The 72,089-nt window shown below is 34.9% G+C and overlaps 1 protein-coding gene across 2 annotated transcripts; it reads right to left on the bottom strand.

Moving 5' to 3' along the window:
* Positions 1-12,647: 12,647 nt before the first annotated feature.
* On the bottom strand, positions 12,648-62,750 carry TFEC (transcription factor EC). 2 transcript variants are annotated; one of them, XM_056118595.1, is made up of 7 exons: positions 62,571-62,750; positions 46,712-46,798; positions 32,525-32,639; positions 27,759-27,815; positions 20,916-20,991; positions 13,902-14,049; positions 12,648-13,025 (listed from the first exon to the last, which is right to left on the bottom strand). In XM_056118595.1, exons 1-7 carry the CDS (start codon positions 62,748-62,750, stop codon positions 12,648-12,650), a joined length of 1,041 nt encoding a protein of 346 aa, XP_055974570.1. The 2 variants fall into 2 exon arrangements, with proteins under 2 accessions (XP_055974570.1, XP_055974572.1); XM_056118597.1 differs by lacking the exons at positions 46,712-46,798; positions 62,571-62,750 and adding an exon at positions 40,488-40,553.
* Positions 62,751-72,089: the final 9,339 nt, after the last annotated feature.

Below are 72,089 nucleotides of genomic sequence, written 5' to 3'. Positions count from 1 at the left end.
CGCCGCCGACCCGAGTTCAGTTCCCAACATCCCATGTGGTCCTCTGAGCACTGCCAGAAGTAATTCCTGAGTGCAGAGCCAGGAGTAACCCCTGAGCATCGCTGCGTGGGACCCAAAAAGCAAAAAAAAAAATTAATCATGTGGTGTAGTGGCCGACCATCTATCTTCACTCCCATTCCTTCCCATTCCAGTTGTTGCATGATGTTCTCGAGGGTGGCACTGAAGAGTTTCGGTGAAATGGTATCACCCTACCTACAAAGAGGTAATCATCGATGTCTCACTGCTTATCTTTCAAAAAAATGGGAGGAGATTTTGCACTACACCTTGAAGTAGTTGTGGGTTACTCCCTTCTATATCTTGTGGGATGATCCTGGCATTTCTGGGGAACAATGCATCGCCAGCCAGGGATTGAAACGGGATCAGTCACATACAAGACAATTTTCTTGACTCTAGTACTCTCTCTCTCTTTGGATCCTACTTTGCTTTATCAAATGTTTATATTTTTCCAATTGTTTACCTCTTCTTTAAAAGTTAATATAGTTGTCTTATTTACAAATATGATTGGTATTGATAAAACATTATGGATTAATTTAGGAAGAATTATAATATTTAGATTAAGTCTTCCCATTCAATGACATAGTAGACCTTTACACTTATGTAGTATTCTTTTCACAGTGAGTTTATAAAATACCATGAGAAATATTATTTAAAAGAGGAAAGTTGTAATTGTGTACATTTGTATATGCCTATTATGAGAGAGAACTTAAAAGGGAGAATTTCTAGGTGTAAGCATAAGGGTTACCTTTCTACTTCATTCTAAGAGAGGGACTGGAAAGAGTACAGTGTCATAGTACTTATTTTGCAGAAGACCTACCAGGCTTCAATCCCTTGACCCCGCATTAACCGCCAAGCACCTCCAGTTGTAATCCCTGAGCTCAGATCCAGGATTCAGATCAGAGCACTGTGAAATGTGGCCCTCCAAACAAAATAAATCAATACTAAAGATAGATAAACTTAGACTCCATATCAGAATACTTATTCCTATTACCACATATACACTCACACACACTTTCCCCTCCTCCCCCACACACACACTCATACTCATACTCACACACAGATATACATGCTTTTCTTAATCGAGGCCTGTGAGAAGCGATATAAAAATCTGAAAAATATATTCCCAGTTTGAAAAATAAATTTGCTTGAGTGGGCCCAGTAACGTCTCCATTGGAAACTTTGTTGTTACTGTGTCTGGTATATCGAATACGTCACGGGGAGCTTGCCAGGCTCTGCCGTGCGGGCGAGATACTCTCGGTAGCTTGCTGGGCTTTCCGAGAGGGGCGGAGGAATCGAACTCGTGTCGGCCATGTTGGCTGCATGCAAGGCAAACACCCTACCTCTGTGCTATCGCTCCAGCCCATTGCTAAGTACTCAAAATACTTGGAAAATGAAAGCATTTCTATGAAAAATTTCATAAATCAAGATGACATAAAGCAAAGGAACAATGACATAAAGCAAAGGAACAATGACTCATTGATTTATACAAAAGTAAGCATTTTTACTTCCCAAATAAAAAATTAACTATTAAATAACAAATAAATCTTGCAATAACACTAAATAATCACTAATTTCAAGCAGGAATGATCTGATACAAATTCAACCTACACAATAGTTGTTGGAGAAGGGGTTTAAAAGTCACCACTCTATTGCTCACCACCACTAAAATAACTGCAGCAAAACAAATGTGAAAATTGGGGAATACCTATATATCTAAATGTCATAAAGAGATTATTTCTATATGCAGGAAGTATTGATGAATCACTTGCAGTGATATGATGAGTTGTTTGTGCATTTAAAAAAAAGCCTCACCCTCCTGTTTCTTTTCTTCCCAGTTGCATTAGACCAGTCCCTACCTCCATTAGGATCTGGTTTCCAGATTCCCTGATATGTGCTTTCCTTGAACCCTTAATTCTGCCAGTACAGCACCTAATGCATTTCTTTTGCAGTGTCTTAGTTACTTCTTTTGGGTGGGGCCGGGGTGCAGTACGGTACAGGTAGGGGAAGGTATATCTACCAAGTAGTGCTCAGGAGGCTGGTGTTTCCTTCTGCAATTTTCAGTCAATCAGGATGGCAGTTCTGTGTGAGGATCTAAGGAAGAACTGCTGTTCAGTGCCTTCAGTGTTAGAGATACCTGGGCCAAACTGGTGTGCTTGGGCATCTCCAGGGCTATGCCTAGCAATGATCAGAGCACCATATGGTTCCAGGGATAAAACTAGTGTCAGCTGCATACAGGGCATGAGCCTCTAACCCTGTACTATCTCTGTTCCTACTTCTATCTATGATATTCTCATTAGCAATAACAATTATAATTGAGGGGTATTTATTAAAGGAACAGTTAATGGAAACTTTCTAAAGCAGAATATTTCCCTATTATCCCTAGAGTAGAAAACATTCTCTGATATAGATAGAATATTTGCATCCCACATTGCAAAGTTTCATACTACTTTCATTTCTAGAACTCATCATACTGATGTCAAAAAAGACAAAAATATTTATCTATCTAAAATGATAAGAAACATTTAAAGTATATAAGGTCAAAAGAAACTTTTCAATGGTCACTGCCACAAGTAAGTATTATTTTATTATCCCAAGAATTTGACAATTCCTCATTTTGCTCCATGGCTTGGTGGCCAAATACACATGCTAGGGGAAAAGGGAGCTCAGATAGAAAAGGAAGCACCAAATAAAGGGTGTTGGGAGGATTCTCCCAGGATGGGAGAAGCATGCAGAAAGTAGAATATAGACCAAACATGACTGCCACTCAATGCCTCTTTTGCAAACCACAACACCCAAAAGGAGAGAGAGAACAAAAGGGAATGCCCTACCACAGAGGTAGGGTGGGATGGGGGGGATGGGGAGTGGGAGGGATACTGAGACCCGTGGTGGTGGAAAATGGGCACTGGTGGAGGGATGAGTACTTCATCATTGTATAATCGAAACCCAAGCACAAAAATTTGTAAGTCTACAACTGAACCTCATGGTGTTTCAGTAATGAATATTAAAAAAAAAGAATTTGGCAATTCCTCATTTCCATTACCTATAATTAAACATGTCTTAGTTGCTTATTAAATAGCTTTATTCGAAAGGCATCATGTGAAGTAAGATATCATGTAAAGTAATGTGTAATAGAGTAAATTAAAACATGAATTCTGTTTCCAAATGACCAGCCATCTAGTGAAGAATGAAATCTATGCATGGCTGATATAAACAAATATGTAAGATTTTAAAATAGCAGCTAGGTGGGGTAGCAGGTAAGAGCTACATGCTGACTGGAATGATGGGAGAAAGCTTTAAAGAGCAGGAAATGTTGAAGTGATCTTGTTAGATTGAGGGTCAGAAAGCCAGACTCATGGAGGTTGCAAGGGTTATCATTATTAATTTGGGAAGTTGTGTAGAAAAAATAATTTATCTATGAATCAATTTCATTTTTATACTTACCAATACATAAATAGAAATTGAATGTCAAAATGATGAAGTCCCAGGTATGACACTATTCCTAAAAGGTAAAGGTAAAGGCCCTCCCGTTGATTGTCGATTTGCTCGAGCGGGCCCAGTAACGTCTCCATTGGAGACTTTGTTGTTACTGTGTCTGGCATATCGAATACTCTCGGTAGCTTGCCGGGCTCTCCGAGAGGGGCGGAGGAATCGAACTCAGGTCGGCCATGTTGGCCGCTTGTAAGGCGAACGCCCTACCCGCTGTGCTATCGCTCCACTATTCCTATCCTTAGGAATATCAGAGTGAGTTTCATACAACTATTGCTTCTACCACTGTTAAAGTGATTATGATGTCTTGAAGTACTTACAAATCTACTGGTTCCTTGAAATTATATGAAACAAGTATTTCTAAAGTTAGCCATATAATTCAAAGCATGGTTTTCCTCAGTGATACATATCACATCCCCTTTCTCTTATGTAAGCAAATAAATTATAATTTTGACTATAGATTTTTTGGCAGCAATTTAATTTTTTTCTGAACATAGCTCTTATTTTATTATATTGCATGAATGATTCTCGTGCAATGTTTCCAATCCATTTTTACTGGCTTGTGAAACTTTTTAAGGAAATATTAGCATTTGCAGACACCAGATGTTTTGACATAAGGAGAAGCAATATGTAAATTTTAATCCATGCTAGGAACAATAGCCTGCAGGCACCTTTTTCTTATTACATGAATCATATACTTAACCACAATGTTGTCGTTCCTATCAAAATCATCCCCATCTAGAATGTTGTACTCTTGTCTAATGGTTGCCAATTAATAAAACTGATAGATATTTAATATGATGGATGTCCAATACTTAACCAATAAGTCTTATTTTATCATGTAACCACCACTTAGCTAGAATTCTGCAGGTATTATAATAACTTTCCAAATGAAGTTTAACATACCTTTTGATCATCAACAAAATCAATGCTTTTATTATATAAAAATGATTTATTAATGAATATATCATTTATATTGACAATAATTAAAACCCAGTACACTTTTCTTCATGATTCCTATCATTTTTTTTACTCCATTTAGATTCAAATGTGTTTGTGTACACCTAAAATGCAAAAGATTTGGAATAGCCTTCAAATGTTGCCTAGATGTAGACTTCAATAAAGTATAAGCCCATATTTTATATGTAAATTATAATATTGAGATTAGAAAATTATTTTATAATCTCCCACATAAGCATGCATACATCTATAACCAAATACACCAAATAAGTGCATTCACACAATAAACAATAAATTATGAAATCTATTCAGACACATATTTCTTCAGCCTATAAAGTCTTAAAATATAATTCTGGTTTACTTTTTTAACTTGTTTTAGGTTTGCTATTCCTATTCACACAAGATTTCTATATTTATCAGTACTTATATCATTGATAATGCTTTAGGAAATTTATTTATATGGTATAACTATTGTTAAAACATAGATGAACACAGAAAATCATTCTTACAACCAACTCAGAGCTATCCTTTTTAATTATTTTTGAATCAGGTATGTAGAAAACTCATAAATATGGTATTAAATATTAGGAAGTCTTAACATTTAACAGAAATTCTTATTAATTTCATTATCAAGGGATAGATCTAGTCAATACCAATTAGCAGCTTTAAAATGTTTTACATATTAAAATACAGTATTCTATTTATCCTAGATTGTCTAGGGACCATCTAGTATATTAAAAGATTTTGCAGAGTTTCTCAGTGATTTCACTGCTACAATTATGCCTGTTAGCAATTTTGCAGCATTTTGATAAATATTTTTCATAAATCAGAACCATAGCAGCATGGAGTAGCAGATGGCATGAGACTATATTAAAGAATTTAACAATTATTTTCATTAATCAGGACATATTGGATCATTGCTTTTAGCATGGGCTACATAGGAAGCGGTTATCAGTTTTGAAGTCTCATGACTTGTTAAGTACGCTTTCATATAACTAACCTACATTTTCTATTTTCCAATGTAGTCTATATACAAAGGCAGAACAAAATGCTTTATATTAAACCATTTAAAATAATTCAATGTTTCGATTTAATGTATGCAAAGAAAACATGGTACATTTTTAAAGTATGTGTACAAAGATTCATGTATATATTAACGTACTCCAGTGTTCTTCATTTTCTTAGAAAATAAGACGCATTACCTTGTTATTAAAGATGAAAAATAGCAATAATTACAAATCCTACAGTCTTATTACACTAACAATGTTTTCTTGATCTAACTAGTGTTAGATTAAAATTATAGGAGTATTACTTCAGCTATTCATAGATATAAAATGCTATTAAAGTCAAAGATTTTAACTATGCTGTTATTATTAAGATTAAATAGCTGAATTAATTTTAGCTTTGTATGCAATAAGCAACTGCACTGCTGTTAGAAAAGATTTCAGAATTTAGCTCTTAAAGTAGTCATGAATTAAAAATAATAAAGCATGTTAGTTTCCTGAATATATAAATTTCTTTCACTAAAATAATAGTTTTTCTTTCTTTTGCATATTTTCTTCTTTGTTTGTTATATATTATCACCACCCTTAAGCTGAACAACTAAAAGTTACTTCTGTGGAAAAGCAAGGTTGAGAATATAGAACACTTTTAATAAAATGGGAGTGCAGGAATGGGAAAGGTAGCATTGCTCAAACAAAAGTCATTAACATTATTCTTAAGTCTGTTGGAAAAGACATTTCACCAAGGATTTTATCAGGAGATAACGCAACAGAAATTATTTGTGTATATTAAAATGCATACATAAACCCCTTTATAAAAAAAAGATTAAAAAGTTCCCTTTTCTGTGAAAAGCAGTAGAGTAGTAATTTATAATTAAATTGATTGAATCCTGTGGGAGAGCCTTTTAATCAAAATAACTTTTTTCTTATAATCTCCTATACATTAAAATTGTCTCTGAACCTTCAAGAAGGGAAAAATGCATTAAGAAATATTTTTTTAAAAAGTATTTATCAGCTTTGAATAGGTTCTTATTTACACATTTAAAACCATCTAAATGATAAACACTGGTGTATGTAATAGTGATTACAAGACCATATGACATCTATGTAAGCAATATTTTAAATGTGTTTGCCATCTGTTAAGTAAATGGGATATATACAACTCACATGAACTCAAATTGATATCTTATACATATTAGAATTCAAGTAAATGGAACAACAAATGTAATTCCATGAAGTACATACACACTGTTCCATTATCAATACCAAAGCAAAATAAATCCTGCTAGCATTTTCAAAAAAACCAAATAACTTATCTAATTGTTGGTAACATAGAAATTAGATTAATTAATTAGAGTTTTATCTATATCTTAGATATTAAATCAGTAAATATCAGTTTAGAGATATTTTGAAAATCTTCAAAGAGTTATGCTATTTATTTATTTATAAAAAACCCAAAATATAAAAAATACAAACCATACCTTTGTACATTGAGGTAAAAAAAATCACTTTTAACTTTATCTATATAAAGAGGAACATTATCTTTTAAAATTTTATAGTCTTTTTCCCATGGCACAAAGGTAAATGAGTATATCAGATCCAGAAAATTCTTTCTCTTTATTTTTTAAAATAATAGTTGCTAAATATTTTAAGTCATGTGGTATTTAAGTCATGTAATTACAAAAAACCATTTGCTATGTGAGTGCAGAAAGATGAGTTAGAAATGAAGAGAAAAAGCTCTGTCTGATTTTCTCATACTAACTATATGACATTTAGAATTTTGCTTATATCCACCATAAGAAAACTATAGTAAATGACATCACATCTGTAAACTGAGGAAAAGTGGTTTATATATAAATCTTCATTTACAGTGAAGTTTTTCACAAGAAATTTTCTTGAAAAACATAATTATAAAGATCTCTTTCTACTCATTGGAAACCCTTGTTATTTAAGGTTATCGGGAGTTGTAGCACTGCACTGTCCTCCCGTTGTTCTTCGATTTGCTTGAGCGGGCCCAGTAGCGTCTCCATTGTGAGACTTGTTGTTACTGTGTTTGGAATATTGAATACGTCACAGGTAGCTGGCCAGGCTTTGCTGTGCAGGTGAGATACTCTCGGTAGCTTGCCACGCTCTTCGAGAGGGGCAGAAGAATTGAACCTGGGTAGGCCGGGCCAGCCACAAGTAAGGCAAAGACCCCACAGCTGTGCTATCACTCCAGCCTGGAAAGGTTGTATAATGTGAATTCATGGAAAGATGCCAGTATTTTAAACATGAAAAGGAGGAGTAAATGAGGCATATCCTGGAAAGAGAGCTATAAATAAGAAAAATTAATTTTAAGCATTTTTATATATTAATTACAATAGTAAATTAATTATTTAAGTAAGTTTTGGTTAATTATGTTTTAGCTAACAAGTGGTAACTGATCTTTCTATAACCAAATTATTTGTTTAACAATATTCCTCTTGTTTCATAATGTCTTATTTCTCTAAAAATATTCTAGACATTAATCAATTTCTGTAATAATCTCTTAATTTTTAGTTAATAAAAATAGCTTTTAATTCTTTTCTTTGCAATTTATTTGTATTATTAAAAATGCTATTGACAGATATTTCCCAATATTAGACAATGATAACAAAAATGACCTATAAATATACGTTGTAAACATAAAAAAGAAAGCATACATGTAACACGGTATTTGGTAGTCGATTAATTTACAAGTGAACATTTTTCTGGTGAGTAATCTGCATAGTCTAGTCCAGATAACTACAACGCTATCTATTAAAGTAACAGACTGACAAAGGAGTTTTTCACCTGAGGTCCAAAGAGACATTAATGAGGTCCCTAAAATCATTGATGCATGAAATATTTTTTATCTATTTACATGTTATATTTTCCTAGAGAAACAGTCTAGTGCTTGCCCTAAATTTCAAGAAATTTATGCCTTTAAAAGTTAGGAATTGATGACTATTTTTGTTTTTTCACTATTTATGGTGACTGTGTCACACATCACAGTGCTTTACTTTGTCCTTAAAAAATGCATTACCTGTGCCTGGCATGAAATCGACCCTATTTGATCCCCAGCATCACATCATGTAGTTCCCCAAGTACTTCCGGGGGTGGGTGGGGGGGAATCCTGAGTATGAGCCAGGGATAGCCTCTGAGGACCACACAGTGTGGCCCAAACTACCCACCTCTATACCCCAAATATTTTACTTGGGGCCAGGGATAAAGTTGACTGATGGACTGAGCACATACTTTGTATGCAGAAGACTGAAGTTTGATTCTAGCACTATATGGTTCCCAGAGTACCAACTCAGGAATAATTCCTAAGCACATCCTTGTGGGGCATCCACCAAAGCTTATCTATCCATTTTACTGTCCTCTGATATCTATTACAATCTAAAAAAACAGCAGCAAATGTTTGTATGCTCTCCATATCTTATTTGTCAAGGCCCTACCATTCATACCAGTGTTGAGCCCTTTATCACTGTCACTGTCACTGTTCCCTTTCCTCCTATTGTTCATCGATTAGCTCGAGTGGGCACCAGTAAATCTCCATTGTGAGACTTGTTGCTGTTGTTTTTGGCATATCTAATACGTCACAGGTAGCTTGCTGGGCTTTGCTGTGCAGGTGGGATACTCTTGGTAGCTTGCCGGGCTCTCTGAGAGGGACGGAGGAATCGAACCCGGGTTGGCTGCGTGCAAGGCAAATGCCATACCCGCTGTGCTATCACTCCAGCCTGAGCCCTTCATAGGCTAAGATTGTGAAGACTAGATTTCAAATCTAAATGGCACTTTTTAGCTGATGGTAATGATGACAGATGACATTGAGGTAAATAAGAGTATCAGATCATCAGGACATCAGAGTAATTATTCTCAGAGAATAATTACCAAAATAATAGAAAATAACTTCTCTCTAAAATGTGTTTTCCATGAAAATATATTATTTGTGATGTTGAATTAATTCAGATAATAAAGTGGAATTTTGTCAAAATTTTCAAGTACATAATATTCTTGAAAATACCTGAAATGTACCTTATTGCTCTTTCACAAGCATTTTTCTAGAATTATTTAATTTTATATATTTTCTAAACATTAATTTTATTGTAAAATATGAAAATGAAGTTAAAGCTCAAAATTCTAAGTGAATGCAACAAACTGAGCTGAGATAATTAGCACTGTAGCACTGTCCTCCCGTTGTTCTTTGATTTGCTTGAGCAGGAACTAGTAATGTCTCCATTGTGAAACTTGTTGTTACTGTTTTTGGCATATTGAATACGCCACGGGGAGCTTGCCAGGCTCTGTCGTGTGGGTGGGATACGCTCAGTAGCTTGCCAGGCTCTCCAAAAGGGACGGAGGGATCGAACCTGGGTCAGCCACGTGTAAGGCAAACACCCTACCCGCTGTGCTATTGCTCTAGCATATTTATCTATTTATACTAAATTCTGAAAAATACACATTAATATTCAATGTCAGATGGCAGAGATATGCTTACTTGGGGGGAAAGATAGGGGGCGAGAACAAGGAGTGGGGCACAAGGACCCTCAGAGGTGATGGGGCAGGTGGGTAAGCCCACTACCTGAGTGATACAAACATCAACACTCACCACCCACCTTGCACTCTTATCATAAGTATTTAGTATTTTCACATTTTCATTATTATTTTAGTCTCAGATTTTAAAATGAGACTATCACCATGTATTATCCTTTAAAAAATTTATTCTAATGATAATATTTCTAACATCCCCATCACATTGGTAATAGAAGTCGTCCAATTTAAAGGTCTCTTCTTGAAACATCATCTAAGATAAAAAGGCTTTTTCTAATGAATCCCCATGTTGACATTTCTGGAATTTTGGTATTCCCTAACTTGTTCTCCCATTCACTCGGTTTATGTTTTTAAAAGAAGATAAACTTTTTTATTCCCATAAGTGTATATGACTTTCCAACCTTACAGATTCATACATCTGCTGCAGCAATGTAGATTTTAATTCTATGTCTTTTATCTTTAGTCTTCAAATTTCATGTAGTCATGCTATCTATAGAGTAAGTTCATTTCTTGTTCATTACTCTGCATTTTCACTGGATATACTGCAGTATTAGGTATTCCTTTCTAAATACTCACCATTAGATGATCACTCAAAAAAGTCCTATACAAAACAGAATGGTTATACATCAATTTTCAATCCTAAATCATGCTCAAAAGTTAAAAACTGAGGGACTTTTAATAGCTTATCAGTTGGAGCATATTTAATTCCCAGCACCTCAGACCTATCCTTCTAGCATGGGTATTTGTAGTAATGGTGACCCCCAGGACACTGGACCCAAGCAGCATCACAATACCTGAGCAATGAACTGTCTGCTCAGCTGGATGAGTATCCTGGAAGTGTCTCCTGGGCACACTGAGCACTGCTTTGGAGGCTTCCCCAGAAAATCAAAAAGAGGAACAATTGAGTAAGCAATTATAGGAATAAACATTCTTAACAAATGCTAACAAAGCTAGCAAAATTCACGAGACAGTTCAATTAATTATGGGAGTAGAATTTATCCTCTGGTCCACTGTATGTTTAGTTTCTGTTTTACCGACTATTTTGTCAGTTGGCAATCCAATTTTCATATTTTGTCTGCTATGATAAAATAACTATATCAATGAATTAACACATACATAATTTTGGAGACATGATAAATTTCAGACACCTAAAAAATTATCCATTTTGTATTTTATTTATTTATTTGAAATTAATTACCCTATATGTTGATGTGATAATGAAAATGGGATTTAAAATATGATTTCTTTTATTAATTAGAAAATCAGAAGAGTGGAAGAGTAAAAAGAACATATGCTATCTGTGTGGGTGTTTTTATAAAACCATAAAATTATAGTATAGATTTTTAAAGAAAGCATTCAATGTCTTCCCTTTTGTGAACAAAGCATGTCTCCACAAAAATGTAAAGATGCTTTTAAAATTATGCAATTAAACCGAGTAAAGGAATTAAGTCTAATTTTAGAAAGATCTTTTAAAACAAACTATGTATATTATCATGGAGAACTCTATTTATTGCAGATATATTTTTCAATTATTATAAGTGACAGATAATAATGTCTTTAATTATTTACCCTCTAAGCCTGACCTTTACAAACTTCCACAAGATATTGGAGAAAAGCAATAAACCACTAAATCTGTTGATCTTGATCCTTCAAAAATAAAGCTGTAAGAGTTGACTGGAGATGGAATAGAGAAATGACTAAAGATTTTGAATGGGCTGGAGCAATAGCACAGTGGGTAGGGCATTTGCCTTGCATGTGGTGAACCCGGGTTCAATTCCTCTGCCTCTCTAGGAGAGCCCAGCAAGCTACCGAGAGTATCTTGCCTGCATGGCAGAGACTGGCAAGCTCCTCCTGGCATAATTGATATGCTAAAAACAGTAACAAGTCTCACAATGGAGACTTTACTGGTGCCCGCTCCAGCAAATCGATGAACAACGGGAAGACAGAGCTATAGGACAGTGCTACAGTGCTATACTTTATAATCAGTGCTATACTTTAATAATCTGTTACTCTAGTAGTGGGTTGGAGCGATAGCACAGTGTTTGCCTTGCCTGCAGCCAGCCTGGCCGAGCCGGGTTCGATTCCTCCGCCCCTCTTGGAGAGCCCAGCAAGCTACCGAGAGTATCTTGCTCACACAGCAAAGCCCGGCAAGCTACCCGTGATGTATTTCGATATGCCAAACACAGTAACAACAAGTGTCAAAAATGTAAACATTACAGCCTGCTGGAGCAAATTGATGAACAACAGGACAGTTAGAGTTACAGTTACTTTAGTAGTATATCATCAAACTGTTACTTTTAAAACATAGAGAACTATTTCTCATGTTGCACCTTTTCCAGACAAACAAATTTTAAGTATTTTTTGGAGATGGTAGTGAAAGAGATTTAAATTTTTTATTAGTCCTTATTAATTCTTTAACACCATGTTTCTGCTTCTTGTGACTCTTTTGTCTCTAATCATATTTTTTTGTTACCTATATGTTCCTTTCAGAAGTCAAAGCTACATATAAAACGAGGAACACAACTGCACAGTACCAACATAGAACTATATCCTAATTGATGAAATGAGTCTATTTATTTTGTTTATTTTTGTTTTTTACAGCTCATCAGCATCATCTGAGCTAAAACTACTTCTCCTACTGCTCTCTTTGGAAACTGCAGGGGATGAGGCAGATAGCAGAGGGTCTGTTCCAAATGGAGATATTGTGTCATCCAGGAGCATGTCATCCAATCTTTGTTCCTCTTTCAAAGCGGCACTAAATGATAAATCTGTGAAGTGTGACAAAGGATCAGAGAAGGACATGGCTTGATCACAGAGCTCAGGGCTTGTCCCTTGAGACAAAGTCAATTGTTGGCAACAGTCTACTGAATTCTGTTCAAGATGGGTCTGTTTGGTGACGTGATCACCTAAATCAATTGTGCCAAGTGAAGCCAGGGTTGGCAGACCATGAGCACGAGCTTGTATTTCTAGTTCCTGCAATTGCAAACAAGAATAATTAAATAATGGCTTTAAAATTGGGCTTAATTGAACATAACAAACCACAAATAGATCAAAATCTTAGCAAGTTTTTTTTAAAAAAGGGTATTGAAAATCAGAAATACTACTTGCAGACAATGAAATTTGATATATGTCCAAAGCATTAAATATAAGTGAAAACACAAACTTGAAAAAGAAGTTCATCATTGTTGTTCTTTAAAGGAACACATGACAAATGACAGTCACATAGTGGCTCAAAGGACATTATAGCCATTTAGAAATAGTAGGAAATCATCTATTTATTCTTCATGATTAAATTTTCACTATAGGACAATTTCATGGAAACAGATGCTTTACCTGGGAATAAACATGCTAACATAAAAAATTGAGAGTTATGAAAACTCATATTTTGACATTGTGTGTCATATGAACAGACGAGGAGTGACTTAATATAAATTTGCACAATATGCCTTACAGCAATAAAATCCATAGCAATGTTACAAAATAGAAAAATTGGGAGGGAGGTAAGAAATTGGTGTCCAATAGTATCTAGAGATACAAAACCTTAGCTTATTATTTTACTGCTGGGAGGATATTGTGTATGTTTATGGAACTGGTTCCATTTACTCTAGTTTGCAATTAGTGGTCAATCATTATCAGCACATTTTTTAAAGTCATCTTGATCCTAGATTTGTAATCCAAACCTAATTGACACAACTGATTCATGAACTTCTACTACCCAATAAAATTATCATTCAGAAGGAAAAAGAACTGCTAATATGAAAAAAATAATAAATGAGGCCAATGAAGAAAGCTGATGACAGGCAAGCCCGACATAAGCTATGTGTTTCATAGCAACATTCTTATAAAAACCTGAATTCGAAGTAGAAGCCTCCTGTTAGCCTGCTCTAATTTCTTCTGTCTGTGTTCTAATTCCCGGGCTCTCTGTTGTTCTTTTTGTAGCCACTTGATGTACTCCACTGATGCTTTTAGAATGGTTCCTTTGTTCCAGCGCATATCACTGTAGAACGAAGAGATAACCTTTTCACAATTGTGCATGTCAGCAGAATTCATAAGAACTTACAAAATCTTTTACATTAATATGAAATAATGATTTACATGACTATTATTCACTCTTAGATATTATTGCTTCTGAATAGAAATTTTAATAGAATAGTTAAGAAGCCCTTATATAGTAAAATTAATCCCAGAATGAAAATAAGTGTCAAAAGAAAGTAATAAAGTGACTTTTTGTGGGAGAGCTAAATGCAATATCATGATTCTACTATTACAGTTTTTATATTTTTAGTGAAAATTGCTTTTATTATTAACTCTGAGATTAAAATCTATGTGCAGTATTTCTGCATTAATGAACTAGGAAATGTACATTGCTGAGGATTTAAGCCTAAATTTTTTAAGATCATTTCAAATATACCAATCTTTTAACCTACTTTCTAATAAGGTTGCTTTTATGCTTCTAAGAAAAAAAAATAAGGTTCCCTCTGAGTAGTGATCCTGAGTGATGGTGAAACAATCAGAGATTGGCAATGCTACATTTGCAATAAAGGAAAACTTTCTGAAACCATTATTTTTTTCAGTGCCCAAAGCATCAACACTTAAAAAATACTGTGGATATGTTTTTTACATGTTTTTTAAATAGTTTACCTTTAAGCTAAGTAACAGCAATTAATCATCAGATACTATTTCAGGTTATAGTACCAATGGATATTTATTATAATTTATTTTTAGATAGGATGGATGATAAGTGTGGAATTAGAAAGACACTATTGAGTTTTATATCTAAAAACATACATCAATAAATTTAATAGTATGTTAGAATTGTAATAAGTGTGGAGAATGAGGCCTAGCTAATCGGTAAGTTTATTCAGAGATGTTATAAAAACTTGATAAATTTCCATTTATAGTTACTGAATGTTTTTAATACAGCATGAAATAAGCATCTGGGGGTATTTTAAAAAGACATTACACTGCATATATTGTTAGTTTACATGATTTACAAGAAATATATTAAATATTATATGTATTCATTAACCAATAAAAATGATAATATATACTTAACAAAAAATATGATCTGCATAAACCCGACTGGGGTTCCAAGTTAGATAACAATTTAATTAACTACAACAAAATAAAAGTATGGACATTTCTCTGTCAGCAGCTGCAGATTCCTTTTGGGGCTTAGATAAGCTACACTCTTTGCTAATGCAACAACCACTGACAATGCAAGCTTAAGTTTGAAAATGCTTTACTGGTTCTCTGCAGCCATAATAATTGTTGGTCTTACTCCACCCACAACAATTTTTCTGATAGTGGGAAGAAAGAAGCTACTTTCATCACTAACTCTAAAAGTCATCTATAATTTTAAAATACATACTGAACTCCTGAATTAAAACTTTTTTCTAGTTTTTGGGCCAGAGCAGTATTTTTGAGAGCTTCTCTGAACTAGTGCTTAGGTAGCTTCAGGCAGTGCTGCTGGGGTGGGGGTGGGGGGTGGGGGTGATCGACCCTGGATTATCAAAAATCTAATCTGGCGTGCCCCATGCAAAGTCTGCGTTTTGAGTCTTCAGCTGTCTCCCTGGCTCTAAATCAAAACTCTTACATTGGTCTCATTTTGCTTCATTTCTTCTCATGGAACAAAACTTGAATGACAAAAAGAAAATGAAAAGGACAATCTTAGTAAACTTTGAAGTTCACCATATTGTTTTATATCTAAAATAAGCCTTTAAGGGCTTGTTCCATTCCAAAGAAGCCATCACCCCTTGAAGATGCTTTCTTCTTTTATTCTCCCAACACAACTAAGTAAATATATTTCAGTAAAAACAATTTTGTTTCACTAAACATAAAGAAACAACTTATTAACCACTTACAGGGGACGGAGAGATAGTATAGTGGGTAAGGCATGCCCTTGTACAGGTCTGGCCCTGGTTTGATCCTCAACACCCCATATGATCCCTCAAACCTCACCAAGAGTGATTAACTCCTGAGTGCAGAGCCAGAAGTAAGTCCTGAGCAGCATCAAGTAAAACCCAAAAAAAAACAAAAAATTAAAAGTTGGAAAATAAATAAAATAAACCTTTACATGATAGCAGAGTTTATATAATGAATTGTTGTTCAAAAGCTACTAATGTCATTTGCACTAAACTCAAAGTTTAGTCTATTTTAAACTTGTTTTACAACTTTTAGTGATTGTGCATACCAGGGATTAAAACCAGGGTCTTACATATCGTCTACCACTGAGCCACATTCCCTAGTCTTTTAAAATTATCTTAACCTATTTCTTTGAAGAATTTTAAATTTTCCAAACTTATTAAGGTGTCTGTCTCTTGGGGGAGACAGATAGTACATTGAGTAGACCAGTTACTTTGAACGGGGCCCACCCAAGTGGACTCGGCATCCCATAAGGTTTCCAAGATCTACTAGGAGTGAAACTAAGTACAGATATAAACACAAATACACACAAAAATGAGAAACCTAAAGTTATACTGGACTTTCATGTTCTACAACATAATTTTACTTACAGAACTAAAACTTTGGAGGAGCTAAAAACCCGAATGAATTTAGGGCCAAAACAGATAATGAAATATGTAACATGGAGTAAATTTAACAGGGCAAATAGCAGAAAATGCATAAATAGTGTCATTTTAGGGGTCCACTTAAAAGCACTAACAAATTAAAAAGAAACATCATGTTAAGTCTGAGTTTTTGTGCTTTAATCAGCAATCTATTACTTCTGATTTAGAAAGTTTTATTAGATCTCAGTTACTGCCTTTAACTGCCATTCTTACACTAAGAAGAAGTTCTGATACTAGAAAGGGGGATAAGATTAATTCAGTTTAAAACTTTTAAATTGATTTATAAATTAAAATGTAGAATAAGAGTAATCTGCTAAAAAAACAATAAAATAATATGTGTTTTCATGATATTTTTTAATTTCCAATAATATGATTTCTTAAAATATTACTCATAAGTAGCACATGCGTGTGAAGTATATCATTGGTACTACATAAGTAGAATTTCTACACATTTTTATGTTTGCTAGTTTTGCATGGTTTTATTTCTTTTTGGTTACTGAATTTTTTTCATTAACTTTTTTATGTGGAATGGGTGTGTAGGCCATACTTGGTCATGCTCAGGAGCTATTCCAGGCCCTGTGCTCAGAAGTGAATATGGTGGTACTCAGGAGACCGTGTACAGTGTCTGAAATAGAACTGGGATTGGTCATATGCTTGCAGAACCTTAGAACTGATAGATCTTTCCAGCCTTTGTTTTATCTTTACCAGTGGTCATGAGATTACCATTGCCTTGATGATTTGTTCATGCATTCAATGATATCAACCCATAAAATTATAAATGTATTCAATTTTTTTCTTCTTAGACAATCCCCAATTTATTCTAATCATGAGTGAAAACTTCCTCAGAGGAGAGCCGTTTAACAACCCCTGCTCTATGACAAAGAGCAAGTGACATTTAGAAGTACCTCTTTGATTCAGTTCTTTGTGCATGTTTGGGACTTTTCTGCTTTCGGAAATGTATCTGTAATAAAAAATATATCTTTTCTTGTGACCCACTGCACTTGTAGTGCAAAAACCTCAGCAAAACCTTTGTGAAGTATGACTCCTCCTGTGTGTAATACACCAGTGTTTTCCCTACTATTCTTCCTTTTATGTTTCAAAATTATGGATCTGTCTCATTTGACGGACTTTAAATGTGATGTCACACAACCTGAAAAATCTCATGAGATTATACCTTATTTTTTAATTTCCAATAATATGATTTCTTAAAATATTATTCATAAGTAGTTCAATTAAATGGTGTATCTAATTTTGACACTTGTGCTCACATATTCCACAAATTTGCCTGAAACTTGATAAACTCAAATTGAAATGTGTTCGATCTTTTACTTTTTAAGATCCACTTTTTGTGTCATGCATGGCAATGACATTTCATTATTTATTTTCCTGTCTTCCAAGTGAATCATGAATTGTCTCTTCTTTGTGTTCACACCAATTAATTTGATTTGCTATAACTTTTAGTTTATCCACATTTGCATCTGAAAAGTCGACAAATGAATCTAATATAATTTACATAGAAGATGGCTACTCAATAGGTCCTGGATTCAAACTTCTCAAGTAGAGCCATTGGAAGAGGCTCTATTTTGGTTTCATCCAAAGGGATGCAGGTTAACAGTAAGGCCAGACCAAACTAAGGGAAACGGTAATTAAACCAGAATTGATATTACGATTGCAGCTTGCAGCAAGCAGTCATTTCTTCTTGTGTTATGTGATGAGATCCACATATAAGCATATTCAATATCTGATTAATTCGTGTTTCCAGTAAGACTTAAACCAAATGTTATATGTCTACTTATGACATAATAAAATTATAATGAATAATAATCCACCACTTTTGTAAGACCCATAAGGAAGAAAAAATACTAAAGAATTCTTACAGGAGCCAAAGAGATAGTACAGCAGGTAAGGCATGCACCCGGCCCAGGTTCAATTCTCTGGACACGATATGACCACCAGAGACCACCAAGAGTGATCTCTGAGCATAGCCAGGTGTGGCCCCCAAACAATCAAACAAATGAAAACAAAACAAAAAAAACAAAAACAAAAGAGAATTCTTACAGTGAAGTTTTTCCAAATACAGCTACTTTAAAACAACAAATTCTACTGTAAACTGATTCTTCATATTATAAACTAGTAGAAAAACTGCACTCACAGACTATGTAAATAAAATTTTGTTAAATTTAGTACTGCTTATTCATAAACATAGTGTGCTTCTATACTATAATAAAAACTAAATTATTGCAATAAAAATTACATGGTCCAAAAGTTTGAAATACTTTCTACCTAACATTTTTTTAACTACCCAACATTTTATAAAGGAAATTTATCATTCTTTGTTCTAGACAATGAACTAAGAATTAGAAAGTTGACTTCTTATAATCAAAACTTTCTGTAAATTTATGAGTAATAATCTCTCAAACAAGCTTTATAATGTGTAAACCCCTTTCATATACACCAGTTGACTATACTTTTTAAATACCTAGTCAACAATTGGTATGTTAAGGTATGGTGATATCTGGAAATAATCAGTGAGGCTTGAGAGTACAAAATTAATTCTCATCTGCTTTCTGCATATATGTATACTCTGGGCACTGTGAGTTAGCTCTTAACTGACCTCAAACCCAATCATTTTTCAGTAGTGATTAATGCACTCCATTCCTTTTGTGACTTCCATGAACTACTGTCAGAAAAAAAGTATGTATCAGAGGCTACCTTCAAATATACCCATGTACTTCTGTTATCTTTGTGGTGGCATATGCTTACTTAAAGTCTGCTAAATTAAGCTCATTGTTTTTATTATTATGAAAATAATTAAATTATATTCAAACTAACCAATGAAATTTGAATTTTAAAGAGAAAGAACATTAATAAAATAATTATTACTGTTTTAAATAAAATTATGTTAAATCCTTGGGAAAAATCAATTAAATGCCAGTAAAGATGGATTCCATTAAAACACTATCATGAATTAAAGTAAGAAACATTTAAAATACATCTGTTAGGTAGTTTAAGTTTTGTCTTATTGCAAAGAAAGTGAAATATAGCAAAAGATTTTGTGTAGTTGATATATAAAAGAAAAAATATAAACATCCAAACAAAAAGGTCCTGGCCTTTAAGCAAATGTATGGTGTTGTCATGTCCACTTATACATTAAATGTAAAAATATTATCTGAGAAATGTTTAGTTCCTTCAACTAAAGCAAAGAGTTTCATGCTTAGAGATTGAAAAGACTGAAGATTTGTAGATAGGGCCTATACTAAAACTGAGCAAGATCTCATACTATGCAACCAAAGTTCTTTCTGTGATTCCTCTCTATATGCCTTCCTATCAAAAACTGCCCATGAAGAGAAATGTTAAATTTTCTCCTATTAAAAATTATTGAACCAAGATCACTAATTTTATAAATATCACTTTATCAATATTGTTGCAGAATAATGGATAATTACCAGTACTTGAAAATTCCAGATATCAGTTCGAATCAAGTTTTTTAGTCAACAAGATATTTTTATATGTTTTTGGAGAATTAAATAACCAAAACTGGGGGGCTAGAGTGATACTTCAGTGGGTCTTACACTTGACTTATACATGGCCAACCTGGGTTCAGTCCCTGGCACCACAGATGGTCTCCTAAACACCACCAGGAGTAATTCCTAAGTGCAGAGCCGGGAGTAACCCCTGAGCATTACCAGGTGTGTGCCCTCCTCCCCAACACAATCAATTAATATTTTTATTGACATATTTTCCTGAGATTTTCAATCTTAGATATCTTGTTTAAATGACTTAGTGTGCATGTGACTCAAAAACTTGGTTGAATTTAATTATAGCAACCCATGCTGGTTGGCATAAATCAGAAGGTTTCTATAATTACATTTTTTACATGTCCTCAAAATTTTAGAAGCTCTGAAAATTCAAAATTAAATTTCTATAAATGTATAAATCTTAAAAACACTGTTATAACCATAAATTGGATGGAAAAGTTTAAATCACAGATTTAAACATGAGATACTACTACTTAATTTACTACTGCTGGTGTCATAGAGAAACACCTATATAACTGAGAAAAACTAATTTACCTATTTTATGTAACTAAAAAGAAATAGTATTCATAAACACCTTGATACATGCTAAACATTTCACTTGAGTAAATACATAAAAGAATCCAAAAGTAGCCTTATCCTTGTCATAAACTGCTTAGTATCCCTACTCATTGATTCTCCCCTTTTTCTCTTCCCTCCCACTCATTTTGGGGGTGTTGAAACCATAACATTATTAAAGAAATGATTGTTGAACTCACGGATCATTAGACTTTGGAATAAGAGTGCCAAGTTCCTTGATTCGGTAATTAATATTATACCTTCTTCTTCTTTCAACTATTAAAAAAGAAATATAATTGATTATTCTCATTAAAGCACAATTCACTTTTAGGTAACTGTAAACCTTCTTGATAATCTTTAAGAAGCATTAAGTAAAAAATTTCCAGTAGGTCAAAAGCATACTTTTCAACAATAAAATGAAAACTCAAGTATTTACTGAAAGTAAAAATAATAATATTAAAACTATAATTCTATAATCCACAATACTTTTTAAAGATGGTCTCAAACACCTTTCATTTGTTTTCAATAAATATACTCATACTGATATATAAATACATAAAATATGATATATATTATCACATATCTTATATTATAAAATATTGATTACTATTTCATTAATATGCCCTTTATAAGAGCATCGGGATTGTTTTAAAGTTTGCAGCAATCTTTATTCTTCTCATAAACTTTCCACATGGTCTAAAACAAAATTTGGGCATGTGTTTTTGCCCAGTTAGACTTCCTTAAGGTCAGTGAATATTTCTATTATTTTTGTGCCTCTGGAGGAACAGACATAGAGAGGTGATGAAGAAGTTTATTTTAATTATATTGTAAATCTGTCTTTCAAATTAAAAATTCTTCAATAATATATAGAGAAGTTTTCAAACTGTGTGTATCAGGTATGTGTTGGGCTGAAGAAGGAGTATATGTGTTAAGGAGCTTGCCTTATCCATATCTAACCTCAGTTCCATCACTGACACTGCATGTGTCCCCTTCTGTCCCCGACCACCCCCTCCTCACCCCTGCAAGCACTGCCAGGAGATTTCCCTGAACAGAGAATCAGGAGCAAGCTTTAAACACATCCATTTATGGTCCTTAAACTAAAAAGGCAAAATAAAAACAAACAGATAAATGTGGAAAGACTATTAAAAGTAATACATAATCCTCACATGTAAGTGCTCCTGAACTTAGTAGTCAGAAACTTGCATTTTTAGCAAGTTCTCAGGTATTCTCTTACTGCTTGCTCACAGCCCAGGCTCTGATAACTAATAATATAATTTCTTATTCAGAGATAAGCTTTCTCTGTTTGCGTTTCAATGCATTCATTGTCATTGCAAATCTTATTTAAATTTTTTCTTTAAAAGTCTGATGTACAAATATATAGAAATTTCTTTGTCAATCTTTATGTAAAGACAGTGTTATAAACTATTAGAGCAACATTAATTCTGTATTTCCAGCATCAAGAATTAAAACATGTCTTTTTTTAAATGGTAAGGTAAGGTAAAGGTAAAGGCCCTCCCGTTGATCGTCGATTTGCTCGAGCGGGCCCAGTAACGTCTCCATTGGAGACTTTGTTGTTACTGTGTCTGGCATATCGAATACTCTCGGTAGCTTGCCGGGCTCTCCGAGAGAGGTGGAGGAATCGAACTCGGGTTGGCCATGTTGGCCACTTGTAAGGCGAACGCCCTACCCGCTGTGCTATTGCTCCAGCCCTACCCAGGATCTCCTGTTTACCATACAGGTAACAAATTTTTTAAATGGTAACAAATTTTATTTTGTAGCCTATTTTTGAATGTCACTTTTTTATCGAATCACTGTGAGATACAATTACAAAGCTTTCATTATTAAGTTTCAGTCATAAAATGATCCAACACCCATCCCTCCACCAATGTATATTTTCTATCACCAATGTCCCCAGTATCCCTTTCACCACTACCCCAACCCCCTGTCTCTATGGCAGATAATTTCCTTTTTGCTATCTCTTTACTTTTGGACATTATGGCTTGCAAGACAGATATTGAAAGGCCATCAAAAACATATTTGTTTTAATTAAATAAATTTATCCAGGAAATAAAAAAAAGAAAATCATAAAAAAGTAGAATCCATATATCAAAAATATTAGAAATATTTAAAAAATAATACTTGAAAATTAAGATGTGCTGCTAGAAAGAAGAGTCATAAAATAATATAAATTGTCTTTCTGAATCTAATCCACAAAGTGATATGCTATAAGTGGGTTGACCTTCAGGATTAAAATATTTGAATTCCTCTAACACTAGGATTTCATAAGAGTTTATTTTACTTCTTTAATCCTGTTTTACATGTGCACTTGATTAAAAAAGATAACACCACATCAAAGAAAAACTAAAAAACTAAACAGTGATAAAATAGATAGACATACACATATGTTTTATAATGAGAAGAAATGCATGTTTACACAAACTCCAATATTACTGAAGCCTTTAAATATAAGATGAAGAAAATCTATGAAAGATATTTCTTTTTATTTTCTCAAAATGAGGACTGACTTAGTACTGAGTCACCAGAATCAGTTATTTAAATATGTCTTCTATGAAATATCAGAATTTCCTACTCTGCTGATTTAGACCATGTTCAATAAGGTAGTTTTGTTTTGTTTTGTTTTAGGACCACATCCAGAGGTACCAGGAGCGACTCCCAGCTCAGTACTCAGGGAATCATGCAATGCTGGGAATTGAACCCTGAGCTCCTGTGTGCAAAGCGAGCACTTCAGGTTTTTGAACTATATTTCTGTTCCAATTATTGATTACTTATGTTATGTTTCTGGGGATCAAACTTAGGTCCAACCCATGCAAGATAAGTGCCCTCTGCTGACCTACGTCTCAGCCCCACCTAAGGCTTTTAAGTGGCTTATTACAAAAACTTTGGTTCCTCAATGATTTCATATATAATAATAATTATTCATGAAGGAGCCAAGTTTAAGAAATTACTGGAATAATTTAGTAATAAATTACTTCACTATTCACGAGGGTTTTGATATGTTTGGGTTTTTTTTTTTTTAAATCGCAGCAAAAGACCTCTAACACAGTCTCCATACTTAAGAGGAACCCCTTTTGCCCTCACTTACCACACCTTACCCCTGAGCAAGCCACCCACAAGGCCAGAAGCATCCCTGGATATCTTTCCCAATGCTATACCCCACTTCAAGAGCTTGTTTAGACCATTTCCCAGCCTATCCTGCTGAGGAAAGACCATGTTAAAAATGTGCTTACTCCTGGGTCCAAGATGTGAACAAGAGGAAGGTATAAACACAACTGGAAGGTAAAGCATAAAGGATCTGCACTCATACCTGACTACTGATACACACAATGAAACAGAGGATAGGATGGACAGTGAGACATGCTGTTCATTGACTAAGGAGATCAAACTTGGACCTACATGGACTCATTGTGATGTTTACCACTCAGAAGTCAGATTTCAGGTTTAAGGAGGATGGGACATATTTAATTTATCATTTTATTGCTTGAGTTAAACTTGTTTTCTTTTTGGGTCACATCCTAGCAATGCACAGGGGTTGCTTCTGGCTCATGCATTCAGCAATTACTCCTGGCAGTGCTGAGGGGACCATATGGGATACTGAGAATCGAACCCAAGTCTGCTGTGTGCAAGGACAATGACCTACCTGCTTTGCTATCTCTCCAGCCCCTGAGTTAAACTTTTAAATACTTAAATATTTGGTGACTGGGAAGCTGTGTCCTTGCTGAAGAACTTCACAAATTTGTTCATGGTCCAATGTTCCGCATCTTTATAATTTGTGATTTTGTTTTGGCAGAGTCTCCTGCCCCCACACCTGGCTGTCCTTGCTGGGGCCCCTTGGAGGGGAGCGGGTTGAGTTTTCCTCCCAGCCCCGACTAGGGCTCCGGCAGCCGAAGACCTCCAGAACCAGCCACCACCATACTGAGACCACTCTCCGCACACATGAAGGTACCGGCAGGGGAACGAAGGCACGCGGGTCCTGGGGCTGAGATCTCCAAGCCTACTTGGATCGGAGCTGAGCATCCTCCACCCAGATCCTACAAATTCCAGTAGGCGGTGGTCACATCCACCAACTGGCCCCCTGGCGCCATGTAATCCCATCAATGGCCAAGACTCAGAGACTATAAAATCCAGCTCCTGGAAGCGCACAGCCACATTTGCGGCCGTGCAACATCTTATCATCTCATTCCTACTTTGGACAAACTGGCAGGCTACCGATTGTAACCTGCCCACACGGCAGAGTCTGGCAAACTCCCTGTGGCGTACCCAATATACCAAATACCAGTAACAATGAAGGGTCTCGTTCTCTTAACTCTGAAAGAGCCTTGAATATGGCACTTTTTAAAAAATCTCAGGGCTAGGATGAAGGAGACGTTACTGGGGCCTGCTCGAGGCAATTGACAAATAACAGAATGGTCGTGATCGCGATTTTGTTTTGTTTTGTTTGACTGGTTATGTTATGTCTGGGGGCTACACCTGGCAATGCTCAGAACTTATTCATGTCTCTGCACTCAGGAATTACTCCTGGTGGTGTTCAGGGGACCATATGGGATGCAGGGATCAAACTCAAACCTGGGTTGTCAACATGCAAGGAAAGCACCATACCCACTGTATTGTCTTTCCTGCCCTGTAACAGTATTTTAACATGGTTATCTCCATAAAGCAAGATCATTTAAGAGGAAAATCAAAATTGGAAAACATTCTATTAGTAGACATACCAGCTACCAACTATATTGTACTTTAAATGACTTATTGCCTACAATACAGAGAAAGGATAAAGCAGTAAGGAATTGTTAACAGGTTTAAAATGGAGAGACAGTCACAGTTTCTTTATATGTAAGTTCCTTCTAACAACTACAAAAAAATAGTCCCCATACTTGTTTTGTATTTGTTTCTTAATCTGGACCAATACTTATCAAACATGATGAAAATTACATTAGTCTTTTTATAACAGCCCTAAAAACTCCTGTGGCAACATGATAGCTCTTCCCTTAAGGTTAGCACTGCACTGTAGCACTGTCCACCCATTCTTCATCAATTTGCTCAGCAGGCCCAGTAACGTCTCCATTGTGAGACTTGTTGTTACTGTGTTTGGCATATCCAATACGTCACGGCTAGCTTGCCAAGCTTTGCCATGCAGGCGAGATAATCTCAGTAGCTTGCCTGGCTTTCTGAGAGGGGTGGTGGAGGAATTCAACCCGGGTTGCCCAGGTCGGCTGCATGGGCCGCGTGCAAGGAAAACACCCTACCCGCTGTGCTATCGCTCCAGTCCCTGAACCAGAAATAACCCCTGAGAACTACTAGGTAAGCCCCCCCAAACCAAAAATACAAAATAAACAAGAAAAAAAAATGAAAAAACAGAAACCTACCTCCCAACTATTGTTTTTTGTTTGTTTGTTTTAAAAGCAAACACATATCAAAATTTGAAGCCTTGTATTTTGCTTCTGCAACAAATATGCATTTCTAAAGCTAATTAAAATATCTTATGGACTCATTAAATCTTTGTATTTTCATGGATTTGAGAATGTCTAAGTGGCCTGGACTGACTGTATAGTAGGGCAGCTTGCCTTCTATAAGGTCTATCAAAGTTGAATCCTATGGTCCTCTCCCACCAAGTCCTGCCAGCATTAATTCTTAAGCAATGTGCCAGGAGTAAGCCCTGAGCACTGCTGGGTGTGACCCAAATACCAAAGAGAAAGACAGAGATAGATAGTATAAGAGATTTAAAGAATTTCCTCGAAGAGTATCTCTTGCAACATTTTCCTCCTACTTTTCAACTTAATGTTTTACTCTTCAGTGAGGAAAATCATTTTAAAACATGCCTCTTATAACTTATTTTTGGTAATTTTCCTAAAGTTTAGTATTTTAAGGGTTCAAGCTAAGATATTTTGGCAACTTTCTAGAAAGTATTAGAAACTAATATTAGATATTAGCAATAAAAATCTCAAACTTAACAGAAGGTGCCACTGGTATAAGGCATGTCTTTTACATCAACACACAAAAATCAATAAACCCAAGGGAAAACCATCTCTGAAGACCCAGCAGCTTATTCTGGTTACCAAACTGTATTAAACTATAGAGAAAAGCTGATGTTTCAATGACATCTGAAACTGGAAAGACTTCAAAAACACTGTCAAAATACTTGAGCAAAGGAAGCATTATCTATACAAGTTTCCCTGGTGACCATTTTGAAGTTGCTGAAGCCTAGATCGATTATTATATTGATAAATTGAACATAACAAATAAATGTATCAATGAACAAATGCAAGTTTCACAGGAGATCATAGTCATTTTCAGTTAAATTACACAAGGACGTTACTTGTTTCTTTTTTGTTTGAAAGTTTTGATTTTTTTAATTCTCTTACTCATATCTCATATTTTTATTTAGCTGCAGGGGTGTAAATCTCACACTCAATTGTTCAAACTCATTTGACAGTTAAGCATTTAAGACATAACTAATTCAGCCTTACTGCTAAACATTTCCCCTTATCTATTATTTCTTTCTCTCATGTGATCAGTTGCCTGAGTCAAACTGGGGCCCCCAGAAAATATCAGTCTTTTTTTTTTCCTCTGCAAAAGGGGATGACAATAACCAATATCTTTCAGATAACTTGTAATTATGAAAGGTGTGGGGGGAAGCTGACACAGAACATTGAGTATCTGGAGTTTTCTTTTTTTTTTTTTTTCTGTTTCTGGCTATTCAAATGGTATACATTTCCAATGCTGCTTTTATCTTTTTAAACCCTTGAGTTATTGAATAACTGAAGAGTTCAAATATAACCAGATGTCTGCATTGCAGTCACACGTAGGCTTTTTGAGAGCGTAATGAAGGGGAGATTTTTGAGATTTTTCTGTTTTGAGGATCCAGAGTCTTAAAATTTTCTGAGACAGCTTAAATAGTAAGTCTATACAATTTTAATTTTGTTTGCTAATCTCAAAATGCAAATGAATTACAGCTATACTATACATTTTAACCTTCACACATTTAATTTTGCATTACTTAATAGCTAAAAATGGAAAAATGTACTTACTGAGATTGTGATTGTCCTTTTTTTGTCTCTCTTTTGCTAGAGCTCGACTATCAGCTTCTGTTCAAATGGAAGATAATTGAAACAGCTCTTAGTTTTACCTTCAACCAGTCACATCATTTAGGTGAAAATATAATATTTTCATATTAAAATAAAATATATATACCGAAGTGAAAAATATAATAATACTTAGCCAATGTGATATGTCTTAATGCAAATATTTAGGATTTTGTAACATATATTCATTGTTAAGAAGAAGAATAAGCAAGTCCCAGAAGACACCACAGAGCCAGAGATCTATACGGACCCCGTACTGAACCAATTTCACTGGGGCACCCGAGATGGAGCAGGTGCAGTCTCCCCACCTACTCCAGATGGAATCCCAGTGACCAAAAGCTTCCACAAGCAAGACCCGGGTATTGCAGGTTCCAGGACTAAATCTCCAGGCTGCATAGTGGCAGAGGCCCTGGGCTGTCCCTCTCAGGCTCCTCGCCTGCTCATAGGCCTGGCTGTGACACCCACAATGTGCCTCCAGGAGCCATCTTAGTGCACCAATAGCCATGGCCCAGAGATGCCCAACTGAATCCCAAAATGGATTAGTGTCCTACAGAAATGTCTCTGGAACCAAACCATTTACAATCTAGGATTCCAGAAGCACATGGCCATGGCACAAATGATATTCAAAATAAGCACTGTCACTGTCCTCCCGTTGTTCATTTATTTGCTTGAGCAGGTCCAGTAGCGTCTCCATTGTGACAATTTTTACTGTGTTTGGCATATCGAATACGTCACGGTAGCTTGCCAGGCTTTGCCGTGCAGGCGAGATACTCTCCATAGCTTGCAGAGCTCTTTGAGAGGGGCAAAGGAATCGAATCTGGCTTGACCAGGCTGGCCATGCACAAGACAAACGCTCCACCACTGTTCTATTGCTCCAGCCCCAAAATAAGCAATGAACAATAAATGATATAAACCATCTATCCCTGGAAGGCAGACTTGAACGGTGATGGGAAAATACAAACAAAACATAATGTCCAGAAATATAGAGAGAATATTGGAAAAATTGCCTGCCGTGGAGGCAGGGTGAGGACTGGGATAAGAGATGGGGATATACTGGGGACACTGGCGGTGGAAAGTGTGCACTGGTGGAGGGATGGGTGTTCAATCATTGTATGACTGAATCTTGAACATGAAAGCTTTATAACTGTATCTCACGGTGATTCAATAAAAATTAAATTAAATTAAATTTTAAAAAAGTAATGTGGAGTTCATACTCAATTCAATCAGCTTAACCAATGGCTGAATAAATAGCAGAACTCCTACATAAAAAGAAGAAGAAGAGGAAGAAGAAGAAGAAGAAGAAGAAGAAGAAGAAGAAGAAGAAGAAGAAGAAGAAGAAGAAGAATATGAAGAAGAAGAAGAAGAAGAAGAAGAAGAAGAAGAAGAAGAAGAAGAAGAAGAAGAAGAAGAAGAAGAAGAAGAAGAAACCTTTAGAAAAATTTAGATGTGTATTCTGATTGTGTATTTAGTAGCCTTGTGATCTATTTACTAAAATTTCTCCCAGACAGTCATCTGTAAAATTGATATGATGTAATAATTAACCTGATGATTTAAAGAGGTACAATACATAATTAAAATATTAAATAGTTCATTTTTATGTTTTAGAATTTTGTGATTAATCACATTTATTCCAACCTAATTTTTTATATTATCTGTCACTGTCACTGTCACTGTCCTCCTGTTGTTCATCGATTTGCTCGAGTGGACCCAGTAACGTCTCCATTGGAGACTTTGTTGTTACTGTGTTTGGCATATCGAATACATCACGGGTAGCTTGCCAGGCTCTGCCGTGTGGACGGGCGAGATACTCTCGGTAGCTTGCTAGGCTCTCCGAGAGGGGCGGAGGAATCGAACTCGGGTCGGCCATGTTGGTTGCGTGCAAGGCAAACGCCCTACCGCTGTGCTATCGCTCCAGCCCTTTATATTATCAAAAATAACAATTGCATGCACATCCCAGTAGTTGAAACTACCTTTGTCACATACCCCCTATCAATAACTATACTTTGAATAATTGACATGCTGTAGTTGTAAAGATTTGCCACAGTTACCTTCTAGAATGGCCCATATCATTTTCATTCATGATACTCAGACCATAGAAAATTCCTTCACACAGGAAATGGCTGAGCCTGAAACCAACAGAATACTGTGGAAATAACTAGACAGTCAAGAGTAAGTAATAAAATACATTTACCACTTTGGTATCTCTCAGATCACCAGTTGTCATGTCATGAAGACAACTGAGCAGTCTTATGGAAAGGTTCATGTGGTAAATTAGGTCACTTGCCAACAAGAAGCTTAATGTAGTAGATAAGTAAGTAAACCACCTTGGTAACACATCCTTTAGTTTTTAAAGTCACAGATGATAATCTCTCTAACACCTTGGTTCTAACTTCCTGAAAGACTTTGAGAAAAAAAAATCAGTTTTCTAAACTGCAATGATTTTCTGAATAACAGGATTATTGAATATAATATTAATTATTTCAATCTCTTCATTTTAGGAATAATTAACTTTCTAGCCATAGATAATTAGTACAGTGTCACTTTGATTATTCTAGTTTTTATTTTATTTTTTGGTTTTGGGGGCCACAGATAGTGGTGCTCAGAATTTTCTCCTGGATTTTCACTCAGGTACGATATTTGCAGTGCTCAGAGACGATATGTGTAGAAGGGATGAAACCCAGCTCAACCATACACAAGGCAGGCACCCTGACCACTGTACCATCTCTTTGGCCCCTGTAGTTGTTAAAATAGATAATAAAAGAATAAATTTAAGTGTGCTTAGTTAAAACTGTATTCATTAATTTTATCTAAGTCATTTGAATTTATAAACTTCTAAAGTTATTTCTTAGTTTCCAAGATGAACATATTACATTTACTAAAACTGTTAATGTCACCTGTGCAAAATAATGTCACTCAAGATCTCCAAATCAAAAATTCATTTTTATCTTTTCAGTTTTGTTATAAAAATTTTAACTAAATTTAATTTTATTCTTATATAAAAACACTGAAATTGTAAGAAAAGAAATCCTAAGTCTGATTCATTTCTATCTCTAATCTGCCATATCACGTAGGAAAAACACATCCACCAATGCTGAATTTACTCATCTAGAAACTGAAGGAACTTGACAGTGCTTCTGTAATTCTTTTGAATTGCAACACTTTTTAAAAATAGTATTGAAGCTGAAGGAACTTTTATTTAATTGAGAAATTTAATGAGAATCTATAATGAAACCAATTTTAAAAAAACTAAAAATGACAGTCTCATTTTTTCTATCACATTTTACATAAAAACTTAGTTCGCTAATCCACTAAGCTATCATTTTGAAAAAGGAATTAAGATGCTTGCATCACATGAAGCCAAACCCCAGTTCAACCCCTGACCATATATGGTCCCCTGTGCTCCACAAGGAGCGATCCCTGAGCTAGAGACAGGAATAAGCCCTGGCTATTCATAGCCAGATGTGGCACCAAATCAAAAAATAATTTATTTTTGTAGTACATATTGAAGAGAAGGTCTCATTGACCACCCTCCAGAACTCACAGCTGTTCCTCCCAGAAAGGACTATAAAATGAGGCCCCCATAACCATGCCACCAAATCCGCGCCTGACTGTTTTTACTCGGGGCACCCCCGAGGGGGATGGGTGAGAGCCCTCCCCGCCTCAAGTAACCCAGCCCCTACAGCTGACCTCCACTACCCACACTTCCTACCCATTTTCCATAATTACTGCACCATGTTTGATGGATTTATGGCAGTAGGCAACAAATCATAGAGAGAAATATATATATATATATTATGTGCATATACATATATATGGGCTGGAGCGATAGCACAGCTGTAGGGCATTTGCCTTACAAGCGGCCAACATGGCCGACCCGAGTTCGATTCCTCCGCCCCTCTCGGAGAGCCCGGCAAGCTACCGAGAGTATTCGATATGCCAGACACAGTAACAACAAAGTCTCCAATGGGGACGTTACTGGGCCCGCTCGAGCAAATCGATGATCAACGGGAGGGCCTTTACTTTACTTTACTTATACATATATATGGGCTGGAGCAATAGCACAGTGGGTAGGGTGTTTGCCTTGCACACAGGCAACATGGCCAACCCGAGTTCGATTTCTCCATCCCTCTCAGAGAGCCTGGCAAGCTACCAAGAGTATCTCACCTGCACAGCAAAGCCTGGCAAGCTACCCATGATGTATTCGATATGCCAAATACAGTAACAACAAAGTCTCACAATGGAGAAGTTACTGGGCCTCACAATGTTACAAAGTCTCACAATGGAGAAAAGCAATGAACAACTGGAGGACAGTGACAGTGACAGATACCAGATACATATAAATATGTATTTATAAATATAAATACATATATATATATATATATATCTCGAAGAACCTGTCAAGCTATCAAGAGTATGCCACCCACATGGCAGAGCATGGCAAGCTCTCTGTGGCATATTTGATAAGCTAAAACCAGAACTATAACAGGTCTCATTCCCCTGACCCTGAAAGAGCCTCCAATTGTTGGGAAAGAAGAGTAAGGAGAGGCTGCTAAAATCTCAGGGCTGGGACAAATAGAGATGTTACTGGTGTTACTGGGATCCACTCGAGTAAATCAATGAATGGGATGACAGTGATACAGTGATACAGTATATATTAACTTGTATTTATATAATTTACTTAAGTATGAATAACAGTATAAAATCAACATTACCTGAAGTTTCTCTTTTCAATGGTAGACTACCTGGACAGGAAGCACTCGTAAGTCCCATATTTACTGGTGAAATCCCTTGCTCTCCACTATACACATCTAGAATACTTCCAGATAACTTTAAAGGAAAAAAAATTAAAAGTCAATCACACATACATAGAATGGTACAGTTAGATATATATTTTTTCTGCATTTAAAATGTTTCACTTGTTAATCATAATACAAAATATTTTAAAGAACTTATGAGTATGCATTGGCTTTTTAAAATCATATGGAAATTCTTGTGGATAAGATATATTGAAAAAAATATTTGTATGTAAGCAAAAAGAAATCAGTTCCCTCAAGAATAAAATTTATTATTGATATTTGTAGAGTTATAGATGTTTGATTTCTCCCATGACAGTTATAAATGAATATAATTAAAAATATCATTTTGGACAAAAATTCAACATATCTTAATAATCCTGGAAAGTTCATTACTTATCATATATTAGGCATTATGGGTTAATATTTTGGAATTCAGCACTATCATCAACAAAAATTCAAGAGGTATTTTGCACAATTAATTTAGAGACTTTCCTTCCTGGAAGGCATACCTTTTATCATTGAGCACTTAATGTTCTAGATTACTATAAATATTTCATCTGGTAATCAAAAGTAGCATAAAACTACTTTTTCTTCTAATGGATATGTTGTACGTCTAATTATAGCATCACTAAAATTCTCAAAGTGCTTTCAGTAACAATTTTTCAGAAAGCTAAAATATTTTATTCACAATTCAAAATAGTAGCAATTTATTATTTAAATGTGTGTATTGGGGGTCAGAGAGATAGTTCAGTGGGTAAGACACTTGCCTTGCACACCGCCAACCCAGGTTCAATCCCTGACATTTCTTGGTGTTCCCCTGAGCATAGCAAAGAGTGATTCCTGAGTGCAGAGCCAGGAGTAACCCCTGAACACTGCAGGATGTGACCCAAAAACAAACATATAGATAAAAATAAGCAAACATGAGTATTGATTGGTTCTCAATAATTAAGTTTAAGTAGTACTCATAACTCAAGTTAATATTTCTATTCGAAAACAAGCTACATTTAAATGATAGAATAAGGGGCCAGAGTAATAGTACAGCAAGTAGGGTTCTTGGTTGCATGCTGCTGACCCGGGTTCAGTCCTTGGTATCCAGGGTCCCCTAAGCATGCCAGGAGTGATTCCTGAGAACAGAACTAGGAGTAATCCCTGAGTACCTTCAGGTGTTTCCCTCATACCCATGGGGGGAAAATGTAGGATAAGATCATTTAAAATATTTATATTCTAAGTTTCTTAATTTCATTTTCAACTTGGAAACACAAAAGGATTAAGTAGTCATTATTTATCCTCCCTTAAGAACTAAAAACAATATAAGTAATCAAACAATGCTATAACCTGAGACACTAACTCTTTATTGATACTTTTTTTTGAAAAACACCAATTCAACTTAAGTGAACTTTTATTAACAGGCAGGGGTGGTGGTGTTACTTACAAAATCAACCTAGAAATAAATGTGAGGGGAAAAAAAGAATATAAAGAACAAAAATAGTTTAGACCAGAATAGTCCATTACACTATGTTAAATAAAATACTAATTCTAAGGGGAAAAACTTTGAAAATAGAGTGAAAATCTGGCAAAAATATAGGTGTCAGTCATGTCAATAAAGAATCATAAGCTAGTATTATAAACATGAATTTTTATAAGTTTGTTCTTTTATTAGTTATTCTATTAGGACTCCATTATATTTATTTTATATAAAAATCATTGTTTGAAAATGTAGTTTTAATTCATGGTCTGTATATAACTTCTTATTTTCCACATCTGAAAAAAATTGGGACAAATGCAATCTAATTGGAAAGTGTTTTTAGTATTAGAATAATCCATTGAAAAAAGGTAGATGTTTCTCTAACAAATGACTTGTTTAGTTTGATTTGTAAAAGTTATGTTTCCAAGTTTTTCTTTTAAATCTATGTTGATTAGAAGCAGAAACATCACATATCTCACCTGAGCATTTATTTCCACTGTGCCGTAGATAAACATAATTGACACAGGGGACAAAAGGGTTTGAGGTGAGGAGGAAGGAACAAGGGCACTTTTTTGTTTTTTCTCTGAAGAGTTTGAATTCAGATGAATTCCAGTGCAGCAGTAGAAAATTACATAAATGTTTAAGAGGAAAAGAAACCATACTATACATACACTGCAACAATAAAATGATAGTTTCCTAACTATAGCATTTTGTTGGGTCCATATTACCTGGCCAGACTGTATTAATGAGTTTTTCCTTAGAAATGGAGTTGGAATTCTGATAATGAATTTAATCTTGGCTAACTATAGGTACATTACATCTTCTCCTTACTTTGGTTATTGTCTAAGTTATGCCCTAAAGCGTAATGATTAATATCCTATTTAATTTTATGCTGTAGGTACTACTCTATTTCACATAAATGGCTAATCACTTCTTGAATATCATTAGACACTTGGTTTCAATTTCAAAGTATGCGATACACTTCATGTAATCTAAACTGACTTTACCCCATTAAAATATATGCCTACAATATTAGTGCCTAAGATTGCATATGCATCTGAAAGGATTTACAAAGCAAAAGTCTATATCCTTTTTGCCAAAGGTATGTTACTTAAGTAATAATAAAGTATAAAGCTTAACTTTATTTTGCAGATCAGTGCAATTCTGAATAGAAAATCTATGAATAAATATATATTCTGGTTTACAAAAACAGATTTTTTTTTGGTAAAGCAAAATCTTCACATGACATATTATTTAGAAAAACTTGGACATTTTAAAGACATAATAAAGAATTTATCAAAATTTTTTTCAATAAGGGGAAACGTAGTCCTCAACAACTCTTCCTCCTGGTAGAAAACGTGAACTCCTGATCTCTGAAGTTGCTTTGAAGTAAAGAGTGATTGACATGGTTCCTGGTGTCAGAGGTTCTTTACCCAAGATTTCATTCACATCTGCACCACTAAGATCATAAAGACTAAAATGATCTATGGTGTGACCTCTCACAAATATACTCCTTTTATAGTACCCAATATTCTCAGAAGAAAATAAAATCACATGTCAAAACATCAAAAGTTTTGAGGAAAATGACTTTCAAAAATAAAATACAAAAACAGAAACACCATCAAAGCATTTTTTTAAACTTTAAGAATAAAAGATCACATGAAACTAAATTTCTTGAATTAACCATATATAATTTTAAAAAGAAAAGTAATAATTTATTATTTTAAAAAGTCTAGTTAACATAAAAATGATCAAAAACATCAAGCAGAAACAAGAGGTATGAAATTATACTACCTGAGAAAAAGAAACTATAGAATGGAAAAGTAACTTGAAGGATCTGCAGTAAAAGAGACAGAAAATAGTGGTGAGTTATAAAATCAAGTTACAGTAATTTCTCTAATTAGTCTAGGGGAATACAGGTAAAACTTAAGAAATAGACCATTTGAAAGAAAATCATATCTATGTGTAGAACATAGAAACTAGAAATATTAAGGAGAAAGAGAAAATTAGAAGATCGTATTTTGAGAAATAATGGAGATACATTTCTGAGCATTAATATCAAATATAAAATAAAGCACTCATTTAAATGACTTCATTATTTTATTTTGATTATAGAGTCAAAGGGTCTGTATAAAATATCAAAGAAGAAAATAAAACCTATACATAAAAACATTATGTGAGGGCTGGCGATATAGCTCAGTGACAGAGCAGATGGTTTACATGTGTGTGGTCTTGGATTATTCAGTCCCCAGCACTGTTCCACTGTCTTTCCGTTGTTCATTGATTTGCTCAAGAGGGCACCAGGAACGTCTCCATTGTGAGACTTGTTGTTACTGTTTTGGGCATATCAAATTCGCCACAGGGAGCTTGCCAGGCTCTGCCATGCAGGCGGGATACTTGCTGGGCCGAGAGGGATGGAGGAATCGAACCCAGGTTGGCCGTGTGCTGGGCAAACACCCTACCTGCTGTGCTATGGCTCCAGCCCTTAAATAATTTTTAATTAAAATTTAAAATTAATTTAAAGAAATTTAAAATTAAAATTATCATATGTTTTCTCATATTTAAGAACATACAATGACAAAAAGGAAAATAATCTTTAAAAACCCATTACATTCAAACAAAGAAAATGAGGATATGTATTATCTAATTGTTAGATATTTAATAACAAAATTGTAATAAAAGTAAAGTAAAGTAAAGGCCCTCCCGTTGATCATCGATTTGCTCGAGCGGGCCCAGTAACGTCTCCATTGGAGACTTTGTTGTTACTGTGTTTGGCATATCGAATACGTCACGGGGAGCTTGCCAGGCTCTGCCGTGCGGGCGAGATACTCTCAGTAGCTTGCCGGGCTCTCCGAGAGGGGCGGAGGAATCGAACTCGGGTCGGCCATGTTGGCTGCGTGCAAGGCAAACACCCTACCGCTGTGCTATCGCTCTAGCCCATTGTAAGAAAAAGAGATTCAAAATTTAAAAGCAGCTTTATATCCAATCTAAATGTCATTTAAATGTGAGAACCATAATAAAAATATTCTGAAACATAAAATATTTCAAAGGCTTTCCCACAAATACTAATATTGAAAACCATTTTGAATGTAGTATGCAAATAGGAGATATTTAAGAGATATTCTTTAAAATAAGCAGAACTGAGAATTAAGTGGCAAACACTGAAACTTTGTAAGGTGCCTATCAAGTTGACAGGCAGAGATGGAGTAAGGCTCCAGAAGGGGTGGGGATCTGAGGACACTGGTGGAGGAACTGGTGTTGAATTATTTTATATCAAAAATGCAATTATCAGTAACTTTGCAAATCATGGCTCTTTAATAAAAATTATATATATATATGCAGTATGATTGACTTTTGCTAAAGTTATTGTGGTGTTAAAATAAGAGAAGAACTAAGATCACAGTAAATTATATATTGATATAACATCATTACAGCATAAATAATATCAATATGGTTGGCTTGGAGTTATAGGACATAAAAGTGATAACAAAATGTACTAAGAAATATTAAGATAAAGAATACCAATAATGAATTTAGGTCATAGAAACAAGTGAAAAATGAAAATTAAGTAGGTAAACTCTTATTCAAAAGATCAATTAAGACAGTATTTAGATTTATGACACACACCTGAATTATAAGAATTCACAAAAAGATTAAAAGTTAATGGATAGAGAAGATATATTGAGCAAATAATAAGAACCAATGTATATATTTTAATGTTGGAAATATACAGTTTAAGCCTTTTCACTATAGAATAACAAAAGAGTTCAATTCACTAAGTGATATTTTAAATGGAAGGAAAACAAAATTGCAGAGAAAATTGAGATTTAGAAGATAATGTTTTATCCCTCACCATTAAGAACAAACAAGACAAAGAATCTTAATTTCTCCAACTCTGTTTAACATGCTGTTGAAAGTTCTAGCTGGAGCAATTGACAAGAAACAGAAAAGTCATCTGAATTAGAAAATAACTCAAGCAGTTTTTGCTTGCAGATTGACTATTAAAGTTAATACATAAATTTAGTAAAATTGAAGTACAAAATCAAAATCAACATGCAAAGATCAATTGCATCCTTATATACTAAAATAAGAAATAAAAAAGAGAAATTAGGAGAGCAATCACACTCATGCTAACATAAAAACAGGAATAAATATTGAAGAATATATTGTCTCAAGGAGGAAAAAGACCTGTATATAACAAACTATCTATAAATAAGTTAGAAAAAGAATAAGACTTATTATGGTTACAATAACAATACTATTCCAATGTTCTATAAACTCAATTCAATCTACATTCCATATGTTTCTTCCAACTACTTTTGACCACTTGTTTCTATGTCTTTTATGTGATCTAGCAGTTATGAGACTTTTCTTTTATGTAATTATCTGTAAATTTTCTCTTTCTAGTCTCAGAGCCAGGAATATGCCCTTAGTTAGGTGTGGGCAGGCCCTTTTCCCTCCCTCTCTCTTCCCTCTCTCCTCTCGTCCACTCCCCAAAAGATATTGGGGGCTTAAAGTACATCTCTTCCTCAAATACCCTTCCATTCCTTTCAATGAACTGCCCTTTCAGACCAACTCATGCTTGTTTTTTTTTTTTTCTTTTCGGATCTTCTCGGGACATAGTGATGAAGACTATGGTCACAATAGATATATAAACCCAAACCCCAAGAATTTTTAGAGGAAAATAATAACACTTAAGTTTATCATATATATATATATATACTGTGTCATAGTTGATTATGTATTATGTGCCAGGTGTTAAGCTAAGTCTGACAAAATACCAAACAACAATATTTCAAGACATCTTTCTAACAAATCCATGAACCATCATACTGTCTCTCATCTTGAATGTGAAACAATGACCACTCTAAAAAATGAAATTTTTTCAAGATTATATCATTGTAAAAATGGAGGGCTTTGGGGGTCAAACCTGATCTGTGTGACACAAGTTCTGAAAAGAACCTTTTCCAGGAAAATGTAACTGCCTGTCTCATTGTGGAATAGCTCTAGCCTTAAAGCTCTAGCCTTAAAGCTTGTCATGGTAAGAAATGATTTGCTACACAAAAAAGTTGAAAGCCTTTGGATGATGCTTTTCTCATTTTATTCTTCCCCAGTGTTATTTCCTTCTCCTCCTATTTCCTCACTCCATTCTATCAACATTCTGTTCTCCAATTACTAGCTTAAAATTCAAATCATCTCCATATTCTTCTGTTTCCTTTTTGTCTTTACCAAACACTATAGGACTAATAAATTAATATACTGAATAATATATATTGTTTATTTCACCGTTATCCATTTATATTTACTCTTCAAAACAGAGCATTACACCAGGGATATATAATAGATACGCACACATGTATATAATAGTACTATACACGAAGTACATATATTTACATTATGCATTATATATATTATATATCTGTATTTTTATGTCACAAATAAATACAAAAAGGGAAATCTAAATACATATATTAAATTTCCAAACAATTTTCAGTATCAGCACTAAAAGTAAAGTACAATAGCTAACTATCTATCATCTATCTATATATCTCTGTCACATTCTTAGTATAAGTGTTTTTGGGAAATTTAGATTTTTTTAATCTGCATTTCCTTACTGTGAAAGCATTCATTAGAACCAGAAATGGTAAAAATCAACATGAGATTATTAAAAATAAAACACTGTGAACATAAAAGAAAGATAAATTTCAGGTATTCAAAAAGAACTGTAGGAGAGTACATAGTACACTATCAAACAAATGTGAAAAGCTGACATTCAAAAGGTTATTTTCTTTCCTTTAAGATATTTACTCATTTAAACATAATTAACTAGCTTTTTTCAGTCTTATTAGGACACACATGTTGATCTTCCTCTATTTTCATTTGCTAAAGCGGAGCTTTGAGGTTTGAACAACAGTGAATAGGGAATTCCCACAGTGTTATTATTATTATTTTGTTCTATTATGATTGAATAAAAATAATGCATTGGTGGGAGTGGAAGATCTTTTGTCCTTAGCCAGCTTGATTTTAATTTAAGTGCCAAAGATAAAATACGAAACAGAATGTCATATACTTTTGCATCATATACATTATATGAATATAATCTAGTACTGAATTAATTTTTAGAACTACAATTTAATTCAAATAGTGAAAAATTTACTAGTGTAAACTCTAATGTTTATTATTTTAACAAGTTTTTATTAGACTATAAAAATATCATAGTACTCAGTAGCCAGCACATTGAAAACTATCTTGTAAATTGAAAAGCTTGTCAATATAGCAGATTGTGCATTATCATTTCCCAGCTCAATTTTTACATACCTTATTTTATTGACTATCAGTTTATAAAGCTTAAATTCAGTATTTAATGTGGTTTCATCTCCAAACATTGAAAGAAGTCCAAAATGACTTGCTCACCAGTTTTAACTCTGAAGTGTCTATAACCTTCACAATAGCAATGGTTTTCTCTTTTTCCTTCATCATTTTCTTTCCTTAAACTTGTACACAATAACTGAGAGAAATGTGCAGAAACTCCCTCACCAAGGTGAACTTTGCTTCTTCCTTGGACTTTAAGACTAATCTGGCCTAGATTGTGATTGACAAAAGCTCACTTGTTGATGTTATGTAGTCCTTTCAAGTTCCAACAAAGCACAGGAGGTTGTTAATATTTACTCAGTCCTTCTCTCTGTAATGGGCTTGAGCCATGAGATTGCCAAATGCCACAGACATTTATAGATCTGACTGGAAAATGTCTACATATCATAAAATAGGTATGTCTGAAGGCAGGCATGCTAACTGATAGAAATTATAGACAGACCCAATTTAAACCCAATGTAAACCCAATCTAAACCCATTCATTCTGCTAGAATGTGGCAGATCACATCAGTCTAATGTCCTTTGAGTTTCTATAGTTCTATGAAGCCATTTCTTTCTGGGGTCATTGTCACGGCAAAGTGTAGGTTAATGCATTTGGTATCACACAGACCAGAATTCAATCCTGTACCCTGCTTTCAAGTACTGTATAAAGTTGAATGAGTTGGTTATCATTTTCCTCATTAAAAAATTATAATAGGTGATCATATTCTCCATCACATAAATTTGCTGTGATTAAATGTCATTTTCATTAAAACTGGTCTGCACAATATTTCATCATTATATTCACTGATGGCAGTATTATTGTTGTTATTATCCTTGTTACCTCTGCTCTTTACCATTAATATTGCCAAATATTAATCAATCCTAGCAGCATTTTTTTCAATATAGTTTGTGAATTTTACCCAATTTTAAAATAGGTATTTGCTACGCTCACAAGGGCGGGTGCCATGCTTTGTATGTGGGAGGCCTGATTCAAACTTTGGATTGAACTGGAGTAACCTACAATCATCACTGGATGTCGAAAAAATGTAGTAAAGTAATTTATGCCATTAATCATAAATATCAGAGGGAATTAAAATCCAGGAAATAATGGGTCAGGGTCATTTATGACAAAATGATACTCTGACAAAATGATACTCACCAAACAACTGAAATATTAACAGACAATCATGAAGAAATCTGGGACAAAGTACTTCGAAGAAAAATGAAAAAGGAAGTTGAGTAATCCTGAGATGATAATATACATGTCAAGTTCAAGGAGGAAGAAAATGGCTACTGAGACCAGCCCACAAAATTAAGGGAATTTCTAAGTATGGTAAAGTGCTAGTTTATATTTTAACGATTTTAGGAAGCCCAATGTTAATCAAGAAGAAAGAGCATCTAAGTTTTCCTTTGTGAAGATCAGCCTGGCGGCTGTGTGAAGAACACTGTGATTTTGCCAGCCCAGGCAGGTTAGAGTCTGCACGCAAAGTTCAAATGAAGGATGATCGTAGCCTAAAAGTGTTTTAGTACAGATGCCTGCAAAGTATTGAGATTCAGCACATCTAAAATACTGATTAAACGGACTAATCATTATGTTCGGTCTCCTGAGACTCAATTATAAGTTGGGAATGTGGATGACTTTCTCACACCAACAAGCAATTCTCAGATGCCAGCAGAATCTGATAATTCAACTAAATTCTCATCAGTTCTGACACTATCTGGAGATGGCATCAGATGCCACTAGTAAAGGGTTCAGTGTCCTAAAATTGCCCTCAACACCAGATGCAAATCAAGTCTGTTAGTTGTGCTGAAAGAACAGTTTCAGACTGGAGGACCCACAATCTCTCCTTAAGTTGTTACCTCTGCTACTGATAGGTTGACAGGCTTTATAGGTCAGAGGTTTCTACATCCTCTTCTCTGATTTGATTAGTTCTCTAGAGCAATTCACAGAACTCGGAAAACCCAATTACATACCATTACATATTGTCTGGGCTGGGGTGATAGCACAGCGGATAGGGCATTTGCCTTGCATGTCAATCCGGGTTCGATTCCTCTGTCCCTCTTGGAGACCTCGCAAGCTACCGAGAGTATCTTGCCCACACGGCAAAGCCTGGCAAGCTTCCCATGACGCATTCCATATGCCAAACACAGTAACAACAAGTCTCACAATGGAGACGTTACTGGGTCCGCTTGATGAACAACGGGAGGACAGTGCTACAGTGCTAGATGTTGACTATTGAAAAGAATATTATTCAGGAACAACCAGACAGAATGGTACATACGGCCAGATAAGAAAAATGCATGGAGTGTTCATCCCTTCTCCAACTGTACCCTTCTCCCCAAATCTTCATTTTACTACCATAAAATTCATAGGAATTCTTGGGGCTGGATACATTGTACAGTGGGTAGAACACTTGCCTTGCACATGCCTGATCCTGGTTTGATTCCTCACACCCCATCTGGTTCCCCCAAACCCTACTAGGATTGATCCCTGAGCACTACCAGGGTCTGATAAAACAATAACAACAACAAGAACAACAACAAACAAAGAGTTCTCCAGGGCATATGATCTTCCCTTTGTTTCTTTACTCCTGGAAAAATAAAATCTACATAGCAACATACCTCATATTTGTCCTACAATATCATAAAAAAACAAACAAGCTCTTTTTTTCTGTTGCTTTATTAGACTGAAAGAACAAACAAAAACTTGTAGAAGGCTTCAGGAACGTGCTCCTCATGCTAGAATTGCAGACCAGGTACAAAACAACCTCTGATAAGAGAAACAGAGCCACTGGAGTTGGCTGAAATTAATCAGAAGCCTCCTCCCCCTTGTTAAGTAGTAAATAAATGTCAACAAAACCTGGATTAGGAAAGAATAACTCGGCGTCTCCCTAGGAAGAGTCTATGATAGCATTTGTTCAATGGCTTAGCATTAAACCTGACACAGAGGAAAACAAAGATAAAGAAGAGATGTCCACAAACATTTCCTAGGAATTTTTGAATGACATGGAATAACAAATTCCTTTCATTCCTAAGCCCACATGAGACGGGTTCTATCATTGGCAGAGTTCATAAGCTAATCTATTTAAGTTGCTATTCTGAAACTAGTAGATCACTTTTTTCTTATCTACAAAAACCACAAAAATGTTTTAGATTCCTTTTTTCTATTCTACTGATTTTAAAATATGTTTTCTTTTTTCTCCGTTTTTGCCATTTTTACCTTCATATCTACATTTTATCTATCCTTTATAATTCTATTTCAAACATCATATTTTCCTAAAGCGATTCTGTAAATTCACAATTTAGCAAGTTCTCTCCACTCGAAATCTACAATTCGGACTACCATTCAAACTAAATATGTCATCTACTAATATTTAATCCAAAATCAGCCTTGGAGAGAAACATTTTTAATCATTCTTTTTATGTACAAGAAAGTAAACAGCAATTAAGTGTCTTCCAAGTTAAATGATTAGCACAATGCCTAAACTCGAATAGAGCCTCTCTCTCTTTCTCTCTCTCTCTCTCTCTCTCTCTCTCTCTCTCTCTCTCTTCCTCTCCCTCCCTCTCTGTATCCTCCCCTTTCCCCACCCCCACCCCTAACCAATTTATTTTGAGGCCAAACCCAAAGATGCTAAGAGCTTACTCCTGACTCTGCTCTTAGGAATCACTCCTGCTGGTGCTCAGGGGGACTAGATGTTGTGCCAGGGATCAAGGTGGGCTGTGTGCAAGGCAAGTGCCTTACCTGCTGAACTACGTCTCCAATCCTAGTCTCTGGCCATACAGGTTAGGTTTCATTCAATTTTTTGTTTCCTGTAATGGGAGTATTATGCTTTTAACATTAAAATAATTGGATAATAACCACGGAATAACACATTGTATCTGGGTAGTTCAGAGAGCTAGGTATATCAATACCAACTGATTCTTCAGCAGTCAATGATACCTTATATGTGATAAACCAGTAGTCTGTCTATTATGAAGTAGAATTTCAGTGTCAAAAACAAGTTCTCAGTAGTCTCTGTCACAAATATGTAATCAGTAAGCCTTTCCAAGCAACCACTACAAAACTAGTGGAATTTGATATAAAGAACATTTCAATATGTGTTTTTTTTCATTTTTCTCTTTTTTCCCTTTGTTGTTTCTTTTTCTTCTCTTGTCTAAAATAATACAAATTTATTCTCTCACAGTTGAAAAATCTAGAGTTCTAAAATCAAATTGTACAAAGACCTTCAGTTACTTTAGAGGCTCAAGAGTAGAATCAGTTCTTGTCTTTTTCAGTTATGTAACTGCCCTGATGTTCCTGGATTGCATCCCTCTGCGCTCTCTCTCTCTCTCTCTCTCTCTCTCTCTCTCTCTCTCTCTCTCTCTCTCTCTCTTCATCTGGCTGTCTCCTCTGTGTCTCTTCAGCACAAATTTCATGGAAGTAAGTACCAAAAACAAGAAAAAGAGGATTGCAAGAAACTAATATTTCCTCAAAACCAGAAGCTGAATACTAGTTAAGAAAATATAGCATATTCATGCTGCAAATTATGCAAGGAGAAATTGACAATTATTTTATCCCAGTGTTGGGGAGATAGTATGGGAATTAAGGTGATTGCCTTGAATGTTTTCAATGCCAGTTTAATACCAGCACTGAATATGATGCCCGTAGTACAGTTAGGAGTGATTACTGAGCACTGTGCAAGAAATAAGACTTGAGCGCTACCATCTGTGGCTGCAAAAGAGTGTTTATTGAGAAAATTAGTTTTCATAAAACTAGAATGTTTTAAGTTTAAATAAAGATAAAAAGGAATTGTCACTTGATCAAACAAAGGAAAAAATAAAACCTACAAAAGAGCAAATGTTTTAAATCTCATTTGATGATGACTAATTAAAATACTTGTGACTGTTTAAGAGTTGAGGTCCTGTCCACCAGAAAGGAGGAGGAGAGAGGTCTTTCTCACTTTTTAAAATAAATTTATTTATTTATTTGAATTTGGTTTGAGGCCACATCAAGCAATGCTCAGGGGTGACTCCTGGCTCTGCACTGAAGAAATATTCCTAGTGGTGCTTGAAGGATCATAAGGGATGCCGAGAAACAAACCCATTTCAACCACATGCAAGGCTATCTCTCTGGCCCTGACTTTTTCTGTTTTTTGAGGATGGAGGGGAAGTCACAGTGGTGCTAAGAACTTCCTCTTCGCTCTGAACTTAGGGACCTCTCCTGATAGTGCTTGAGTGACCATATGGTATCCAGGATATAACAGGATCAGCTGTGTGCAAAGCAAGAGATTCTACCTCTCTTCTATCTTACTATCTCTTTACTCCAAAATCCCTCTCTTTAGATAATCTACTTGGAAATTAGTGAAGATAAAAAGAATGCTTTTTCAGATTTTTTTCCTTTGGACTTTAAATTTAAAATATGTAGCCCATTAATTTATTGATGAGCCATGTCCATATTGTGTAATATAGTCAGAATTCATATTGTTTAAATAAAATATTTGAAGTTACATTTCAATCTTAATCTTCTATGTTATTTTCTCATGAATTCTCAAAGGCCTGAAACCATGAATAGACAAGCAACAGCCCTTCAAACTGTGGGGGGAAAAGCTTATACTTTTTTTTATACCTATGTCCTTTATAGATAACATTTTTAGTGATTAATAAATGAAAACTTCAAAGACAATAACAATAAAATGGGAGATAAGATTAATATCCCTTCATTGTGTATTATTTTAGGAATTTGTGCTGATTTCAACACTGAAGTCTCTCTAACATGCCTTAAAGCTGTGTGAGGCCCAATCTACCTTTCTTCAGTTCATCTTTAAAATTTGACTACTGAATCAGAAATAATTTTGTTTTTTGTGACAATAATATTTTTCTTTCTTTTACAAGATACAGAGCCTCTGAAGTAGCAGCTATTAGTCATGTTAAAACAGAGAAATATGAGTTTGTAAATTGTCTGATTAAGTACTATATTTCAAATATAAAATCTGAAACTTAAATCATACAGAAAATGTAAGATTAGATTTATAATTTTAAAAGATTATAGGAAAATATATTATAATACATACAGAGATGATAGATAAATTAATAGAGAGCATAGTACAAGCCCTGTCATCACCCTCATTACATCACATAAGCTTTCTTCTGTAGCAAAAAATATAATCTAATACTCATCTATTATCCTGTTTCTATTTTATAAGTACAGATACAGTGTACTGATCAAATGAATTTATTTTTTGTCATCAGAACCCATTATTCATTTCAATCTCATTGACATCCTTGTCATAGCTAGAAACACTTACTGTTCTTTGCTTTAGTAGAAGAGAGTCTGTTCCTTTCTGTTTAAAACTTGATTCCATACTGATTATATCCTCAACAATGTCCTCCATCTAGTAAAATATGATAAATTTAGTACATAAATTTAGTATATTGTGCAAAATAAAAACAGTGCTTAAATTCAAAGATGAAAATCTTAACAACATTCAAAATTATCAAAATATTTCAGTTAGAGTTAGATGTACGTAAAACTCCAAAATATTTTACTACTAAAAAGGAAGTAACCCTGATCTGTGTTGCTTTATATTGCATTTGCTTCCACTAGCCAGCAACTAAGGACTGGATATATCTCTTCAAGGTAGTCTCCTAAAAATCAAAGGTTGCGTACAGAGGGTGAGTACCAGGAAGTACCTCAAGCCAGAGCCCATAGACTTAACAAGTAGACAACAGATTTTATACGTAATCTTTTTTGAAATGTTTATTTTCATTTTATAGTTGAATATTCAAAATCAGTAATTAAACTTTAGGCAAGTACTTCAGGTGAATATTACCCACGCAGAAACATATTATCTAACTTCCCTTAATGACATCATCATCATCACCACCATCCTGATAGCAACAAAAACAGCAGTAATCATAGCTACCTTACAAAGTAACAATAATAAACACTGTAGTCGGTGCAGGCATTGTACCAGGAACAGTTATTATAACAGGCTGTCTAAACAATTCATTTAATCTTCACAACTGTAGGATATGAGCATTGTTATTATTTCCATCGAACAAATGGATAAAACTTACGTGGAAAAAAGAAGTTCATTAATGTTCCCGATTATATATCTACTTTGTGATGGAGGCAAGATACACTATTTGTTCTAGCTTAGTTTTCTTCCTTCTTCATCAATACTTTTTCCAAAACACTTTCTCCCCTGTGCTTTTAACTGGAGATTTATAAGCTTACATTTCATTTTTTTTAATATTTTTATGTTTGGGGGCCATACCCAGTAGTGCTTAGGGCTTTTATTTATTGCTCTGTGCTCAGGAATCAATCCAGGCTGGTGACCATATGAGTTAACAAAGATCAAAACCAGATGACCATATGACGTAGCAGAGATCAAAACCTGATTGGCAGCGTGCAAGGCAAGTACCTTATCCACTGTACTATCTCTCGAGCCCACCCCACCCACAAAACTTGCATTTTTAAAATACCATGTTTACCTGCTCCTCTTATCCCTCCAGTTCTAGATTTCTTTGATTCGATCATCCCATTATATTTTCTTTATTCAAAAAGTATTATTCGTTTGGTTAATTAGGTTTTGAGCCACGGCCAGTGTTCTAAGGTTACCTCTGGCAGTATGGTTAGAGATCACCCTTGGCTATTTTCAAGGGATCATGAGATGACAAAAATTGAACCAGCATCATTCACATGCAAGGTAACTACCTTAAACCCTTTGCTATCTCTCTGCCCTAAAAAAAAAAAAAAAGTATAATATATGATGTAGATGCAGAGATAAAATTCTAAACTTTATGTTTGGGGGCCATACCCAGTGGTGCTGGGCGGAGAGTTCCACAAGCTACTGAGAGTATCCCGTCACATGGCAGAGCCTGGCAAGCTCCCCGTGGCATATTTGATATGCCAAAAACAGTAATAAGTCTCACAATGGAGATGTTAACTGGTGCTGCTCAAGCAAATCTATGAACAACAGGAGGACAGTGATACAGTGTTACCCAGAGGTGCAATAATCTGGTTTCCCCATGATGTGTAAAAAAGTATACAAGAGTAAACTCTTCAAGTTATAAATAAATAAATATATATATATATATATTATGACTGTTAGTTTTATGTTCAAAGAAACACTTCTTAAAATAGACTTTTACTAGGACATTTCCAAAATGGACAGGTAAAAGAAAAGAATTTTTTTTCAATTTGAGGACTATTTATTGAACAATAGGACCTTTTGTAAGTACTGGAATTGTAAAAGAAAACAACGCCAAATCTCTGGTTCAGAAAGCTTAAACTGTTGGGGGAAAAAGTCCCCCAAATTGTTTAATAACTAAATTTTAATGACCTAAAAATATATTAAAGCACATACGGAACAGAGTTTCATGAGAATGAAGGTTAGCTTTGAAAATTGCCAGAAAAAAATTTGTTAATTTTTAAACAGGAATATAAATAAGATGTGTAAAGAAATTATTTGAAAATGAAATAAAACATACAAAAAACCCTAAAGCAGAAATAAAGAGAATATCTGAGAAAGAGAGAACTAGGAATAGAATAATGTGAGGATGGAAAAGGAGTTTTGAAATGAAGTTAAAAGACTGGAAAATTAGTGGCTCACTTTCTTTTCATGTTTCCAAGCGGGGGTTGATGCCCAGTACTGCATATGGTACCCCACAAAAAGTGATACCTGATCATAGAGGCAGAAGTAAGCCCTGAGTACTCAAAAAAAAATAAACAAAAATAGACAAAGTAGCCATATAACTCACATTCTAGAATACTTGTACTTAGTGGTGTCCATTAAAACTTTCTACAGCACAAAGAGATAGTACAAAGATTAAGATTCAAGCCTTAGCCATAGCTGACCTTGGTTCAATCTCCAGAATGATAAAGGGCCCCCTGAACTCTGCCAGGAGTGATCCCTGAGCACAGATTCAGAAGTAGGCCATAAGTACTATAGAGGGTTACCTAAATACCAAACCAAACCAAACAAACAAACAAACAAAAAAGCTTTTCTAAGGGCTGGAGTTTGTAGAGCACTTGCTTTGCCTGTAGGCTGACCAAGTTCAGTCTCTAGCATCCCATATGGTCTCACAAGTCCACCAGGAAGTGATCCCAGAGGACAGATCTACTGTAAATCCAAATCACTGCTGTGTGTGACCTCCAAGCAAGTAAACAAAAAAAGTTTTCCTTCATGACGGGAATTTCCAATCTGTACACACCAAAAAGATAGCAACTAATCATGTAAACATTTGACAAGTGCCTAGTGTAACTGCAAAACTAACTTTTTTATTTTAATAATTATATTGAATTTGAATCTATTTATTTTTGAAAAATTTAGTAGCTGACTTTTCTTTGCCGATTCTCACACTCTAATTTATGTTCAAAGGTCAGGGTAGGGATAGCCAGTTTGGTGGCTAAGCTACATTCCTTTCATTTTCTCTTAGCTTTGACATCCCCTGAATGACACCTTACACTGTTAAACTGATATTACAAATCAGTTTAGATCTGTATTAACTTAAAATTCCATTTAAATGGCCCACTGTAGTCAGTGGGTGCCACATTTGAGATTGCAACTCTAGGTCTTAGCTTGGATTTTCAACGTGAATCCATTTTCTCTGGGAAATCTTTAAAGGATCTAGAGAAATAAATATGTCTTTCATTTCATTTATGTAGTTAAGTCTATGAAAAGTATAAAGTGTATTTATTCATTGTAAATAAACTTAAAATTTAAGTTAATTGTATTACTCTCATTTACTTCTACCATTGAATGTGCACAGAGTAGAGGTGAAGAAGACTTGTGGGGAAAAGGATACAAAACACAATATTAAGCACAGACCTTTATTTGGGGTTAATATTTTAATTAGTTTGAGTAAAAATCAAGTAGTGCATCCCTTTTTTTCCCTGGTTTGCATCATAAATAACTGGAACCCTTTTATCTTTAAATTTCCTTGATAACTATGGACAAACTAATGTTTCTCATATTCCATGATTTCTTTTCTACACATTAAATTTCATCCTATTTAGAAATTGCTCTTTTGCTTTTAACACCGCTATTCTTCACTTTCATCTATCTACATGACTGTCATTCCTTTAATTTATAGAATACATTGGTTTTTTTCAATTATTCTAAACTCATTTTAATATCTGAAAATCTATCAAAATTCTTGCTTGGTAGCTCTCAGGAATTTTCACAATTAATCAGGTGTTATATTAAAAAAGAAAGACAACAACAACGAAAAAGACATTTTTAACAACTAGAACAGAATCAACAAGTTAGAAGAATTACAAACAAGCAGAATCAATACCCTCAAAATAATAAATATAATAAACAACAAAGAAAAATTAAATGATTTTGCAAAATAAAAATTGGGGATATCAGGTATGGTAAGTATGTGGTTCAAAAATAAAGGAAAACATGTATAAGAATTAAAAATTAAAATGAAAGCATTAAAGATAAAAAACTCATGAAATACCCTTTATGTGGTCAAACAAAATGTTTACTCAGACATGTAAATTAAAAAGATTTTGGCTTAAAGACCAATGAAATATCTCAGGCAATGCTTCATGCAGCCATAATTATAGAGTTTTTTTTAAATGTAATATGTATATGCATGCATTATGCATATATATGTATATAAATTGCATAGATATAAATACAGAAAGTTTGGTGAAAAAAGAGATAAGACCACACTTAAGAGATATTTAGTTATGGGCATGACCAGACATTGTTTAATAATATGCATATACAACATAATTATGCTTCTTAAAATGTTAGATATGACACTAGAGAACACTAAACTGTCCAAGAAATGATAGAAAAAAAAGATTAGAAGTAGAAAACCAGAAAGTATAGCAGTTTTTTAAAAAAAAAAAAACATGAAAAAATAATTTTTAAATTCTAATAGCAAGTTGTTACAAAATGTGAATGAGTTCACATAATAATCAAGAAACCACCTCACAAAGGTGGTTTGGTGAAATAACAGAATGATGCTAACAAGCAAAGCTCCCAAATAATGTACAACTAGAAAACCAACTGCACATCAAAAAAAAAAAAAATACCAAAACAACCACCTCACATGCTCACAGTTTGGTTTGCTGAGTGACTCTGCATCTGTCTATCTGAAGGTAGCAAAATTTAGACCAGGAGACTGCCCTCCTCCCTCCATCAGGGAATAACAATACATCCAGTCATGGCCCACTGGTGCAGACTTTGAAGTAGACTATAGCTATAGCTATAGCAGGAATGAGGGATAAAAGTGCCCACAAAGAACAAGGCACACAGTGGAAATCTCTCTTCCGGGATCTTGCCCTACCTTCTTGCTCTACAATGCTATGATTGGTTGATTAAGGTTTTTGATCTCCTCCTCATTATCACTCGCTTCCTCTCTGTCAAAGCCAATAAAAAAAGATGGCGGGGGGAGTAAACAGTGAAGATAGAGCAATACCTTCAAGAAAAACAAAAGGCTAAGCAGATGTGTAAGGAGAAATATTCTGCAGGCATCTGCAGGCATCTGCTGCAAAACTAAGATAAAATTTCTTAATGAGTTAAATTGACAAGCCTCCAGAAGACAGAGTAAAGGACACAGAATTTGTGGATGTAACAGAGTGAAGAAAAGAGAGAGAAAGAAAGCAAGAAAGCAAGAAGGGAGGAAGGTAAGAGTGAGGGAAAGGAAGGAAGGAAGGAAGGAAGGAAGGAAGGAAGGAAGGAAGGAAGGAAGGAAGGAAGGAAGGAAGGAAGGAAGGAAGGAAGGGAAAATAAAGAAAAATAGAGAGAAAGAAAGAAAAAGTAAGAGGGGTTGGAGCCATAGTACAGCGTGCAGGGTGTTTTCCTTGCATGTGGCCAGCCCGGGTTTGATCCCCGCACCCTATATGGTCCCCATAGCACTGCCAAGAATAATTTCTGAGTGGAGAGCCAGAAGCAACCCCTGAGCACCATGGGTTAACCCAAAAAAGCTAAATAACAAAAACAAAGAAAAAACGAAAGCTAAAGAGCTTAGAAACTAAACACAGAAGCAAGTTCATTATCACCATGATCAAGAAAATTCGACAAGAATGCATGAAGAATTCATCACCATCAAATGACTAAAGATATTTTTAAAATTATGAAAAATTTTGAGCAAAGAAGCTAGATATGAAAAGTACACTGAAGCAATTTCATCCTAACATGGAAAACATACTAAGTAGATTGAAAATAATAGAGAAAAAAACAATTTCAGAAACTAAAATTCACAGTGGTGATTCAAATGAAAAAAAAAAAAGTCAAAAAAATATTTATAAGAAACACCAGAGGCTAGAGATATAATACAGAAGGTAAAGTGCTTTTCTTGCAAACAACTGGCACCATTTCCACATCTAGTACCACTATGGTACATTGAGTATGTATGATATATATATATATGTGTGTGTGTGTGTGTGTATGTATGTGTATGTGTGTGTGCGTGTGTGTGTGTGTGTGTGTGTGTAGAGAGAGAGAGAGAAGAAGCTTCCATAGACCAGTTATGAGACTTCCAGAAGGTGAAGAGAAAGACAGTGTATGGTAGCAGAGATCATATTCAGATAAATAATAAGAACTTTTCAAACCTAAAGAAAGGATTAAACATACAAAATACATATGTAAAAAACTGAGAAAACATACGACTTTTAAAATACAAATTTACCTACATCAAACATAAGCTTGTTAAACTGTCAAAATCAATGAACAAGAAAAAAATATTGGATATTGCTAGCGAAAAGAAACAGTAACATACAAATATAATCCTCTGAAGGTCATTCCATGAACCCAGAATACTTTCCCCTGCAAAATTCTCATTCAAATATGAAGGGGAATTTTTTTTTATAAAAACAAAAACAAGCTTACCAACAGGTTGCTCTACAAGAACTATTGCAAGTAACATGATTACATAAAAACAAAAGGAAAAATATAACAAAATATTGATCAAGTGATAAAAAAACTGTATAGTTAGAAAAACAAAACAACAATGATAGATGATAAAAACAAAAGATAAATGAGGTGGATAAAAAAGACAGAACTAATGTGGTCAAATGATGGCAAGTTCATACAAGCACCAAAACTATTTTTTCTGATGAAATCTCGTACAATTCCCATGGTTACTACAAAAAATAAACCTGGAGCAGACCTTTATGAAGGAAAATAGAATCGCCATAGTAAATCATCCACAGCACTTATATTCACAGCAGCATTACTCACAATATACAAAATATGGAATAAAACTCAATGTCTATTAAAAAAGATGACTAGATAAGGTATCTAGAATATATTCATTTGAAAACTACTCTGTCACCCAAATAAAAAAGATGAAACAGTGCTTCTTGGGACAAAATATAAAGAGAATGAGTTGATTCTGCTTAGTGAAATAAGAAAGTAAGAATAATTATTACACACATACACATATGTAGAATATCAATTTCTCAAGTAAATGAACTTTAAAATGAACATTTTCATATCTATAGTCTATATTTAAATTTTCTTTAGTCTCTCAGTTATATATCCTTTATTCTGAACACACGTGTAATCATCCACTAGTCTTTTCCTTCTACTTTACTTCCTTTTATAGTTCCCTGGAACTACTTCCTTTTTGATGTGGATAGAAAAGGTCTCATTTTTATATGTGAATACTATTATTTTTTATAGATGTATCAAATCATCTTTCTCTAAGTCATCTATCAATGGTCACTTTGACTGCTTTCATATTTTAACTATAATCCTGAAAAATACAAAACATTAACACAAAAAAGTTTTATTCATTTCAATATTTGTTGAAACAACATAATATAGCTCAACTTGTATTTTTAAAAGTTACTGGAATATTTTGACTAGGTAAAGGTAAAGGTAAAGGCCCTCCCGTTGATCGTCGATTTGCTCGAGCGGGCCCAGTAAGGTCTCCATTGGAGACTTTGTTGTTACTGTGTCTGGCATATCGAATACTCTCGGTAGCTTGCCGGGCTCTCCGAGAGGGGCGGAGGAATCGAACTCGGGCCGGCCATGTTGGCTGCGTGTAAGGCGAACGCCTGATACAGGTTAAAATTGGAAACAAAGCAAAAAGATGTATAACAAAATTCACAGGAAAGCCATAGTAGTGGTTTTAATATCAGGTCATTATAAAAATCCAAGATAATAAAAATTTTTCAAGAAAGAATTCAAAGAAAAAATAATATTGAGTGACCATGAATGAAGATATATCTGAAAACATATGCATTAAAAATTTTTGGATTCCTTTAAAAAATTAATATCAGCGAACAGTTGAATATTTTAGCTTACCAACTCAACATAAATTTGAGTTTAGCAAATTCTTCACCTCTAGAACATGTCCTAGGTCTTATTCTCTTCTAAACTTCAGAAATCTTAAATTTCAATCTAATGACATGACATTAAGATATTAAAATTTTTAAATCTTATTTTTTATATATTAAATGCATTTTTCCTTTCAGTTCCAATACAGACCTTATTGGAAGTCAACTGAAGAAAGTTCATTCTATAATGTTATGCCTCCACCCTTACCTATCTACTCAACCATTCTGGATACTTCAGGAGGTCGATCTTGCCTTAGTCTGTTAATTTTGGGTTCACAGTAGAATAAACCTTTCTGCCCACCATCCCATAAAATTTCCTCTAGTTGCTGTTTTCTTTTACTACTTTATTGTCCAACTTAGTAGATATTTATCAGTGTTTATTTTATTAGGCTCATCATCAACATTTGAGTTGTCTATCTTTTCTTTTTTCTTTAAACTTTCTTTGACCTCAATGATATCACACTCTTTCTGTTATCTTTCTACTTTATCTTTGTGGTTACTCTCATTCTCATTTTTAGTTCATCACTAATTTGCTTAGGTAATGTTATGTATCCAGAATTTTTTCCTCAAGTTCACATTGTCTGTGACCAGCAGCATCCTCTAGTTAATCATAAGCAGAAGTCCATTGCCTGTATACAAGTAAGTTTTCCTTTTCTCATATAGGCTTTATCTGTTTCTCCCACAGTTGCAAGAAAAGCTACTTATAGAGAAAAGTACAGAGGAAGAGCTTTAATTTATTGACATTATAGAGAATTCTACACTAACATTGGACGACATATCTATTTTAATATATAAGAATAGCATCATTTAAAAAAGGTAATAAAGATGGAATCGAAGCATGTTGCTTTGAGGGTAAGATAAATCATATTTATAATAGTGACTGACACATAAGAAACATTTAAAATAATGACTAAAAATTAATAATTAAAATAATATTTATTGCTAATAGGAGTAATAGCTCAAGCTGTTAATACTCTACAGTATGAAATTTTATGAGAGAAAATTTAATTTTCATTTGATCACTAGATTGGAATCCTCTTATATATTCCTGATACATATCTACAGTAACTCATTATTTTGAGTAACTAGTACAAATTTCTAAATCTAGAGCCTTTAGTCCCATCAAACTTCTGCAGCCTCAGCCTTTCTTTGCAATAAATTATGCTGCAACATCTGCAAATATACATCATACTCTGTGCCTGGTTTATAATATTCTCTATTCTAAAATACCATCTTCTTCAACTTGTTTGTCAACATATGCATTTTTTCAAGGCTGGAGAGATAGAACAGTGAGTATGGTGCTTGTCTTGCATGAGGCCAATCAGGATTCTATCTCTATTGATGCATATGGTTCCCCCAAACATGGCCAACATGGCCAGGAGTGATCCCTGAGCACAGAGTCTGATCATAGCCATGTGTATCCCATTTTTTTTAGTAATTAATTTTTTAAATATTCATTTTAAATGTCTAGTTTGAATATTCCTTCCTCTAGATTTTGTAGGATACTTTGATACTTTGAGGGCTGGAGCGATAACACAGCGGGTAGGGCTTTTGCCTTGCACGTGACAAACCTGGGTTCAATTCCTCCATCCCTCTCAGAGAGCCCGGCAAGCTACTGAGAGTATTCCTCCAGCATGGCAGAGCCTGGCAAGCTCCCCATGGCATATTCAATATGCCAAAAACAGTAACAACAAGGGGGAGGGTGTGGGACGGGGGTATACTGGGGTTGTTGGGGGTGGAGAATGGGCACTGGTGAAGGTATGGGTGTTTCATTGTATGACCGAGACTTAGACCCGAAAGCTTTGTAACTGCTCTCACAGTGATTTAATAAATAAAATTATAAAAAATGAAAAAAAAAGTAAGGTGGAGTTAATGCCCAATTCAATCAGCTAATCAGTGGCTGAATAAATAGCAGTACTCCTACATAAAAAAGGAAAAAAAAAACAGTAACAACAAGTCTCACAATGGAGACATTACTGGTGCCTGTTTGAGCAAATCGATGAACAATAGAAGGACAGTGCTGCAATGTTACTTTGATTTCAGTTATGGCCCTTCTCATACTTATATTCAATTCACTGCTATACCTGATGTAAATTTAGTACTTGAATTAGATATTATTTACTTCTTTATCATTTTACCTGAAGGTTCGCTTCACCAAAAACAGGAAGTATAGAAATACTACTGAAAAATAGTATTTAGTTACTCACTCACACAAATCTTAAAATTATAAACCGATTTTTATTTGGAAGAAATTTGTGTTTCTATCTCCAGTCTTAAGAACTGTAGGTAGAAACAAAAAAGATATCATTTCAGTAAATTCACAGACTAGAGAATAAGAAGAACAAGGCAATGAATAAAATGTAGTATTTGCTATGAAGAGTTACAAATTTATCTATAGGATATTAGGTGTTTCATTGATGTTTCTTGGCCACAATCAAAAGTGCTCAGGGTTTACTCCTGGCTCTGAACTCAAAAATCACTCCCAGTGTGGCTCATCAAAACCATCTGGGGTTTTGGGGATTGAACTCAGGTCTGTCATGTGTAAGACCAGCACCTTAGCCACTGTACTCTGTCTCCACACCCCTAGAATAAAGGTATTCCAATGATTATATGATATAATAGGTATTAATTTGCAGAGTACCACCAGGGAAAGCACACTGAGAAATAAACCTAAAATGATTTTTGAGGAATGAATTGGGATTACCTGTTAGAGCATGGTTCTAAACATTTTAGGTTTAACATTGGTTCTTCTTTGTCCTCCATCCCTGCCACACGGAGTTTAGGTTTATTGGGTTACACCCATCACAGTGCTACTGAGGCACTCCCATTTCTCTGTGTTTATCATTAACGTCTCCTCTGTGCTCTGCTTCCCCTAACTCTGAATCAGTTTTATTCCCAAATTAGACCCTGTCAATTGTAAAGTCAAATCCTTCTCAGGACTCTGAATTTTGTATTTGTAAGTGAAATATTGTTTTTCTCTTTCCCTTATGTCCTTTGCACAGCTAACTTTAGAAAAATGTCCTTTTCATAGAGACATAGGAAGACAGTTAATGCTATGCTTTTATAATTCAGGAGTTAATTGACTCCATATAATATTTACTCCTGGGTATCTGTCATATTTACTCAATTTAAGCCTCAGTCGCCCTTAGTTCCTAGCACCCCAAAGGTCCTGACGAAGGGACTGGGTGAACTGAGTGCAAGCTGTAAGTTACACTGGCATCAAAACAGGACAGGCCTGCCACAGCGGCAGGGTGGGACGGGGGGGGGGGGAGGGATGGGGGGTGGGAGGGATGCTAGGACCCGTGGCGGGGGAGGATGGGCACTGGTGGAGGGATGGGTACTTGATCATTGTATAACTGAAACCCAAGCACAAAAATTTATAAGTCTATAAGTGTACTTCATGGTGTTTCACTAATAAAAAAAATGATAAAAAAAAAAAAGGACAGGCCAAGTGTCATAAAACTTATAAGTTAAGCGCACCGTTGTGGACAAATTCTGTCATAACCCAAGGAAAAGTGACTGAAGAAGTATCCTGCAGGGATTAGAAAGGACTAATCTGGCCTAAAGACTGTAGTCTGGGATCTATCGCAAGATGTCTCCAGGAGAGTCACCCTATAAGCTTAATATATCTCATATTGTGTTCATACAAAATGACTAGAAGGATTATTAAGAAGTACATCTAAGATGATTGTTTATGGACTAAGAGGAGAAGTATGTCCTTAGATGATATTCTGCCCTTGAGCAGATCTCCTAGCAGTAAAAGATCTTTGTCACAGAAGAGTTTCCCAGGAAGGAAGGGTTTTACCATGCTTTACTGTGCTATTTGACCCAGGGGAAGTTGCTACCCTCAATCTTGGAGGTTGGGCTCTTGACTAAGGCAGCAAGACTGGGTTTGGGGAGACTAGCATGAAGGACAGAAGGAGATAGGAATGAGGAGCATTGTGAGACTGGAATGGGGCACTCAGTGAGATTGGAATAGATTTGCAGAGAGAATGGAATAAATGGCAGGACCAAGATTGGAATAAATGGCAACTGGTTACCAACCAGCCTGGCGGCTCTGTTCCCTCCTTCATACATCAGTTGGCAACGGCTGCCGGCTGAGGTGAGGAAGTGGCTCATGGCCACCCAAAGCACATGGCAGGAGAGATAATACACAACTATTTTGTGAATACACAGCTGCCTAAACGAACAGTGCAGACTGAGTAATTGTTTCACTGAATGATACAAGAATTGAGGACCATAAGCCACAAGTTAAGCCACCTGACTCATGCACAGTGAACCATAGTGATGCTAACTACCCAGTCTGTGTTATAAGTGTGAAAGGGCCATATGTGCCATGTGTATAAATTGTAGTGACATTATGAAAAGAATGATGATATTAAGTGTTTTCCTTTATATTTTATTGTCATTCTTTTCATTTTTTCCTATTTTTGGACCACACCCATGATGCTTCACTCCCATTTCTGCACTCAAAGATCACTTCCGGTGGGGTTTTGAGGAGAATATGGGGTGTGACAGATGGAATATGGGTTACTCAGACCCTACCTGCTGTTTAATAGCCAAGTTATTCTTAATTCCAACCCATTTGCACATGGAATATAAACATACTAACATAGTTATTCTACAGAGTTGTGATTTCTGCAATCTTATAAAAAAATTGATGAAATATTCCGTTGTTACAGGTAAACCGAGTTAAACCAAAGACAGCAATAATCACCATCTTCTTAGCCCACACTCTGCCCTTGTTTTAGGAATATTCGAAATTTTAAGAGGGAGAATGCTGGTGACAGAGGTTAAGAATAAAACCACATAGCTAGTTATGTGGTAGTTGTAATCAGACTTAATTTAAAGACTACACAGCTTGTGCTTTGTGACATGTTTTCCTAACACTAAAGAAATCACAACAGCATAGCATACAATTTAGCTATTAAAGTTAGTAAAATTAGAATAGAGAAATAGAGCGACAGTAGTGGAAATGTATGTGCTTTTAGAGAGATAATACTGGGGTTTTAGTTGCCTTGCATGCAGCCCACTCAAGTTTAACCCCTGGCACTGTGTCTTGTTTCTTGAGCAAATCCATGGGTGATCACTGAGCACAGCCAGGATTAAACCTTGAGCATAGCCTGGTTTAACCCAAACTTCCTCCTTCCCAAATAATGTTTTTTTATTAAAAGAAAAAAGAATCTCTGAAGGCTGACACTAGTGAAGTGTGTATATGGTTAAGTCAATTCAAACAGGTTAAGTCAAATTCAAACAGATCACACTGAATTAAACTGTGATAAAATAATATTATAATTTAAGTTATGATCAAAAGGACATCAATGATGGAAGATATATATACTTAAGAACAATAGTTTAAATTTTTTCTTTAATAATTGTGCATATCACTTCTAGACCACGACAGCTCTGGGCTTTTAGCATTTGCCAGCTATACACCTGAGAAATAAAAATATATGCTAGAAAAACCCAAACTGATATGCTACTTATTATTTCTCATATTTTTAGAAAACATACTCTATAAGGTACATAATTGGAATATTCTCTGGGTTTTGACAAGAATCAACTGGCATATGGCTATCCTTTGGGATCCTTTTTTTTCCCTTTAGAAATCAATCTCCCACACGAGAAAGGGCTTCGGAAGAAGGTGATTATCAGATAAATTGTGATTGGGGTAGTTGTAATTGTTACTACAGATGCTTCCATTCTATGTATATTTTATGAGACTCAGAATTAATAGAAAAACCTACATTCATTGTTTACAAAGTTCTTTATATACTCACTATTGGAAATTTTACATAAATAAAAGTATAGAGATTTATATTCAGTTTAGGACTTCAACTGTACTATTTTGTGGCTTATATTTTATTAAACATTAGCCAGATATAAATTTTTATTTTTTCTCTTTTCCATTACAAAAAAACACCAAAACAAAAACATTTCCTCTAATCATTTGAATTGAAATAGGGTACTGAGAATTAACTTTCTGTGCCTTGAGGCTACAGACTTAATAGCCAAAAAGCAAGGACCTGAATCGGTAATAATCATTATAAGTATAAATAAGGAGATTAAAACTGGGATATTATATGACAACGACTCTATTTTAAGAATAAAATGGAGAAAGAGAAAAAGGAAAAAATCATTTCTTAATGTAGTTTTCCTTTGTTCGATATTTTAAAGAAAACATTTTCCAAGTTTATTCATTATTCAATATTGTTGAGGTTCTTTTGTCTTTTGTTTTGTTTTGCTTTGTTCTGGGGTAGAAAATGAAAGGTTACACCCTTACACCCTCTTAACTAGGGTTGGCTGCACACCAGCAAGGCCTTACCACTGTTCTCTGTTCTCTCTCTCTCTCTCTTTCTCTCTCCCTCTCTCTCTCTCTCTCTCTCTCTCTCTCTCTCTCTCTCTCTCATTCTCTCTCTCTCTGGTTTCTTGAATTTCTCTTATAAAAAAGTAACAAACTTCATGAAGCTATATATTTTATATTTTAGTTTTAACACATATGTATTCCTATAATTTAGGACATTTTATGCTAGTATTTTTGAAAATAGGTAAGAGTTAACAGGTGATCAATAGTAAACTATCCAGCTATAATTTTTGAGTTTATTTTTGTTTTGGGGCACACTCAGCAATGTGCAGAGGTTCCTCATGACTTTGCACTCAAGAATCACACCTGGCAGTGCTTAGGGAACCAGATAGGATGCCAGAATCCAGAATTGAACCCGGGTCAGCTCTGTGCAAGACAAGCACTCTAGGGGCTGGAGCGATAGCACAGTGGGTAAGGTGTTTGCTTTGCATGCGTCCCACCTGGGTTCGATTCCCAGCATCCCATATGGTCCTCCAAGCACCACCAGGAGTAATTCCTGAGTGCAGAGCTAGGAGTAACCCTGGTGCATCACCGGGTGTGACCCAAAAAGCAAAAAAAAAAAAAAAATGCAAGTGCTCTATCTGCTGTACTCTGTCACATCCAGCTATAAATCTTAATGTTGAATATAAACTTAGTTTTATTCTAATTATATTTAAAGCATATATTTCCTGCTATTTAAACAACTTCCTGCTTTTAGTATATAAGGTAACTATTGGTAAATATTTCAGTTATCAGAAAATATTTACAATTAAAACAATGTGTGTGTGTGTGTGTGTGTGTGTGTGTGCGTGTGTGTGTGTAAGGGAAGAAAGGAAGGCACACCTGGTCATGCCAGGGCTCATTCCCATCTCTACTCTCAGAAATCAGAGATTACTCCTGACCCAGGCTCAGGGAACTATATGGGATGTTAGAGATCAAATCTTGGTCCCTGTACACTATACTAACTCTCCAACACCAAAAACAAAAGATTCTTGACATGTTAGAGCTTACTTACTTTTACTACATGACACACAATAGTAATGAGTGTTATAAACTAATTTTTGTATTTTATAGTCACAGTCACAGTCCTCCCGTTGTTCATCCATTTGCTCAAGCGGGCCCAGTAACGTCTCCATCATGAGACTTGTTGTTACTGTATTTGGCATATCGAATATGTCACAGGTAGCTTGCCAGGCTCTGCCGTGCGGGCGAGATACTCTCGGTAGCTTGCTGGGCTCTCCGAGAGGGGCGGAGGAATCGTACTAGGGTCAGCCATGTTGGCCGCTTGTAAGGCGAACGCCCTACCACTGTGCTATCGCTCCAGCCCATTTTATAGTACATGTATAAATATAATTAATCTTTTCAGATTCATATATAAAAACACATCCCTTTTGTTAAATGAGTTTGCACCAAAACGTTTACTCTAAAATGTACACTCAGTTTCTTTAGCAGTGGTACCTTTTATTCTCCCCCCAAAATTGAGTATATATTCATTAGCAACCATGAGACATACATGCCACTCTGCATTGCCATCTTCTTTCCCAAGAGTTAGCAACTTGGTGAGTGTATCTGTTTCGAGGCCAGCATCATCCTTGAGAGATGGATGTCTGTCCTGCAGTAGAAGCGGGCTGCTTGAGGCTGGTGGATGTGATCGTTTCAGAGCCTGGTTGAAAACCTGGTGGTCCAGGGTCATGAAAGGTTTTACTTGCTGTCTCTGAACCTTTTGTAGCTGAGCCCTGCCAGGAATATCCAGATGTCCAGGGGCCTACAAAACAGAAATCAAAAACATACAACATAACTGGAAAATAAGAGTTTAAGTGTCAATGGTTGAAATTTATGGATTCCTTTTCTTTGGGAGCCATGTCAGCAGAGCTATTTCTCTTGACTCTGTGTTCAGGAGAACATAAGCAGTGTTGGGAATAGAGCTGGGGTCTGCTGCATGCAAAGTAAGCAGCTTATCTGATATGCTATCTCTTCAGCCCCTCAACACTTAAGAATTTTGACAGTAAACACAGTTTATATGCTATATTTTTCTAATATATCTTATATCAGATATCAATGGAAAAGATTTTTAAGAATGAATTTAGATTCTCACTGAAATGTTTAGATGCTAACCATATTTTGAAGAATATATCTCAAAATAACATGGATCTGAAACAAAATTCGAAATATGTAAATTCCATATTTTAGAGGGTCTAAAAATAAACCTTAATACAAGGAAAATATGGGTGATTTGCTATTTTTGTACATTTCATATATTACTTATATCTTATATGTAAGTACTTCAAGGAATAGAATCACAACTTTTGAATTAATTTTTTTTTTTAGTTTTCCATAAGGAAGTAGCAGTTTGAAAAAAATATACCAATTACAGTGGTATTTAATGGGTAGTGAAAATAAAGGTTATATTTTTCACTTTTTTCAATTTTCTGTGAGCCTATTTTCATTAAAAACTTTTATTTTACACCCTTTCATATCATTAATTTAGAATAGCAATTATTTGGAGGAGTCATTATGAGTTTATAAAACATTCAGAAAATATCTAACCAGTGTAATATGTCAACTAAATTGTCCAACAATGTGAAACCCCACATTCAAAATGTATTTTAAATTTTTTAATTAATTTTAAATGTATTTTATTAAATAAAATACGTTAAAAATTCCAAATACCTTCAGTCTAATTAAAATAGCTAAGAACACATCATTATTTGTCTACAGACAAAAGTCAGCATTTCAAGCTTATCTTTAAGAGTCTCTGGAAGAAGTACTGCTTGCCAGTGCTCTTTTTATTTACTATGTATGCTGTAATGTGACTTCTAATACATTTTCCTCAAGTGGCCTATATATAAAACTATTTAATATTTCCCTCATGTTTAACAATAGCAAAGATTGCTGTACAGTTCCTATTTTCTCTTTTATTTCAGTTACACAAACTACTCCTTAAATCCCTTAACATGCATTAGCCCAGATAAATAGCCTTTACAAAGTATTTTGCATTTAAATTGGTTGGTTTGGGGTACAATATTGTAGTAGTTACTTTAGTTTAATTCTGTTATGCTGACATTTTTAGCATTATTTTAATTGTACTACCATAAAGTAATTTTTCAGTCATATAAAAAGATTAAGATTGGTAATAAAGATTACACATATTACTAATTATATTGCTATGAGCTTTGAAAGCTGTAAAATAACATTTCATTAAAATGCCAGTGGTAATTTTTTTAGGGTAGCTATTTAGATTATCCTACAGTTTTAAGTTAATCCTTCTTAACTGTATAGACTTACAAAATATATGTTATAAATTGCATTTTCAAATCTGAATGATCTTTCATGTCATGTAACTGAATACAAAAGAACACTATTGCGCCCCCCACAAGGGACTCTCTGGCATGGCCATGGCTCCAGAGGCACAAGGACTTAATGCACAGCCTGACAGCTTGCAGCAGAAAAGTGAATGGACTATGCGTTAAACTACGGCACCATGCCTCCCCGGGAGGGATAGGTTGTCTCTCCCTTTTGCCTTTCCGTCCTCCCCCTACCACCACTGGCAGCAAGGTGGTCACCACCTCAGAGCTTATTGGAAAGCCAGGTATGAGCTGGCGGTGACGGGGCAATTGCAGCCTCATGGGAAAGGGGGCAGTACCGGCTCGTCCTTCAGACCCTACCGAGGTCACAAGTTAGCCCCCACAAGTGGCTTTCTGGCATGGCCATGGCTCCAGAGGCACAGAAACCAATCTCCTAATTATCTGGCTCTTGGCAGAAATCCCTCCAGACTTAATTAGTAAAATATTAGAAATCCAAAATTGCGCGGCTGCAATAGCGGCCTCACGTCATCATATGGTTCTCATAACCAGGTATAGAAAACAAATTATTTCACAATGCCTTTTCAGAAGTTCTGACTGTTGGGTGGACACTCTAAACAATAAAGGTGCATCTTTTGTCGAAATAACGAATATAATCAAAGTAGAGAGAGAGTTAAGTAGAAATCATCTGCCTCACGGGCATTGTGAGGGGTGGGAGGGGGTATATTGGGGTTCTTGGTGGTGAAAAATAAGTACTGGTGAAGGGAAAGGTGTTTGATCACTGTATGACTGAGACTTAAACCTGAAAGCTTTGTAACTTTTCCCACAGTGATTCAATACATAAATAAATAAATAAATTTCTAAGCCTGCATGCAAAAAAAAAAAAAACCACTATTGCTACCAGAAAGACAATATAGTGGTTAAAGTTTCTGCCCTGCATTAAAGTAGCTAACCTAGTTTAATCCCTAGCACCTCACAGAATACCCTGAGAGTGATCTCTAAGCACAGAGTAAGGAGTAACCCCTGTACAACACCAACTGTGGCCCCTGAGTCCCCCTATTCTCCTATCCCTTCCAAAAGTAAACTGTATTATGACAAAAAAATAAAAATAACTTTTCTGAGAAAAGTATGTTAAGTTGGAATTTGCAATGCTAATTGATTAAATTTTTTCATTTGTTGATTCTAAACCCTTTTATTAGCATACTTAGTGCATTTTCTGTATTTAGTGTACAAGAGAAGTTATCACTGTGATCCCGGTTTAAAATCTAGTTAGACAGTATAAATATCAAAAAACAATGATGGTAATTAAAATATGCAGCAAATATAGGAACTATGTTGCAAAGCAATTTGCAAACACTATTTCTCTTAATCCTTATAACAAAGTGGGGAGATAAGTCTTATCATTAATTTTCTCTTTGAACCATATAGCATTCTGAGATTTGGAGGACTTAAATGATCAGGCTTATATTGTTCCATTTCTAATGGTTAGAACTAGAATATAAAACCAGTTTCCCAAGAACCTTGAATGGAATACAAAGCAATACTGTTGAATTAATGAAATCGGTACTAACAAAGATTCATGTTAAAAAAATTTTTTTTGTACAGAATTTAACCCTATATTATAAAAAAAAAACGCATCCACCCACAGTTAGCTTATATGTAAAAGACACATGTATCCTTTTATAAAATGAATGTGCATGATGAGAGCACAGAATGGAATCAGAAAAGTGAGACCCATTGGTAAAGATATTCTGGAGCTCTGAGATCCAAATCAGCTACCATTACTGCTGGCAGATATAAAGAAAGTCTCAGGGAAAAGACTTTTGAAGTAACAGTCTACCTTTAGCCAGAGGTGAAAGTCTGGCAGAAACTAAGAGATGTGACAATACAAAACAGATTTAAGCCCTGGTGGTTTTTGTTAGTGGTTGCTGGATCAGCTATGCCCCCTCTCACCTCTGTCAGGGAAGAGAACAGCCATCTAGCTAGTGCACAGATGCAGAGATTGTCAGAACAACAGTCAGGGGCAAAAATATAATACAAGGGGTAAGGTGTTTGCATTGCATGCTGCCAGCCCAGAGTCAATCCTTGCACCCTATATGCCCCCTAATTCCACCCCAGTTAGGTAGGACAGGATCCCTGCTTAAGTGAGAGTCAGAAGAAAGCCCTGAGCACTGTGCCAATATGATCTAAAAACATAAAAGAAGGAAGGGAAAAAGGAAAATAGGAAAGAGAGAGAGAGAGAGAGAGAGAGAGAGAGAGAGAGAGAGAGAGAGAGAGAGAGAAAGAGTAGGAAGACAGCAGAAAAAAAGGCTAAAAGGAGTGTGGAGCTATCCTTCTGATCTCCTCTCCAAATCCCACTGGTGACACCATGATAAACGATTTGAAATACTCCATCTCCTCCTCCTCCTCACTTTTCCTCTCTCAGTCTTAGAAACTAAAAGAATTCAAACAATAAAGCCACAGTGCCACACACAGGAAAGCATAGATGCTAACACAGATGCATAAGCAGAAAATTTCTGTAGGCAACCACTGCAAAAATTAAGAAGGAATTCTCGAAGAAAATGACATTATCAAAGACAAACTTAACGACACCGAATTGGAGGAGTGGCAAAGTATGATGTAAAGTCATCATAACAAAATTTAAGAAACTAAGGTTAACAGCAAAATACCGGTATCATCAAAAAACAACAATAGGAGCACAAGGATTTCTTAAACCACCGTGAAAAAAAAATATTCCAGACATTCTGGGTATGAAAAGCACATTAAAGGAAATTCAATCAAAAAAGGAAACTCTAAATAGAGTCAACTTTGCAGGAGAAAGAAATTTCAAACTTGAAAGTAAAACCATATCAAGATCATGGTTAATATGCAAGAATAGAAATAGTATTTAGTAAAAATGAGTAGACGCTGTCAGATTCCATCAGAAGAGTGAGTATTGAAGGTTAGGGTTAGGGTTAGGGAACTTCCAAAAGGTGGTCAAAGAGAAAGTGCAGCAGAAACCCATATTCAAAGAAACAAAAGCTGAGAACTTCCCAAATCTAAGCAAAGAACTAAATATACATATCCAGGAAGCTGAGAGAAAACCCCAAAATTTTAATGTGAAATTATCTACACCACGACATCATTGGTTAATTATCAAAGTCCATTAAAGAAAAACATAAACACTGTCAGGAGAAAGAAAATGAACATACGAAGAAACCTGTATGAAACATTCATAAGCATTCTCAGTAGAAACCCCACAGATCAGAAGAGTGGGAAACAGTGGAATGACATTTTCACAACACTACAAAAAAAAATCAGACTAGAATACTTTCTCTTGAAAAATATCTTCCCAAATGATGGAAAAATAAATGCCTTCAAACCAAATTGAATAGAACTTACCTCCACCATACTTGCTCTGAAGAAAGGTTGGAAGTAATGCCTTCACATAAAAAAGGAAAACAAAAAGCTCACAAAATCTTGTGCAATAAATAGTGATAGAGTATGAGAAACAAAAACAAAAGATAAAGGAGGATGAAAAGGACATAACTGGCATATCCAAATAATGGCAAGTCAATACCAGCACCAAAACTTTTTTCAGATATAGAAAGTTTGATACAATCCTCATAGGAACCACAAAACAATAATCTGGAGCAGACACATTTAGAGGATAAATAGAAAAAATGGAGGTAATTGCCTGATACTTCTATATGAAAATAAATTAATACATTAGAGAAAACGAAGTCAGAGTGAAAGTACAGAGGTTAAGATGCTTCTTTGCCCAACATCTGATGGCATCATACTCCCTGACTTCAAACAAAGCAAAGAGGAGTGCGATTTTGTTACAAAAACAGGCACAGAGATTTATGGATAAGTCATAAAACCAGAAAGAAGGTCCAGAGAGATAGTGCAAGGGTTAAGTTGCTTATCGTGCAAAAATGCATGTTGGAGAATAATATTGCAATGGTCTACAAGATTTGTCTATGTTCTACACAATGTCAATTCTATATGATTCAACATATATGCATATATATAATATTTCTAGTAAATAATGAAGTCACCCTAGTTAAAAAGCAAAATATTACTTTTAATAATATCTGCAGACTTTTAAATATATTTTTCATAGATAATTTGGGGCTGGAGTGATAGCACAGCGGATAAGGCGTTTGTCTTGCACACGGCCGACCCGGGTTCAATTCCTCTGTCCCTCTCGGAGAGACCGGCAAGCTACTGAGAGTGTCCCACCTGGCAAGCTCTCCATGGCATATTCAATATGTCAAAAACAGTAACAAGTCTGACAATGGAGACATTATTGGCGCCCACTCAATGAACAACGAAAGAACAGTGCTACAGTGCATAGAGAATTTGAGTGATTTAATGAAAAAATTCTAACAGCAATCTTTATAAGCATAAAATGAAATTACTCATAGACTATACTTTTTTCTTTTTTTTTTGCATTATGCATTACACCCAGCGATGCACAGGAGGTTACTCCTGGCTTTGTGCTGGGAATTGAACCCAAACCAGCCTCATGCAAAGCAAATGCCCTACCCACTGTTCTATAACTCCAGCCCCAATATCGACTATACTTTTAAAAGTATTTGTTATCTCAAACTGATTTGCTCAGTAATTTTATTGGGAGTCAGTCTTCAGAAAAAATAATGGGTTGAGATAAGTAGGATCAGAAAGAGGGAAGAAGTCATGTTTTCAAACCAATTTACAATGCAAACTCCATATTCAGGTACAGTAACCCTGATGATGAACTAGTAAAATCATGACCCATGTGAATGTCTCAGACTAGTTTTAAATGTAGGAAGGGAAATATCTTATTAAGAAAAATTTCTGTGTTTATAGCTATGAAAATAATAAATCTATGGATGGTGAGATACAAAAATATGTATGTCCATAAAAAGAAAATGGGAGCAATGTGTTTAATGATTAAACTGAAGAATTTTTAATTAAAATATCATAATCTCATAAAAATAAAACCTCATAAGCTCCTCATCAAGTTGAAATCTCATAAGTTCATAAATCTCATAGTGAGCTGAAGGGAAAGAGCTGTTAAAGGAAAATAAAGGTCATTTCTTGGTTGTAGAAAACAATCACAAACATAAAATGTACAGACCTGTGATTTTTGCTATTATTTCTTTTCTTTTTGTTTTCTGTCTACAATTGATATAAGAATCCTCACTACTAAGAGAACAAAGTTCCATTAGAAAGCAGTTTAATACTATAGAAAAGTATTAGATTTTGTTCTGTGACAATAGCTGTAAAAAGAAGAGATAATTTAATGTGATTTAATGTGACCAGGAATGAATTTCTTAAACTTCAGTAATTTAGATTCTGGGGTAAACTCAACACTACAAATTATAATTAAAACTCAGAAATTGATCAAGACTATCAAATCAATTTATAACTAGCAAAATTGTTATTAATGGGTTATATTTGCATTCATCTGTAAAATCTATAAGGTAGAAGAGTTGTGGATAATATGGGCCAACCACGGAGGGCTGGCTGTAGGCTTTTATGTCTTCATATGAAGTCATTCTTATATTCAAATGTAATATTTAAAGTGTGATTCTAAGTATATGAGTTCACTTCCCCAATGTACCTTTAAGTGTTCTACAAATACATTGTTGTCTTCTGATACAATTCTAATATGGGTTCCAGATTGTTTGCAGTGCATAAGGGTAACACATATTGGACAAAGATATCATAGAAACAAGTGTAGTTCCCCCAAAAAAATTATTTTGAAAGACTTCAACAACCCCTTCATTCTCTATATATAGGATTGTTGACTTATATCACACCTTCTTAAATAATGCTGTATATATACAAGTGCTTTTGAACATAACTCATATTTATGCAAGCTTATACATATTTATTTCTTTTTTAAAGTCTTATTCTAGAAAAAATAATAAGATAAAAGTAAAAATGTTCAGGTACCTCTTTGAACATTCATTCAGCAGCCATACAATGAGAATTTGCTCTTTGTTAAAGCCAACTCTAGGGGAAAGTGAGAGAAAGTAATTCTGTAGCCCACATGCCACTATCCACCTGGAGACATTTATCTAAATTGAGGATGAGTAACCTTGGAAGAGGTAAAATATCTTCTGGGTTTTTTGAAACTCAAAACAAAAGAGATATGGCAAACATCACACAAATTACACAAGCAACTACTGCAATAAGACTACTGGGTTGGAGGGTGGGGGAAGACGCAGATGATACATCCAGGTATGCTCAGGGCTAACTCCTGGCTCTGTGGTCAGAGATCACTCCTCTCACTGCTCAGGAGATAATACAGGGTGCTGGGGACTGAATCCAGGTTAACTGCATGCAAGACAAGCAATCTTCCTGCTGTACTATCTCTCCAGCACCAACTTAAAAAAAATAAATATATATGTTACTGATAATATATGTGTATATATATATACATATATATATAAAATCCACTGTATAGCCAAACAAATCAATCAGGTAAATAAGAACAGTTATTTAAGAGTATGTTGGAACTATATATATTAACAAAAACATAAATATATTCAGCCAGATATAGACTTATTTACCTGGATATAGCAAATAAAATATTAACATTGACATCAAACACATAAACACAATGTCCATGTATATACACACATCAAAAAGCAAGATAAAATCCCCTTCACTAGTACATGACTATCCTTATTTAATTTTGTTAATTTTAAAATAAGCTTCAATTTAATAAATTACATAGAACTTGGACTTCACAAGTGAGTAATAGGTAACTATTAATTATATTCCTCTAGTATTAGAAGTATAAAAAAGGAAATCTATTTTGGGGTTTATGAATCAACTACCTCCTAGGTACCTACTCAAAAAGCCACATGACATTTATTAATGTTCTGTTGAAATGATTAATAACTCATTTATTCAAATCTTATTTTTCACAGCAGTCTTTGGATATGATATAGCCATAAATCTCATCTTGACTAAACCTAAAATTATACAGTTGAGCTTGTCTGATTGAGATATAAATACTGAACAAAGTAGGGCCCAGTTCATCAAAAGTTTTACTTAGGTTTTTTAATAACTGTCAGCATATTTCATCAGAGTATTATATAATCCAAAGCTATTTAATGAATAATAATACAAAATGTGATTGTAACATATTCCTTCAATCCAAATCATCTGAAATTAGATCTTTCCAACAGTGTGTCTTTAAAGACAGAGTCATACATTAAAGAGGCATGAATATTACTAAGCAATATTCCCAATTCAGTATTGTTCTAGCAGTAACAATTACTTGTACCCCTGGGTACTCACATTTCTATTAGAAAATCATCAAAGCTTCTGGCTAAATTCCTTACAATTCAGCTCTATCTAGATTTGCTTTGTTTTGCTTATCTGGGTGTTTCAATAACATCTTATACTCTTTACATTTTTATTGTAAGAGGTTTTAGAATTATCTTGATTTTCATTTTGCTTTCAGATGCTTACTCCGGCTATGTGGTCAGAGATAACTCCTAGCAGCACCCAGGATATCATTTGTGGTAGTGGGAACCAAAGTGAGGTTAGCCAATTGCAAGACAAGTGTCTTAACCCCTCTGATATCTCCAAATATTTAATGACTATAATAGCTTTTTAATCTAAACTTTAATCTTATATTTATTTGATGGTTTTGCAAGATTTTATATTTGGAATTTTGTGCCATAAACAATTAAATAGCACTTCAGAGCAGACAGATAGTTAAGGTTCTTGCCTTGTATGTTCAG

The sequence above is a fragment of the Sorex fumeus genome, unplaced genomic scaffold (assembly GCF_029834395.1).
Source record: "Sorex fumeus unplaced genomic scaffold, SorFum_2.1 ptg000037l, whole genome shotgun sequence".
Lineage (NCBI taxonomy): Eukaryota > Metazoa > Chordata > Mammalia > Eulipotyphla > Soricidae > Sorex > Sorex fumeus.
The sequence above is the reverse complement of the archived record's forward strand: the minus strand, read 5'-3'. Positions and strand labels throughout refer to the sequence as shown.

What these genes read in the sequence shown, in the direction of transcription:
- TFEC (XM_056118595.1), bottom strand. Translation starts at nt 62,750, where the DNA reads ATGACCCTGGACCACCAGGTTTTCAACCAGGCTCTGAAACGATCACAT. An exon ending in TTCTACTAAAGCAAAGAACA is followed by an intron (nt 32,640 to 46,711) that starts GTAAGTGTTTCT and finishes TTTCCTTTAAAG; the next exon opens with TTATCTGGAAGTATTCTAGA. An exon ending in ATTGAAAAGAGAAACTTCAG is followed by an intron (nt 27,816 to 32,524) that starts GTAATGTTGATT and finishes CCATTTGAACAG; the next exon opens with AAGCTGATAGTCGAGCTCTA.